Source organism: Mytilus edulis, chromosome 11 (genome assembly GCF_963676685.1).
Source record: "Mytilus edulis chromosome 11, xbMytEdul2.2, whole genome shotgun sequence".
NCBI lineage: Eukaryota > Metazoa > Mollusca > Bivalvia > Mytilida > Mytilidae > Mytilus > Mytilus edulis.
In genome coordinates this window covers 24,601,481-24,673,569 of record NC_092354.1, presented here as the reverse complement: position 1 = coordinate 24,673,569, position 72,089 = coordinate 24,601,481, and the positions used below count along the sequence as shown (strand labels likewise).

Here is a 72,089-nt window from a genome sequence, read left to right as displayed (position 1 = left end):
GATTGCTCTTCAATTGACTATAGACGTCTGCATTAGCCATTAGTTCATCCGGAAGAAGATGATTTCTGGATAGTTCTTCGGACATCTCTAGATGGTATGTCTGATGATAAAAAGTAACCCTACGAATACTGAATACTATATATTGTAAAGTCATACTTTTATTCTGTAACAAGAAGTGGAGAAAAAAAATTGAACAATGTCGACATAACTCTTTACAAATCTGTTTTAAGAACTAAATATCGCATTGTCATAATAAAATACTCCTTTTAATAATTTCATTATTTTCTGATCTTGAAACTGATAAGATGGTTTGAATGGTTTGTCCTTTCATTTTTCCCCGCCATTTTTACCATGAAACATATTCATATATTAATGTGACATATGATAGTAAATGAGAAAACTCGCAATAGATATTCATACCTTGCCGATTTGAAGTTCTTTAAATATCTTTACTGGTTTTTTTCCAATGTAAAAATGTCATTAAGAAATAACTCCTACAGTTATTGCCTGCTTAAGTTGATTTCCATTCCCAAAATCAAGCAAAAATATTACGAAATGTAATTTTTAGCTCACCTGGCCTAAAAGGCCATGTGAGCTTTTCTCATCACTTGGCGTCCGTCGTCGTCGTTAACAATTTTTAAAGGCAGTGCTTTAAGGCCTGACTTTTAAGTCATGAGGTTCATCTTTTCATACGCAATCTTTGCAGGGGGTCTTTTGGCCAGAAATAGATCCGGAAATGTTCGAATTTCTCCTCTTCTTTTTATGGTATAATATGGTTTTTGTTTCTTTCATTTACATTGGGGACTAAAGAAACGATCAGTGTGTATTGTTCGTTTTATAGAACTTGTTATTAGTGTGTATTTTGCATTATAAGCAGTCAACCTGACTACAAACTATCATTATGTGTATTCCGTGTGGAAAGAGGTCGGGTCAATTTCGAGTGTTATCTGACATCTAAAGATTCTTTAATTAGTTCAGACGTTGATATAACAATGAAAAGTCGACTGAACATGATTAATATTGCATCTTCTATAATTCAAAGCGGAATTCGGTTTATGAACGAGAAACCGTAAAAGCGTTTCTAGTTATGTATGTTGTCTACGTATTATCATGGTTCCCGGTACTACGTTCCGGGTATTAGCTATTTGATATATGTGATGTGTAACATTACGATCGGGTACCAGCCAATCTACGTGTGTATGTGTACATGATTTCCCGCCAAAATGGCCGATTTACAGCTAAAAAATAGTCCATAAACATTCCGTATAATGATATGCAAATTCATGATTAGTCGTAACTTTTTTTTATCTTTGTATAATAAATATAACAAAATGGATTCCACAAAATTGAAAATAGCATTATTTTACGAGGATTTCTCATATTTTTCTCACTTCCGGGCGCAGTAATACGTATGTTTTGAAGAAGCTCGAAGGATTTGACAAAGTGAATTGAGAAGGAAACGGATAGATATACGTCCTTGCTATCAGGTAAAACAATTTAAATGTACAGAACAAAACATTTACTTCACGCAAATAGTACAATTAAGCTTTTTACTGTCTTACACGACTGTAGTCGAGTGTTTAAACGACGGCGGTGGCCTACAAGGTACGGGTCATACTGGGTCAAGTCTAAATATGTAAACATATCCACGTGCTATTAGGTAGAAAGCATCGTAATGCAATGTCTACAATTTTTCCTCCTTTATACATCGTTTAACCAGATATATTTCTCCTTTATACATCGTTTAACCAGATATATTTCTCTTTCAAATACTCTTTATCACGGATTGAATGTACGTATCTTTTCTAGTGTTTTCTTGTCCTTATTAAAGTTCATTTGTTGATGTTTAAATATTTTTGAACGACTGAACACAGGAGTGAATGAATGCAACAATTATATATACTGAAGACTTGGGCTGTAAAATGATAGTGTACGTATATCATACTGATAATTATTCTAGCAGTAATTATGTTAATTTAGGATGTAATGACAGGAATTCACGAGTTATGCCTCAGGCTTTCTGAAAAAATATCAATGACAATGTAAACAGGAACAAAACATTGACACGAATGATGCTCTCTTCTATGTTATAGTTATTTAGGTATGTGTGTTGCACAAGTTTCAAAAAAACTTAAGTTATAAAACTTTTTTTCAGGGCACAAACCCACTTTAAAGAGACTTGTCTACTGCCATACCCATCCTATTTTCATGCTCCATTTGCAAGCAAGAGACTGAATGGTTTGCAAAATTAAAAATCAGGACGGTGTCCAATTAAAACAAAAGAACTAGACTGGATGAATATTGTAGGAGAAATCTAGAGGAAAGTTTTGATTTGTGAAATTGGTTTTCCTGAAAAGTCATTCATCCTAGCCTGCAGAAAGGAACTATAACTGTCCACCACCAACTGACGAGCTAATGTTAAGCTTCACATATGGTATTACTCAAATACCATCAATGTCTATGTTTTCAGCACAGATTTCACAAGTTATGACAAAGCTGTGCTTTTTTTTATACCTGTTAAAGAGTTGTATACTAAATTTAATTTTTTTATCAATAAATATATATTGTGTCATTTAAGAACTTGTATTTTGCCAAAAAATGCATACTAGTGAATGAAAGTGGTGCAGTTCATTTTGCTTTGGTATATAGAATTGAATTACAATTGTTCATGTTATTGGAATGCTTATAAAAATAAGGAGATGTGGTACAATGTATATGATATTTAGTGAGTTTATCAAGCAAAAGTGAATAAGAAATAGGTATAAGCAGTTACAGGTACTACTGTACAATCTCAAACTATGAGAAAAACTCATACCGTAAAGAGAATTTCATATTTACAAGTAAGTTTTGTTTTTGCGTTGAATAATTTTCTTCTATTGTTTTAATTGCAAATATGGGAAGTGGTTAAATGCTACTGAGACAGCTGTTATGGCCACAGAGCTTTAATTGAAAACTTCTTTTTCATTCATACCGGTAGATTTTGCCTGGAGTTAGAAACATATCTGCCAACTTTTCAAAATGCACATGGGGGTTTTACGTAAAAGATGGTCAATATAGTCATACAAAACCTTCAAGGGGGCCTTCAAATGGAAGCAGGACAAGTTGCCCACTGGCTAATCGCCCCACTTTTTTAAAAACTGCCACAAACTGATTTATCAAATCGCCCCACATGTGAAATTGGTTAAATCATGTTTAATATTACTCCTGTCAACTCGCCCTACTTATAAAAAAACCGGTAATATTTAGATTAATATATACAATTAAAAATAAAAACTCGCACCACTTTAACGAAAACTAATCTACACAGAATACAAACAAACTGAAAATTAATTTAATTACTATTATTGATATATACTGAAATTATAATTCTAAAAATAAAACTGATTGTTGAAGAATAACTGTAAGTTTTGAAGCTTAGTTATTTGCATAACAGTTGAAAAGAAACCAGTTAAATGTATCAAAATGCAATATAAGGAATTTAACTTATATTTAATGGAATAACATCTTTTTCCATAAGTGGGGCGAGTTGGCATTACTAAATTCATCCTGGTTAATAATATATTTATCTAGATTTCACCCATTTCCATTAGGTGGGACCAGTTGGCAGGAGAAATATTAACGGGATTTATCACAGTTCACAAGTGGGGCGATTTGGTAATTCAGGTTGGGGCAGTTTTTTTGTCGAGCCTGCGACTTTTGTCGCAGAAAGCTCAACATACATTGTAGGGATAGTGATACGGCGGCGACGATGTTAGCTCAGTTCTTAATAGGTTTATATTTTAGAAGGTCGGGGACCTGGATGCTTCATACTTTGTATATGGTTGCCTCATGTTATGAAGATTCCGTCGGTCACATGTCCAATGTCCTTGACCTCATTTTCATGGTTCAGTTACTACTTGAAAAAAAAGTTAAAAATTTTTGTAATGTTAAATTCTCTTTTATTATAAGTAATAGGATAACTATATTTGGTATGTGCGTACCTTGCAAGGTCCTCTTGCCTGTCAGACAGTTTTCACTTGACCTCGGCCTCATTTCATGGATCAGCGAACAAGGTTAAGTTTTGGTGGTCAAGTCCATATCTCAGATACTATAAGCAATAGGTCTAGTATATTCGGTGTATGGAAGCACTGTAAGGTGTACATGTCCAACTGGCAGGTGTCATCTGACCTTGACCTCATTTTCATGGTTTAGTGGTTATAGTTAAGTTTTGTGTTTTGGTCTGTTTTTCTTATACTGTTTGCAATAGGTCTTCTATATTTTGTGTATGGAATGGTTGTAAGGTGTACAGGTCTACCTGGCCGGTGTCATATGACCTTGACCTCATTTTCATGGTTCAGTGGTCAAAGTTAAGTTTTTGAGATTTGGCCTTTTTTTCTAATACTATATGCAATAGGTCAACTATATTGGGTGTATGGAAATATTTCATGATCTATATGTCAGTCGCACAGGTTTTATTTGACCTTGATCTCATTTTTTACGGTTCATTGCTCAGTGTTAAGCTTTTGTGTTTTGGTCTGTTTTTCTTAAACTATAAGCAATAAGTCAATTTTATTTGTTGTATGGAAGAATTGTAAGCTGTACATGTCTACCTGGCATGGTTTATCTGACCTTGACCTCATTTTCATGGTTCAAAGGTCAATGTTTAGTTTTCTTGGTTTATGTTAAGATTATGTGACAGTTGTAATAACGCTTTATTATTAGGACTATCAACATAATATCAATGATTAGTAAAGAAGGCGAGACATTTCAGTGTGTGCACCCTTGTTTTTAAAGTGGGGCGAGTTAGTGAAAAGTGGGGCGATTTGCCATGGATTCCCTTCAAATATATTCTAATGTGGATTTTGGCTTCTTCGTGCATTAGCAAGTTCATAGCCATTGTTAAATTAATTGTTTTCTTTAAAATAGTCGACAAAATTGCTCTTACAAAATTTCCATTTGGGAGCCTTGAGCTCGATTGGGGAAATACTCTGCAAAAACTGACAGTTGACAGGTATGGTCATCAAAAAAGTTGACATGTTACTATGTACATTTACCATTATGTTACTTGATGTCCTTGCTATACACACAGTACAGAGACTAGTCAATCTTTGTGAACTTTTTTTTATGGGAGTCATAGAATATGTGTATACAATCAATAATTAAAAATAGTCTATTTATATTGAAAAGGAAAAGTTCTTATATGTCTAAAGAAAAGGGACGAAAGACACCAAAGGGACAGTCAAACTCATAAATTTAAAGCAAACTGACAAGGCCATGGCTAAAAATGCATTTCATGGGAGGCACAGAAAATATACTGTAAACAGTAGACTAGATATAGGTGAACTAGGTACAAAAGAACTCTAAATCTTAAATTCTACAAACCACCTCTGTTCTATCCATGGAAGATAATGATATAACTGGAATAGAAATACACACAACCTGTAATTAACTGCCTTTACAGCGCTTTCGCGCTTTGATTCAAACATCTTCTCCTCTGAAACTACTGAATGGATTTGAATGAAACTTAGCATGATTGTTCCTTAGATTATCCTGCACAAAGTGTGCGCTTCGATTTTTGATCCGTCAAAAAACATGGCCGCGGTTACTTAAAATAGAACATAGGGGGTCAAATGCAGTTTTTGGCTTATATCTCAAAAACGAAAGCATTTAGAGCAAATCTTACATGGGGTAAAAATGTTCATTAGGTCAATATCTATCAGCCCTGAAATTTTCAGATGAATCAAACAACTCATTGTTGGGTTGCTGCCACTTAATTGGTAATTTTAAGTACATTTTGCAGTGTTTGGTCATTATCTTGAATATTATTATAGATAAAGATACACTGTAAAGAGCAAAAATGATCAGCAAAGTAAGATCTACAAATAAGTTTATATGACCGAAATTGTCAATTGACCCCTTAAGGGGTTATTGTCCTTTAATGACAATTTTTCACAATTTGTTTTGTTCATTATATTTACTAACTTTAAAAATCTTCTCCTCTGAAACTACTGAATGGATTTGGTAAAACTTAGCACGATTGTTCCTTCGATTATCCTGCACAAAGTGTGCGCTTCGATTTTTGATCCGTCAAAAACACGGCCGCCGTTACTTAAAATAGAACATAGGGGTCGAATGCAGTTTTTGGCTTATTTCTCAAAAACGAAAGCTTTAAGAGCAAATCTGACATGGGGTAAAAGTGTTCATTAGGTCAATATCTATCAGCCCTGAAATTTTCAGATGAATCAAACAACCCATTGTTGGGTTGCTGCCACTTAATTGGTAATTTTAAGGAAATTTTGCAGTTATTGGTCACTATCTTGAATATTATTATAGATAAAGATAAACTGTAAAGAGCAAAAATGGTTAGCAAAGTAAGATCTACAAATAAGTTAATATGAACAAAATTGGCATTTGACCCCTTAAGGAATTATTGTCCTTTAATGACAATTTTTCACAATTTGTTTATCATATTTGGATATATCGGATAGGGACAGAAAATTTGCCCCGCAACAGGCCACCTACGGACCCCTCAACGAGATTTTGCAAAGGTTCTTAACGTGCAAAGAGTGCGGCAATCTCTTTACATGAGGCATCGGATTAAACGTCCCCCTTCTGACCGGACGTGACTGAGGACTTGATACATCCCGCACAGCCAAACGGACGCCCTACTTCGGCAAGCGTTTTACTGCTGGTCGGGAGAAGACCAAGTGACCATAATTCTATACCCCAGTCTCCCTTTTAAACTGTATGATAATACCAATGGTTTCAACATGAAGAAACAGATGTTGTCAATATTGGCAAAAGATTATACTACGAAATAGCTACAGAAAATGATGCATGGACTGCCAGTTTAAGGTATAGACCAGGCACGACTACATGCTTTAGTGCATGGAGAAGGTATTATATAAACATATAGCTTCTGCATCTGAAATTAATAAGCATCTCACCGGATGTCGCGCCTGCGCATGGAAATCAAAACAGTGGGAAAGATACATAAACTGATATAACTTGAAAAACAAACAGTATTATTTATTTACTCACATGAAACAAACCGGGGTGTGGTATTCAGTACGTAGGAGAAACTGGACGATATTTATCTAAACGCACTCAAGAACATCTGTGTCGTTTTAAAAGACCAAATAAATTCAAAAGTATCATTTACCAACACCTTAAGAAGCACAACCATCCTTTTAAATATTTAGCAGTTCAACCTTTAGAAGTAGTAAATAAGCAGCCTGGTGAATCGCATTTAAAGTTTGTACGATCACGGAAAATAATTGAATTAAATTGGATTAAAAAATTACAGACAGTTTACCCTCTCGGTCTAAATGATAATATCATGGGAATTGGTAATACATCTAGAACCAATTCCGTTAACATTTTGGATATAGTTTCTAAAACTGTTCGTAAAAACCGTTCTCATGGTCGTAGAACAAATCGCAATCAAAGAAAATTTCGGGCCAATCATACCAATATTTCGGACCTAATTTCTATTTCAAAAAACAACGGCAGACATTATCTGTTAACAAAACTCTGTTCGTTACCGGTTAATAAGTTAAATAAAATTTTGGAGGATTGCAACACAATTTCATATTGCAGTCCTAAGTATGAAATTGTTCAAATTATTATGGCATATTGTTATTCTAAATTATTTCCCAAAATTGATCGCCCTGAAGATCATAAAAAACATTTTATTAAAATTAAGTATGTCAATAAAGGCTTTGATTTTGTAAATATTGCCGGTATATTTAACGACCATTCTGTTAAAGAACAAATTCCTGGATATTTTGACAATACTGAGCTTCCTCTTATTTGTTATATTTACAAGAAATCTACCCGGAAATTTGTGTTTAATTATAGTCAATTGTGTAAAGATGTTAATATCAGTGAAAATACACCTACTTCATGTAATTGCAGTAATTCCGAATATATTTATGGACCCATTTCCCATGTTATAACAGGAGATCTTAACATCGTTCAAGACCGAGAGTTAAAATCATTTCTCAGTAAAGGACCTAAATATCGTCCCCCGTCAATTATTAATTGGAATGAGTGTCGTAATATCATCCACGACTCACTCCATACTTACTGTATGAAATGGATAAAACGGGAAAAAGCTGACAAAAAATCTCTGGACTCTTTTTTTAATTCAGTAATGAAGATAGTTGATATACGTATTCAACATTTTAAAGAACATTTTACTATAAACAATAACCACAATAAACCTATTTCTCGTATCAAACATAAACTAAAAGAACTAGCCAAGGAATTTGTTTTTGTCCCGGCCGATAAAGCTGCTAATAATATTATTATTGTTTGACGTAAATTTTACATTGAGGTTCTGAAAAAAGAAATCACAAATTCACCAACATTCCAACTGACTCCATTTTCAGAAAACGAAATCTGTAACAAACATAAACTTTTAGCCACCGCTTTACAAGCAGAGCCAAATACAATGAAAGTCCCAACTATGTATTGGCTTCCGAAGCTACACAAAACCCCTTACAAATATAGATTTATTTCGTCTTCAAGCCATTGTTCAACTACTAAATTGTCTATTCTTCTTACCAGCACACTTGGTACAATTAAAAACCTTATAATAAATTGTTCAAATAAGGCCTTCGAAAACAGTGGAATAAATTACTTTTGGAGTGTCAAGAACTCGTTGGAAGTACTTGATAAATTGCATGCTTATATTGGTGATTTTGAATCTGTTCAAAGTTTTGATTTTTCTACCCTGTATACCACATTGCCTCACATTCTCATTAAGAAAAAATTCACACACCTAATTCAATGGGCATTCAAAAAATCAGAATGTGAATATATATGTTCAAACTCTTTTAGGTCATTTTTTAGTAGCAATAAACAAAAAAACTATGTTAATTGGACATGCTTTGATACTATATATGCCCTTGAATTTTTACTAGATAACATTTTTGTTCGCTTTGGGGATTCCGTATATCGTCAGATTATCGGAATTCCAATGGGGACTAACTGTGCACCACTTATTGCGGACCTCTTTTTGTATTGTTATGAGTTACAATTTATGACAAAAATAAGCAAAGACCCATCAAAACCACATCTGATAAACAAATTTAATAATACTTTTAGATATTTGGATGATATTTTGGCTCTCAATAATGACGACTTCAGTATGTATATTAATGAAATTTATCCTGCTGAACTTACTTTAAATAAAGCTAATACTAACAATGACCACTGCCCTTTCCTCGATCTTGATATCTATATCACTAACGGAAAGCTCAATACTAAAATTTATGATAAAAGGGATGATTTTTCATTTCCTATCGTTAATTATCCGTTTTTAGATGGTGACGTTCCCTTGTCACCATCTTACGGTGTTTATATATCTCAACTTGTACGATTCGCTCGTGTATGTAACAATGTTTTAGATTTTAACGAGAGAAATTTATGTATTACTGAAAAATTATTACAACAGGGTTTTCGATATCACAAACTAGTCAAAACATTTACTAAATTTTATCATCGGTATAAAGAAATCATTCGTAAATATAGCTCAACATGCAGACTTCTTATACGTTCAGGTATTTCACATCCAATTTTTTATGGAAATATTCTTTATAAAGCACAAAGGTGTCAGTATTCACCTCAGAAACTTACAAAACCTATGAATAGACTTATATAATTACGATACTGTTGTCAAGTCATTAAAGATTGCATATGTTGGCGTTAATATTGAGTCACTGATAAGGTCTTTGCGTCGGAACTAAACACATTTATTCTAAAAACAGTTGTTGGCATGACACGGGTTATGTTCTTCTCATATATGTTATGATGGTATGATACTAAACCCCTAACGGAAAGGATTGTGCCTGATGTTCATATGATGAAATCATAATCTTTCAGTCAGTTTAATTGAAGTCTGGAGCTGGCATGTCAGTTAACTGCTAGTAGTCTGTTGTTATTTATGTATTATTGTCATTTTGTTTATTTTCTTTGGTTACATCTTCTGACATCAGACTCGGACTTCTCTTGAACTGAATTTTAATGTGCGTATTGTTATGCGTTTACTTTTCTACATCGGTTAGAGGTATAGGGGTAGGGTTGAGATCTCACAAACATGTTTAACCCCGCCGCATTTTTGCGCCTGTCCCAAGTCAGGAGCCTCTGGCCTTTGTTAGTCTTGTATTATTTTAATTTTAGTTTCTTGTGTACAATTTGGAAATTAGTATGGCGTTCATTATCACTGAACTAGTATATATTTGTTTAGGGGCCAGCTGAAGGACGCCTCCGGGTGCGGGAATTTCTCGCTACATTGAAGACCTGTTGGTGACCTTCTGCTGTTGTTTTTTTTATTTGGTCGGGTTGTTGTCTCTTTGACACATTCCCCATTTCCATTCTCAATTTTATTTACATTACACAACGAGGAAAGGACGCCAAATTAAAGTACCAGATAAGTTTAAAGATTTTATTGCAACAATGACAAGTTCAAAACTGTTTGATTGTTGATTGTGGGAAGAAATACTAGTACGCAAGCCCAAGAAACCTAAAGAGATTTAGAAATCAAAAACATTCGGAATATGTGCAGTGTAGGTGTTGTTCGTATGAAGATTGCACAAAAATGTACTGCAGAATATAATACATGACATACCATTTAGAGGCAAAACATAAACTTTCCAGTGAACAAGCCAAGAGTAAATCAAAAAGCTGTCCAGAGCCGCACTGAATTCCAAGGGTCGCGACATGGTTCCTTTTCACTACCAAATTATGCTACTAAAGACTCGCCCGCAGAGGCACAGATTGAACATATTGAACCAGAAAACCAATACCAAGGCCCAGATGTTTTGTGAACAGCACGCCCCGATAGCAGCCCAATACATCGTTGACAATGTAATGGAATTTGACGCGACTGTCATACAAGTTAGAGGTTTAGCTAGCTATAAAACCAGGTTCAATCCACCATGTTCTACATTAGAATATGTCAGTTGTTATCCATTCGTTTGATGTGTTTGGACTTTTGATTTTTGACTTTCCTTTTTGAATTTTCCTCGGAGTCAGTATGTTTGTGCTTTTACTTGTTATGTGTTAGCAGAAAGACTCGTTCTTATTATAGGGCAAATACAAGACTTTTCAGTTCAATGTTTTCCCCAAGAAAGACATTTTGTAATAGTTCAAACAAAGTAAGCAATGCATCACAGGTTGTAGGTCCTAGAAATACCACATTATTATCAGAGAATCAAAAATATAAGAGGGCATTCTTTGTTGCTCAGAAATAAGCAGCTGCTTGTTCTGCTATTGATATGATGGAATTTACGTCAAGAATGTAAATGTTGACGGAAATAAAGAAGCTGTGGAAAAACAATCACACACTTGAAGATTCATGTACTGGTAAGACAAGTTTCATTGTAACAATAAAAAAACAAGACGATGCATAAATTCAATTTACGGATTTTCATGCTTTAATTATATTTGTAATATTCACCATAGTTTTAAATTCACATAGCCTTCAAAGGATTTAAAATTGATTGGTAATAAAACTTTTAAAAATGTAATAGTCCAGTAAACATGCCACCAATTACAATTTCCACGTTATTGTTACGATTTGGAGCTAAATTATAAAGTAACAATAAACTGGACTAACAATCTGATATTTCCAATCTCGAACATTGGAGTCATTAATTGTAAAAAGAGAAAAGTTTCAGAAGGGAAGCTTGTCGTATATCAATCGAAAGGTCGTTCAAAGTACACAACATAAACATCACTTTTACAGGAAAGGCCTTTCAATGATTGGTAGTGACTTCTTCTGTTTACTTCTTGTCAACATAGTTTTTTACAAACAATTGAGATACTAGTTTTATATAAAGGCGTGTATTCGCCTCCGATTCGTATGCATTTTGTGAAATGGTTATAGTTGGTATAACGTACTTCAGACACAAAAACATTTAACGGTTAGTATAAATAATGTACTGGTAAGGATAATTTCGTAAGTGTACTAAGCTAATAACAATATATATACAACTCGTCTAAACAGCAACCCAACTATGTTAGATCTGTAAATTTGCTTTCGCAAATTGTTGGTTCTTCCCTCGCCGGGATTCGAACCCATGCTACTGTGATATCATGACACCAAATCGCCTGCACTGCAGCCGTCCCGCTAGACCATACGACCACCTGGGCTCTACTATAATAGAGGTTTCGCTGGCTATTTGTTACCTTTCCTCGTCAGTTTTTAATCTAGCGGCGTACTACAGTACATGATATATAAGGCATGAAGATGTTATTGTTACAGATCAGCTAAATTAACTATAGTAAAGGATCCTACAAATTAATGTAAGATAGTCACAGAAAATAATTATATTTATAAGTACGTCCGAGTCAGTGACAACTCAGATCGCCATCAATGATGGTGATACATGGCTGTGTACATAATGTATATACAACTCGTCTAAACATCAACCCAACAATGTTAGATCTGTAAATTTGCTTTCGCAAATTCTTGGTTCTTCCCTCGCCGGGATTCGAACCCATGCTACTGTGATATCGTGACACCAAATCGCCTACACTGCAGCCGTGCCGCTAGACCACCTGGGCAATATAGAAAACACTATATATTAAAAATACTTTTTGTTGCAGGAAGTGCTTTCAGAACTGAAGATACTCTCAAGAAAGTAACTGATTTGGATCAAACCGTAAAGAACACGGATATTAAAATAGATCCGATTTTGGTAAGGCTAGCTGAGACCAACACCAGCAAGACCGCAAAGCAAGCGCTGCTCCTGAGGTTCCAGCTCAGGTTCAGGTAAAAAAAGAAAAATAATAAGTCTTCCCACTACTTAAGTAAAGGATTTAACAATATCTATACGAGTGCTCACGACAATGATGATTATTATGTAACGCACATTTTGTATATTGTGTTTGTATGATACTAGATTAAATGGAAAAGGTGAAAATCTTTTATGAATTAATGCTTTGTAGTTATTTTTGTAGCTCTATCTATACAAAATTTGAGGTAAAATGTAATGTTGCATAAAATATGTTTGTAGCCACAACTATATAAAGATGGATTAAAATTCAACACATTAATTTATGTTCGATTAATTGAATGAACTTCTATACATTTATTTGTACGATTACAAGATAATTATGGTTTTGATTTCTCTTGTAGACTGAAGTCAGTGCATTCATAAGGAAGGAAATGGGAAAGCCTGCAAAACCCTCCGAAATACAAGAAGAATTATCTTTCATCAAAAGAAAGTTGTGCACTGAATATAGACCTGCTATGTTAAGAACGGTAACACCTTAAATGACTAACCTATAACATAAAATAAACAAACACGATTAAAAAAATGTTTTTTTGTTTTTCTTTTTGAAAATATTGCAAGTCCTTAAACCTCATTCCTAGATTTTACAGTATATGTTTGTAATTTCAATTGTTTATATTTCCTTTTTTTCAGTTATAGAGAGAAGATAGGAGAAATTAAAACCAGGGGAGAAGAGAATATATGTTAATAAGTACCAGGAGAGAAATTGCAAAATAAATGCCCTTCAAAAGTCCAAAAGCAGAATTGTTAAATTTACAGAAATTTGCCATCAGTTAGAAAAAGAACAAGTCTACGAGCCAGTTGATACCCTCTTCCTCATTAACAGGAAGGGGAGTACAGTGATAAAAGCATGTGGCTGTGGGAAAATGATGAAACGTTTTTCCGAAGGCCTCCCAATTACAGATACACCACCATACAGCCATAGGAGGAAGCTGCCAACTATGCCTGACGTGACTCCAAACCAAGAAGTCATTCTGCTGACACCAGAGAAAGATACTTTCAATTTTGGTGTTGGCAGCGGCAGAAATTAAGCAAGAGAGCAGAAGGAAATGCTTAAGCAAATGGAGATAAATGTGACACCAGAGAAGTCTGTAAAACGCAGTAGTACACAAGAGCAATCTGGACTACAATGAACATTTTTGATAACTATTTACACCACTGGGTCGATGCCACTGCTGGTGGACGTTTCGTCCCCGAGGGTATCACCAGCCCAGTAGTCAACTCTTCGGTGTTGACATGAATATCAATAATGTGGTCATTTTTATAAATTTCCTGTTACAAAACTTTTAATTATTCGAAAAACTAAGAATTTTCTTATCCCAGGCATAGATAACCTTAGCCGTATATTGCCCAACTTTTTTGGAATTTTGGATCCTCATTGCTCTTCAACTTTGTACTTGTTTGGCTTTATAAATATTTTGATATGAGCGTCACTGATGAGTCTTATGTAGACGAAACGCGCGTCTGGCGTACTAAATTATAATCCTGGTACCTTTGATAACTTTTATAGGTTGTAGCAATAATTCTTGTGTTTTATTTTGACACAAAATAAAATAATAAATGTACATTAACCATAAGTATTTTCTTTATTTTCAGCATATATACAGGAAAAAAGGAGAATAGGAATGGATGGTTTGCCAGCAACTGCAAATCTTTTTTATAATATGACACATTTCAAATTCTATACAAGGGATGACAAATTAAAATGAAAAATTATTGCACATTAGACACTTGCAAACGAGACTACTTATGCCAGCATTTGAAGGTCCTTGTGGGATGTGTGTCTTTGAATTCAAACACGAAAATATACTTTTCCGGAACATGGTTACTTTCCAAACATAAATAAAGTAGACAAATTAAACAGCTGACACCAAATAAGTATTCATATGGGTTTATTGCCACACAAAATCTACCAACAACATCTAGCAGTAGCAACATGCCTCTCTGTGACTCGAGAAGAAAAGAATCAATGCCATGCAAATAAATGATTCGGAAACAGTAAACATTAAAAGGTGATACCTTTTACAAGTATTGGATGTGTAAATTTGTACAAAGTACATAATAATATGTGGCACCAATATTCCTTTTTGAACGGAAGCTTGAATTTCATAAGATTATAGAATTGTTTTAACCAGTGTGTAAATGTTTAATATTATCTTTCCTTGTATGAAGTGTGATATGCTAATGTTATTTTGTTATATTTACAGAAAGAGGGAACTGTTTAGCCAGAAGGCCAGAGGAAGAGGAGGGAGACAACAATTTAAAGAGTAAGCTCACGAGACCTCTTTATCATAAAGAAAATTGATAATATTAATTTTAAAAAAGAAGATGTGGTATGATTACAAATGAGACAACTGTCTACGAGAGACTAAAATGAAAGACATTAACAACTTCAGGGCACTGTACGGTCTTCAACAATGAGCAAAGCCTATACCCCACAGTCAGCTTTAACAGTCCCTGATATGACAATGTAAAATAATTCAAACGAGAAACTAACGGCCCATTTATATTAAAAAAAGGAACGAAAAACAAATATGTTTAACATGTCAACCCAACAATGTTAGATCTGTAAATTTGCTTTCGCAAATTGTTGGTTCTTCCCTCCCTGAGATTCGAACCCATGCTACTGTGATATCGTGATACCAAATCGCCTGCACTGCAGCCGTGCCGCTAGACCACCTGGGCAATATAGAAAACACTATATATTAAAAACTTTTTGTGCCAGTAAGTGCTTTCAGAACTGAAAATACTCTCAAGAAAGTAACTGATTTGGATCAAACTGTGAAGAACACGGAAATTAAAATAGATCAGATTTTGGAAAGGCTACCAACACCAGCAAGACTGCAAAGAACACCAGCAAGACTGCAAAGCAAGCGCTGCTCCTGAGGTTCCAGCTCGGGTTCAGGTAAAAAAAACGAAAAATAATAAGTCTTCCCACTACATAAGTAAAGGATTTAACAATATCTATACGAATGCTCACGACAATGATGATTATTATGTAACGCACATTTTGTATATTGTGTTTGTATGATACTAGATTAAATGGAAAAGGTGAAAATCTTTTATGAATTAATGCTTTGTAGTTAATCTGGGCTACATAATTGTCTGTTCCGGAATTTAGATGTGCAGAGGAATATATGTATATAATTAAGTATTCCTACAAAAAGTTCAACTTATTTGGACCTTAATATATTAATTTAATGACAAAAGACCAAAAAAAACATCGGAGGTGGTGTTCTGGAAATTATCCATATATTCGTCCGAAGATAAAATTTTAATGCGGTCATCTTAGGACACTCTTTAATTTTGTTTCGATGCTACGCAAGATGAATAGTATATTAGAATGTCCTCAGTGTGATAAAATATTGAAGACAAATTTAAGACGTGTCATGATTTGGCAACTCTTCTTACACTTTGCAGTGCTCCCCTATCAATGTCCATTACATGGACACAGACCTTCTTTGTCTGCATTGCATACGCCTCCTTTATTACTGCAGGCATATAAAACAATAAACTGTACATAAAATTTCTGCCAGTATAATTACTTACATATCATCTTTAGTGTTGTGAGGGGTTTATCACCCCTCACCATCACAGGACAGGTCTTTCAACGAGAACCTTTCATGACCTTAAGTTTGATGAATTATTTAACCATGAACTGCAACACAGGTAAACAAAAAATTGTTGTCAGCAGTACGTTCAAATTTACGATTTCGATACATAAAGTACCATTCTGATATCATAAACACATATGTCAAATAGCTACCGTGTATCAGGGTTTGCAGGCTCTAAAATGTATTATCCCCAGTGTGGGTTTGTCTTTGACTAGGCGTGTGCATATTTCGAGGTAAAATTGGATGCATGATAAAAAAAATATTTTTGTAGCTCTATCTATACAAAATTTGAGGTAAAATGTAATGTTGCATAAAATATGTTTGTAGCTACAACTATTTAAAGATGGATTAAAATTCAACACATTGATTTGTGTTCGATTAATTGAATGAACTTCTATACATTTATTTGTACGATTAAAAGATAATTATGGTTTTGATTTTTCTTGTAAACTGAAGTCAGTACATTAATAAGGGAGGAAATGGGAAAGCCTGCAAAACCCTCCGAAATACAAGAAGAGTTATCTTTCATCAAAAGAAAGTTGTGCACTGAATATAGACCTGCTATGTTACGAACGGTAACACCTTAAATGACTAACCTATAACATGAAATAAACAAACACAATTAAAAAAAATGTTTTTTTGTTTTTCTTTTTGAAAATATTGCAAGTCCTTAAACCTCATTCCTAGATTTTACAGTATATGTTTGTAATTTCAATTGTTTATATTTACTTTTTTTTCAGTTATAGAGAGAAGATAGGAGAAATTAAAACCAGGGGAGAAGAGAATATTATGTAAATAAGTACCAGGAGAGAAATTGCAAAATAAATGCCCTTCAAAAGTCCAAAAGCAGAATTGTTAAATTTACAGAAATTTGCCATCAAGTTAGAAAAAGAACAAGTCTACGAGCCAGTTGATACCCTCTTCCTCATTAACAGGAAGGGGAGTACAGTGATAAAAGCATGTGGCTGTGGGAAAATGATGAAACGTTTTTCCGAAGGCATCCCAATTACAGATACAGCCATAGGAGGAAGCTGCCAACTATGCCTGACGTGACTCCAAACCAAGAAGTCATTCTGCTGACACCAGAGAAAGATACTTTCAATTTTGGTGTTGGCAGCGGCAGAAATTAAGCAAGAGAGCAGAAGGAAATGCTTAAGCAAATGGAGATAAATGTGACACCAGAGAAGTCTGTAAAACGCAGTAGTACACAAGAGCAATCTGGACTACAATGAACATTTTTGATAACTATTTACACCACTGGGTCGATGCCACTGCTGGTGGACGTTTCGTCCCCGAGGGTATCACCAGCCCAGTAGTCAACTCTTCGGTGTTGACATGAATATCAATAATGTGGTCATTTTTATAAATTTCCTGTTACAAAACTTTGAATTATTCGAAAAACTAAGAATTTTCTTATCCCAGGCATAGATAACCTTAGCCGTATATTGCCCAACTTTTTTGGAATTTTGGATCCTCATTGCTCTTCAACTTTGTACTTGTTTGGCTTTATAAATATTTTGATATGAGCGTCACTGATGAGTCTTATGTAGACGAAACGCGCGTCTGGCGTACTAAATTATAATCCTGGTACCTTTGATAACTTTTATAGGTTGTAGCAATAATTCTTGTGTTTTATTTTGGCACAAAATAAAATAATAAAAACATGTACATTAACCATAAGTATTTTCTTTATTTTCAGCATATATACAGGAAAAAAGGAGAATAGGAATGGATGGTTTGCCAGCAACTGCAAATCTTTTTTATAATATGACACATTTCAAATTCTATACAAGGGATGACAAATTAAAATGAAAAATTATTGCACATTAGACACTTGCAAACGAGACTACTTATGCCAGCATTTGAAGGTCCTTGTGGGATGTGTGTCTTTGAATTCAAACACGAAAATATACTTTTCCGGAACATGGTTACTTTCCAAACATAAATAAAGTAGACAAATTAAACAGCTGACACCAAATAAGTATTCATATGGGTTTATTGCCACAAAAAATCTACCAACAACATCTAGCAGTAGCAACATGCCTCTCTGTGACTCGAGAAGAAAAGAATCAATGCCATGCAAATAAATGATTCGGAAACAGTAAACATTAAAAGGTGATACCTTTTACAAGTATTGGATGTGTAAATTTGTACAAAGTACATAATAATATGTGGCACCAATATTCCTTTTTGAACGGAAGCTTGAATTTCATAAGATTATAGAATTGTTTTAACCAGTGTGTAAATGTTTAATATTATCTTTCCTTGTATGAAGTGTGATATGCTAATGTTATTTTGTTAAATTTACAGAAAGAGGGAACTGTTTAGCCAGAAGGCCAGAGGAAGAGGAGGGAGACAACAATTAAAAGAGTAAGCTCACGAGACCTCTTTATCATAAAGAAAATTGATAATATTTATTTTAAAAAAGAAGATGTGGTATGATTACAAATGAGACAACTGTCTACGAGAGACTAAAATGAAAGACATTAACAACTTCAGGACACTGTACGGTTTTCAACAATGAGCAAAGCCTATACCCCACAGTCAGCTTTAACAGTCCCTGATATGACAATGTAAAATAATTCAAACGAGAAACTAACGGCCCATTTATATTAAAAAAAGGAACGAAAAACAAATATGTTTAACATGTCAACCCAACAATGTTAGATCTGTGAATTTGCTTTCGCAAATTGTTGGTTCTTCCCTCCCTGAGATTCGAACCCATGCTACTGTGATATCGTGATACCAAATCGCCTGCACTGTAGCCGTGCCGCTAGATCACCTGGGCAATATAGAAAACACTATATATTAAAAACTTTTTGTTGCAGTAAGTGCTTTCAGAACTGAAAATACTCTCAAGAAAGTAACTGATTTGGTTCAAACTGTGAAGAACACGGAAATTAAAATAGATCAGATTTTGGAAAGGCTAGCTGAGACCAACACCAGCAAGACTGCAAAGCAAGCGCTGCTCCTGAGGTTCCAGCTCGGGTTCAGGTAAAAAAAAAACGAAAAATAATAAGTCTTCCCACTACATAAGTAAAGGATTTAACAATATCTATACGAATGCTCACGACAATGATGATTATTATGTAACGCACATTTTGTATATTGTGTTTGTATGATACTAGATGAAATGGAAAAGGTGAAAATCTTTTATGAATTAATGCTTTGTAGTTATTCTGGGCTACATAACTGTCTGTTCCGGAATTTAGATGTGCAGAGGAATATATGTATATAATTATGTATTCCTACAAAAAGTTCAACTTATTTGGACCTTAATATATTAATTTAATGACAAAAGACCAAAAAAAAAACATCGGAGGTGGTGTTCTGGAAATTATCCATATATTCGTCCGAAGATAAAATTTTAATGCGGTCATCTTAGGACACTCTTTAATTTTGTTTCGATGCTACGCAAGATGAATAGTATATTAGAATGTCCTCAGTGTGATAAAATATTGAAGACAAATTTAAGACGTGTCATGATTTGGCAACTCTTCTTACACTTTGCAGTGCTCCCCTATCAATGTCCATTACATGGACACAGACCTTCTTTGTCTGCATTGCATACGCCTCCTTTATTACTGCAGGCATATAAAACGATAAACTGTACATAAAATTTCTGCCAGTATAATTACTTACATATCATCTTTAGTGTTGTGAGGGGATCACCCCTCACCATCACAGGACAGGTCTTTCAACGAGAACCTTTCATGACCTTAAGTTTGATGAATTATTTAACCATGAACTGCAACACAGGTAAACAAAAAATTGTTGTCAGCAGTACGTTCAAATTTACGATTTCGATACATAAAGGACCATTCTGATATCATAAACACATATGTCAAATAGCTACCGTGTATCAGGGTTTGCAGGCTCTAAAATGTATTATCCCCAGTGTGGGTTTGTCTTTGCCTAGGCGTGTGCATATTTCGAGGTAAAATTGGATGCATGATAAAAAAAATATTTTTGTAGCTCTATCTATACAAAATTTGAGGTAAAATGTAATGTTGCATAAAATATGTTTGTAGCTACAACTATATAAAGATGGATTAAAATTCAACACATTGATTTGTGTTCGATTAATTGAATGAACTTCTATACATTTATTTGTACGATTAAAAGATAATTATGGTTTTGATTTTTCTTGTAAACTGAAGTCAGTACATTAATAAGGGAGGAAATGGGAAAGCCTGCAAAACCCTCAGAAATACAAGAAGAGTTATCTTTCATCAAAAGAAAGTTGTGCACTGAATATAGACCTGCTATGTTACGAACGGTAACACCTTAAATGACTAACCTATAACATGAAATAAACAAACACAATTAAAAAAAATGTTTTTTTGTTTTTCTTTTTGAAAATATTGCAAGTCCTTAAACCTCATTCCTAGATTTTACAGTATATGTTTGTAATTTCAATTGTTTATATTTACTTTTTTTTCAGTTATAGAGAGAAGATAGGAGAAATTAAAACCAGGGGAGAAGAGAATATATGTAAATAAGTACCAGGAGAGAAATTGCAAAATAAATGCCCTTCAAAAGTCCAAAAGCAGAATTGTTAAATTTACAGAAATTTGCCATCAAGTTAGGAAAAGAACAAGTCTACGAGCCAGTTGATACCCTCTTCCTCATTAACAGGAAGGGGAGGGAGTACAGTGATAAAAGCATGTGGCTGTGGGAAAATGATGAAACGTTTTTCCGAAGGCATCCCAATTACAGATACAGCCATAGGAGGAAGCTGCCAACTATGCCTGACGTGACTCCAAACCAAGAAGTCATTCTGCTGACACCAGAGAAAGATACTTTCAATTTTGGTGTTGGCAGCGGCAGAAATTAAGCAAGAGAGCAGAAGGAAATGCTTAAGCAAATGGAGATAAATGTGACACCAGAGAAGTCTGTAAAACGCAGTAGTACACAAGAGCAATCTGGACAACAATGAACCTTTTTGATAACTATTTACACATCTGGGTCGATGCCACTGCTGGTGGACGTTTCGTCCCCGAGGGTATCACCAGCCCAGTAGTCAACTCTTCGGTGTTGACATGAATATCAATAATGTGGTCATTTTTATAAATTTTCTGTTACAAAACTTTGAATTATTCGAAAAACTAAGAATTTTCTTATCCCAGGCATAGATAACCTTAGCCGTATATTGCCCAACTTTTTTGGAATTTTGGATCCTCATTGCTCTTCAACTTTGTACTTGTTTGGCTTTATAAATATTTTGATATGAGCGTCACTGATGAGTCTTATGTAGACGAAACGCGCGTCTGGCGTACTAAATTATAATCCTGGTACCTTTGATAACTTTTATAGGTTGTAGCAATAATTCTTGTGTTTTATTTTGGCACAAAATAAAATAATAAAAACATGTACATTAACCATAAGTATTTTCTTTATTTTCAGCATATATACAGGAAAAAAGGAGAATAGGAATGGATGGTTTGCCAGCAACTGCAAATCTTTTTTATAATATGACAGACATTTCAAATTCTATACAAGGGGTGACAATTTAAAATGAAAAATTATTGCACATTAGACACTTGCAAACGAGACTACTTATGCCAGCATATGAAGGTCCTTGTGGGATGTGTGTCTTTGAATTCAAACACGAAAATATACTTTTCCGGAACATGGTTACTTTCCAAACATAGATAAAGTAGACAAATTAAACAGCTGACATCAAATAAGTATTCATATGGGTTTATTGCCACACAAAATCTACCAACAACATCTAGCAGTAGCAACATGCCTCTCTGTGAATCGAGGAGAAAAGAATCAATGCCATGCAAATAAATGATTCGGAAACAGTAAACATTAAAAGGCGATACCTTTTACAAGTATTGGATGTGTAAATTTGTACAAAGTACATAATAATATGTGGCACCAATATTCTTTTTTGAACGGAAGCTTGAATTTCATAAGATTATAGAATTGTTTTAACCAGTGTGTAAATGTTTAATATTATCTTTCCTTGTATGAAGTGTGATATGCTAATGTTATTTTGTTATATTTACAGAAAGAGGGAACTGTTTAGCCAGAAGGCCAGAGGAAGAGGAGGGAGACAACAATTTAAAGAGTAAGCTCACGAGACCTCTTTATCATAAAGAAAATTGATAATATTTAATTTTAAAAAAGATGTGGTATGATTACAAATGAGACAACTGTCTACGAGAGACTAAAATGAAAGACATTAACAACTTCAGGACACTGTACGGTCTTCAACAATGAGCAAAGCCTATACCCCACAGTCAGCTTTAACAGTCCCTGATATGACAATGTAAAATAATTCAAACGAGAAACTAACGGCCCATTTATATTAAAAAAAGGAACGAAAAACAAATATGTTTAACATGTCAACCCAACAATGTTAGATCTGTGAATTTGCTTTCGCAAATTGTTGGTTCTTCCCTCCCCGAGATTCGAACCCATGCTACTGTGATATCGTGACACCAAATCGCCTGCACTGCAGCCGTGCCACTAGACCACCTGGGCAATATAGAAAACACTATATATTAAAAACTTTTTGTTGCAGCAAGTGCTTTCAGAACTGAAAATACTCTCAAGAAAGTAACTAATTTGGATCAAACTGTGAAGAACACGGAAATTAAAATAGATCAGATTTTGGAAAGGCTAGCTGAGACCAACACCAGCAAGACTGCAAAGCAAGCGCTGCTCCTGAGGTTCCAGCTCGGGTTCAGGTAAAAAAAAACGAAAAATAATAAGTCTTCCCACTACATAAGTAAAGGATTTAACAATATCTATACGAATGCTCACGACAATGATGATTATTATGTAACGCACATTTTGTATATTGTGTTTGTATGATACTAGATTAAATGGAAAAGGTGAAAATCTTTTATGAATTAATGCTTTGTAGTTATTCTGGGCTACATAATTGTCTGTTCCGGAATTTAGATGTGCAGAGGAATATATGTATATAATTAAGTATTCCTACAAAAAGTTCAACTTATTTTGACCTTAATATATTAATTTAATGATAAAAGACCCAAAAAAAAACATCGGAGGTGGTGTTCTGGAAATTATCCATATATTCGTCTGAAGATAAAATTTTAATGCGGTCATCTTAGGACACTCTTTAATTTTGTTTCGATGCTACGCAAGATGAATAGTATGTTAGAATGTCCTCAGGGTGATAAAATATTGAAGACAAATTTAAGACGTGTCATGATTTGGCAACTCCAACTTCTTACACTTTGCAGTGCTCCCCTATCAATGTCCATTACATGGACACAGACCTTCTTTGTCTGCATTGCATACACTTTCGGACTTTTTATCGAAACTATAATTTCATAGCTTGCAGTCACGAGATGATTTAGGTGATGCAGAAAACAGTGGCCTTGCTTGGAAAGCCAAAACAGATACAGGTGCTTAAACCAATCTTTTTGAAAGCATATAAAATATTCAGATGCGTGTTTATTAGATTTCACAGGTCAAGCCTCCTTTATTACTGCAGGCATATAAAACGATAAACTGTACATAAAATTTCTGCCAGTTTAATTACTTACATATCATCTTTACAACGAGAACCTTTCGTGACCTTAAGTTTGATGAATTATTTAACCATGAACTGCAACACAGGTAAACAAAAAATTGTTGTCAGCAGTACATTCAAATTTACGATTTCGATACATGAAGTACCATTCTGATATCATAAACACATATGTCAAATAGCTACCGTGTATCAGGGTTTGCAGGCTCTTAAATGTATTATCCCCAGTGTGGGTTTGTCTTTGCCTAGGCGTGTGCATATTTCGAGGTAAAATTGGATGCATGATAAAAAAAAAATATTTTTGTAGCTCTATCTATACAAAATTTAAGGTAAAATGTAATGTTGCATAAAATATGTTTGTAGCTACAACTATACGGTAAACGGAAAAAAAGTCACAGGAAAAAAAGTCACAGGATAAAAAGTCACAATATCCCTAGGAAAAAAAGTCACAGGAAAAAAAGTCACAAGAAAAAAAGTCACAGGAAAAAAAGTCACAATTTGTTTAAGTCTACTTATGTGTCCGAAATAATGTTGGAATGCATGTGAAAAGGTCACTATGTACATGGCAATAAATAATTAAACTGGAGTTTTTGAATGCATTGAAAAAAAGTCATAATATATTTGTATCAGATTACCTCTTTTAGTTATGTCAGTGGTTAATTTTTAAAAATTATAAAGGAATTATATATATACTAATAAAAGTGTATTGGAATAAATAATGCTCTTTTTTTCAAAATTGACTTTTTAACAAACAGGGAAAACTGGTTGTGTCTTTTTATTTAATATTGAGCATAAGTTGTATTTCATTGATATGGCTTCCTACGAAGACAGGAAATGAAAGGTCTACAAAGGGGGGAGGTGCCATAAGAAGCCACACATCAATATCAACAGTCCCTAGATATATATATATATATACAAATACTAAGCTATTATTAATGACAATGAGTTGTTTGTTTAACACTAAATTAAGGAATACTTATCTTTATAAAAGTAAAAAAAACATGTGGTCAAGTTATATACTGAACTTCTAACTTGTATTCAAATTGAATGAAATTGTTGCTGTTAAACTCACATCTCTAAGAGATATAAAACAAAAATAATTACAACAAATCCTTGAAAACATGTATCAATCTAGTACACCAGCATGTACATGTTCCATTTAAATGATTTGCAATTTATATCTAAATTTCCAAAGCTAGTCGTATAAAATGAATTAAAAAATGTCTATTTCCAAACAAATATCTATTGGGAATGTTTCCCAATATATTCATATATATGTGCGGCCTTATGACCATTTCCATAAAAAAATACAAATTGGGAATGTTTATCCTGTTAAAATATGCATGTGCAGATCCTATGACTATTTCATGCAAAAAATATATATTGTGACTTTTTTTCCTGTGACTTTTTTTCCTGTGACCTTTTTTCCTGTGACTTTTTTTCCGTGACTTTTTTTCCGTGACTTTTTTTCCTGTGACTTTTTTTCCTACATTCAACTATACAACTACATAAAGATGGATTAAAATTCAACACATTTATCGATTAATTGAATGAATTTTATACATTTATTTGTACGATTAAAAGATAATAATGGTTTTGATTTCTCTTGTAGACTCTTGTATTATTTTTCACCGGTCACTCGTTTTTTATGACTTTAAGGATAATGTACCCTGGATTCAATGCTAACCATATGGAAAATTGACAGAAAATCCACCGCCTTTATCCCTCTACCCTCATATATGGTAATTTGATGACCGATAGGTATATGATTATTGCATTCATGTTCAATAGATATAGAAACATGTGGTATTAGTGCCAATCAATTTTTTATTTACTCCTCCTCCAGTAAGGCATGCACTTTCATAACATCAAGGTCCTGAAACATTGAAAGACATAAATGTAATTGTTCATTAATTTTTAAGTAATCACCTTATTGCAACATAAACAATGCTGTCATCCAACCAATGACCTTTACACCGTTTATTTAGGTCTCCCTGTCAGAATTCACGTCCATATCGCCGATTAATTCTGTTCCAATAAAATATGACATTGTTGTTGGGCAGCAACCATTTGATTTTATGGGGGGGGGGGGCTATGTTTTTTTTTTTGGAGAAAAAAAGTTTGTTTCCAGGTTTTGGTGAAAAAAATAATTTAATTTGGACCCTGAGAAAAAAAAAATTCTGTTTCACCCTCAGCTGCCAGTATATGTAATGCTAAGATTAAAAGAAAAAAATTGTTTTCAGTTTGTCGCTCAAAAAAAAGGTTGCGCTTGACTTTAGTTACTCTGCACGAGGTATTTTGATTTACAGGTTGGTTACAATTTTTGGAGAAAAAAAAACACTAGCATATCATAGAAAAGCAAGAGAGTAATCTATGTTATAAATTTTATGACAAACATCACTTTATTAAAGGTAGTGGATTTTCTTTAAAAATATTGGTATATTTGCCACCAATAATTTTTTTATTTTATTAAATGCAATGCAACAGTAAATAATAATGCTTTGCATCAAGTTTCCCCCTAGTATACAACGAAAGAGACTGGTCAGATTATTAAGCATCTTAAGCAAGAAGATGTTAACAACAATGTAGACTTTGCAAGTTTTAATGAAGAAACATTCCTTTTAGTTTTGGAAGGAGAAGTGACATTAAGAGGCATAATAGAAAATTCCATAGTGAGGAAAATAAAGTACATCAAGAAGTTCCAGCAGAAAAGAAAAAAAAATACTTGTTAAAATTCCTGAATATTCTGATATTTTGGATGATGAGATTGAATGGGATGATAATAATAACATTACTAGTGATACTACTTCCGGTTGATGGCGGCGCACATGGAAAAATTTAAGTAGCCAAAAAACCTGATTGATGATGCAATGAAAATCTCCAATATTACTTACAATAGCTAAACACACATAAAACAGTGTCATATATTATATTACGCTTATACAAAAGCCCACTAGAACTAGTAAACATAAAATGGCACAAAGTGAAACTAGCGACTTGCAAAACACGTGTGATGACAAACAGATCACCTTTGACTTGAGCAAAAAATCTGTGTGGTACTGGTGAAGGGCATTGCTGTTGAGATATCATATTGATTTAGGAAAATTTCCAAACGTAACTGTGAAATGGTCAGACTATGACAAATCATCTAAAATACTCAATTTACATGACGATGAACGACCATTCGAAGAAAAGACCCCCTCCCAGTCTCTCAACAAATCTGCAGTGCAACTATTCCACCACAACACCAAACTCATCAAAATAACTATCTACTATTCAACCAAAAGATGCCTTGTACAAGGGAACTCTTGTTAAAAATGGATGGAAAAATAATTCTTTGATTTTAAAGAATGCATAAACAACTGTATAAAGGAGGATAACTCCAAGATAAATATTGACAATGTCATTCGACAACTTCAAAACTCAAACATTCCTATAGAAGCTGAATATGATGAAAATGAGGAAACAACCCCTAAACAAATTGAGGAAACAACTCCTAAACAAATAGATGAGAGCTCTGATGAATCCCTCCAACCTCAAAATGACAAAAACAATAATGAAAACATAAAACAAAACAATAACTTTCCCAATACCATGAATACAGAAAGTGAAAATCAACAAGTTTTATAAGCCTTTCATTCACTTGAAAACAAATTGATAGACTGCCATCTACAATATAGTGAAATATAGACCATTTGGCAACACTTATAATAATAATGGAAGAACAACTAATAGTACAGGCTAAGGAGCAGGAAGAACTTAGAAACAAAAATATGGAGCTAAGTAAAATCAATAAAAGGCTTGCAAATATTGAAGAACATGTAAACAAAAATTCTATTGATATAGCCAGAACAACTAACACCATATATAAACTTAGTGTGGTTGCATCATGTAGTAAAAATGTATAATCTTATTGGTTTTGTTTTGTTCAGTGATGCATTGCTTCACGTCTTCAAAATTTTGAAAAGTACACCACAAAAAAACAAGTAAAGTGTTCCAGCTCCATACTGGTCTATTGTGCAAAAGCATGTCCGTCGTCGCCTGTCATTATAGGATAGAGATACGTGTTCAAAATATATTTAAAAAATGTATCCCGACCACCTCAAAATAAAATTGGTTCCAACGCCAAAGACCGATAGAAAATATTAGATTCTACTTTCTTGCTCAATTTCTGTTCTTCCTGTGCGACATTACAATTCTAGTATGCACTCGCAAAACTGCTTTTATAATCGTTAGCTGCACCTCTCCATACTATTTTCAAATTACCTGTGTGACTCGAAAAAATAGTTGTCACTTCATGTCCTGTAACATTAATCATTATATTTATACGACCAACATGAAAGACAATCGCTTGCGATACAGTGATTAAAGTTCATTTATTAGCGGATATACCTATTCTAATCATAAATCTATTACCTAATACAATCTCACGCTCAATGTGGATACGCAACTGTTCTGTAACGTGAACCTTATGGGCAAAGGCAGAATATAGTTAAACAAAATAAATAGTTAATATGTTCTTTTACTTAAATCACATAAATAAAAATATACATCAAATGATTATCAGTAATGTAATTATCCACACATATCCTCTACTAAACTAGTGTGTCCATCAAACTATCGAATGTCAGTCGTATATTCACTGAAATAATGATCAATAATCCAAATAATATGATTGCAAATCGTGACTTTTTATAGCACTAGATATAATTTTTTCTCTATAAAGTGTTATTTGGCCTGTTTTGCTGAGCTCAACGTAACACCCTAAAGTAGGATTTGTAATGGAGTGTATATACGAAGATATAAATACCTTGATCTGTGTTTAGACTTGATTCGTCGTTCTAAGGTTTTTCTCCACTGCTTCGGTCTGTTGCATATGAGAAAGAGGCTGAGCATGGTTCCAAATGTCGTAGGTGTCTCCTCTTCCGTTTGAGATCTCTCTAGACTCTACCAGTGTTGCAAGGTCTCTCGGGTCTTTACCAGTACTAGTGTTATAGGTTGGGGAAACTCATAGTTCATAGTTCGGAAGAAATAACTGATAAATTGGTACAGAAATTCTTGTCAGTTTCAAAATATCAATGAAGTTGTGTAAAAGTCTTAAAAGGATTGTATGTATACTATTGTAAATCACATCGCACTCTCATGACTGAACTATACTATACAACAACAGATTGTTAAATGGTTACAGTGTGAATGTGGTTTAATATTTTAGTCTAGGGACTGCCCTGTTTACCTTAAAGAAAAAAAATATTATTAAAATTAAAACAGAAAGAAACATTAGTTACCCAGAAGCTAAACAGATAGCTTCTGTTTCGAATGATCTCCTTGTTTCAAACAGACCATCGTACGCCAGCAAAGTTGTCCGCTCATTCAGTCACGAGAATACACAAACTCGCATGACTTGGCCAATTGATGCGGACAATTTTAAAATGCTGCCTGTTGAAACAGAACCTACCGATAAAATAATAATTCCAAGAAAACCAAAATCTTCCAAAACCAGTGCTCAATCAACTCAATCTTCCTTACAGAGCTGACTATCATCACAAAAAAAAAATAAGATAAAGAAATCAAATAAAAAAGAAACAGTAGAAATACACAATTGGTGCGGTGAATCTGTCTGGGATCTTCCCAGTGACATGGACGATTCTTCCACCTCAAATAGTCTTCCTTCATCTGCATCCAAAAAGTTATCTTCTTCGTCCAGTGCAAAGTCTACTAGAGCCCCATCTCCTCTTCGTTCTCCAGAAAAGAAGGATGTCCAAAAGAATACATTCTCTCAGAAGTCTTCTGATTCGAGGTCGCGGGGTAGGGGTCGAGGCGGAGTGAAACCAGCTGCGTGTGGTCCTTGAGATCGACGACTCTCCTCGCACAACAGATTTTCAACACTTGTCGACGAAACTGAAATGGATATCGAAAGTGGTCCGCCACCCGAAAGATCCGAATCTCGGGGTGAGCGAAATAATAATTGTATATGATGTTTCCTTAAATCGGTAATTTTATCAAGACATTTTCTAATATATATATATATAATTGTATTAATAGTAAACTTAAACTAAACACAGTTTTATTGACAAATTTCAACATTTTTCTCAGTACAATTTTCAGTTAACTTTACTTCTTTTTGGATATTCATTCAGATTTGACCTTTATTGATATATTTTAACATTTTACTGTAAATTTGATATTTTTTTGTTAATTGTATACGATGTTACCTTAAATCGGTCATTTAATCAAGACAATTTTCTAATATGTATTAACAAGTTTTTTAGAAGTAAAATTGAAACAACAGGTTTATTTGAAAATTGCAACATTTTTTAGTAACATTTTTTCAGTAAATTTTAGATAGATAGATATATCTTTATTCTCATTAACTAAATAACATAGTTACAGAAATGATGATATATTCAATACAACATATTTTGCATGTGTGAAATATACATCATGAACATACTACTTTATAGATATTCATTCCGATTTGACCTTTATTGGTAATTTTTCAACATTTTACTGTAAATTTGACATTTTTTTGTTAATTGTATACGATGTTACCTTAAATCGGTCATTTGATGAAGATAATTTTCTTATATGTATTGACAAATATATTAGAAGTAAAATTGAAACAACCACAGGTTTATTAAAAAATATCAAAGTTTTCTTAGTAACATTTTTTCAGTAAATTTTTCTACTTTACAGATATTAATTCCGATTTAACCTTTATTGATAATTTTACGACATTTTACTGTTAATTTGACATTTTTTGGGATAATTGTATACGATGTTACCTTAAATCGGTCATTTGAAGACAATTTTTTTTATATGTGTTGACAAATGTATTAGAAGTAAAATTGAAACAACCACAGCTTTATTTAAAAATTACACCATTTTTTCAGTACTTTGACATTTTTTGGGATAATTGTATACGATGTTACCTTAATTCGGTCATTTGTAGACAATTTTTTTTATATGTATTGACAAATGTATTATAAGTAAAATTGAAACAACCACAGCTTTATTTAAAAATTACACCATTTTTTCAGCACTATTTTTTCAGTTTTTTTTACATTTTGATATTCTTTTAAAAATTACACCATTTTCTCAGTATAACATTTTACTGTAAATTTTACATTTTTTTGGATAATTGTATACGATGTTACCTTAAATCGGTCATTTGAAGACAATTTTCTAATATGTATTGACAAATGTATTAGAAGTAAAATTGAAACAACCACAGCTTTATTTAAAAATTACACCATTTTCTGACTACTATTTTTTCAGTAATTTTTTCTACTTTTTTATATTCATTCAGATTTGACCTTTATCGGTAATTTTTCAACATTTTACTGTTAATTTGACATTTTTTTGGTTAATTTATACGATGTTACTTTAAATCGGTCATTTGATCAAGACAATTTTCTAATATGTATTGACAAATGTATTTGAAGTAAAATTGAAACAACAACAGATTTATTTAAAAATTACAGCTTTTTTTCAGTAAATTTTACTACTTTTTGGATATTCATTCAGATTTGACCTTTATTGATAATATTTTAACATTTTACTGTAAATTTGAGATTTTTTTTTTAATTGTATACGATGCTACCTTCAATCGGTCATTTAAAGACAATTTTTTATATGTATTGACAAATGTATTAGAAGTAAAGTTGAAACATCAACATCTTTTAGATTATTTAAAAATAACACCATTTTCTCAGTAACATTTTTTCAGTAAATTTTTCTACTTTTTGATATTCATTCAGATTTGACCTTTTTTGATAATTTTTCAACATTTTACTGTAAATTTTACATTTTTTTGGATAATTGTATACGATGTTACTTTAAATCGGTCATTTGATCAAGACAATTTTATAATTTGTATTGACAAATGTATTAGAAGTAAAATTGAAACAACCACAGCTTTATTTAAAAATTACACCATTTTCTCAATACTATTTTTTTAGTAATTTTTTCTACTTTTTGATATTCATTCAGATTTGACCTTTATCGGTAATTTTTCAACATTTTACTGTTAATTTGACATTTTTTTGGTTAATTTATACGATGTTACTTTAAATCGGTCATTTGATCAAGACAATTTTCTAATATGTATTGACAAATGTATTTGAAGTAAAATTGAAACAACAACAGCTTTATTTAAAAATGACAGCATTTTCTCAATAACATTTTTTCAGTAAATTTTACTACTTTTTGGATATTCATTCAGATTTGACCTTTATTGATAATATTTTAACATTTTACTGTAAATTTGAGATTTTTTTGTTAATTGTATACGATGTTACCTTCAATCGGTCATTTAAAGACAATTTTTTATATGTATTGACAAATGTATTAGAAGTAAAGTTGAAACAACAACATCTTTTAAATTATTTAAAAATAACACCATTTTCTCAGTAACATTTTTTCAGTAAATTTTTCTACTTTTTGATATTCATTCAGATTTGACCTTTTTTGATAATTTTTAAACATTTAACTGTAAATTTGACATTTTTTTAGATAATTGTATACGACTTTATTTTAAATCGGTCATTTGATCAAGACAATTTTCTAATTTGTATTGACAAATGTATTAGAAGTAAAATTGAAACAACCACAGCTTTATTTAAAAATTACACCATTTTCTCAATACTATTTTTTTAGTAATTTTTTCTACTTTTTGATATTCATTCAGATTTGACCTTTATTGGTAATTTTTCAACATTTTACTGTTCATTTGACTTTTTTTGGATAATTGTATACGATGTTACTTTAAATCGGCCATTTGATCAAGACAATTTTCTAATATGTATTGACAAATGTATTTGAAGTAAAATTATAACAACCAGAGGTTTATTTAAAAATTGCAAAGTTTTCTCAGTAACATTTTTTTGTAAATTTTACTACTTTTTAGATATTCATTAAGATTTGACCTTTAAAGGTAATTTTTCATCATTTTACTGTAAATTTGACATTTTTTTTGGATAATTGTATACGATGTTACTTTAAATCGCTCATCTAATCAAGACAATTTTCTAATATGTATTGAAAATGTATTAGAAGTAAAACAATCACAGCTTTATTTAAAATTGCAACGTTTTCTCAGTATTATTTTTAGAGTATTTTTTTCTACTTGATAAATAGTTATTCAGATTTGACCTTTATTGGTAATTTTTAAAGGCAGTGCTTTAAGGCCTGACTTTTAAGTCATGAGGTTCATCTTTTCATACGCAATCTATGCAGGGGGTCTTTTGGCCAGAAATAGATCCGGAAATGTTCGAATTTCACCTCTTCTTTTTATGGTATAATATGGTTTTTGTTTCTTTCATTTACATTGGGGACTAAAGAAACGATCAGTGTGTATTGTTCGTTTTATAGAACTTGTTATTAGTGTGTATTTTGCATTATAAGCAGTCAACCTGACTACAAACTATCATTATGTGTATTCCGTGTGGAAAGAGGTCGGGTCAATTTCGAGTGTTATCTGACATCTAAAGATTCTTTAATTAGTTCAGACGTTGATATAACAATGAAAAGTCGACTGAACATGATTAATATTGCATCTTCTATAATTCAAAGCGGAATTCGGTTTATGAACGAGAAACCGTAAAGCGTTTTCAATTTCGGTTCTAGTTATGTGTGTTGTCTACGTATTATCCTGGTTCCCGGTACTACGTTCCGGGTATTAGCTATTTGATATATGTGATGTGTAACATTACGATCGGGTACCAGCCAATCTACGTGTGTATGTGTACATGATTTCCCGCCAAAATGACCGATTTACAGCTATGGAAAATAGTCCATAAACGTTCCGAATAATGATATGCAAATTCATAATTAATCGTAACTTTTTTTTATCTTTGTATAATAAATATAACAAAATGGATTCCACAAAATTGAAAATAGCATTATTTTACGAGGATTTCTCATATTTCTCACTTCCGGGCGCAGTAAAACGTATGTTTTGAAGAAGCTCGAAGAATTTGACAAAGTGAATTGAGAAGGAAACGGATAGATATACGTCCTTGCTATCAGGTAAAACAATTTAAATGTACAGAACAAACACATTTACTTCACACAAATAGTACAGGCTTAAGCTTTTTATTGTCTTACACGACTGTAGTCTAGTGTTTAAACGACGGCGGTGACCTACAAGGTACGGGTCATACTGGGTCAAGTCTAAATATGTAAACATATCTTGATCTTGATCTTGATAGATTTACGGTGATACATCCAAGGATATTATTACACCGCGCGTGCGTCAAGTATTTTACTTAAGTTGGGCCCCCCTTACAATTTCACTAAAGGTTTTAGCTGGTTCTTCTGCTGTCTGAATTTTGGTGAAGATATCCGGTGGTAGTAGGTTCCAGTCTTTAATGGTATTTGGAATAAACCTGTATTTTAACGTATCTGTTTTTGTTTGAAGACGGAGGAAATGTTGACTGTGCATGTTCTTGGTTGTACGGGATGGTTTTTTCAGTTGGTCAGATGGTAAGTTTGCTTGACCGTGTATATTCTTGCAGAAAAGAATTAATCTGTTTTGTGTACGTCGGTCTTTTAGTGAGGGTAATTGTAGCTGATCTAAAATTGCTGTCATACTTCCTGGTTCGTAATCAGTGTAGTTTGATGTTATGAACGTAGCCGCTCTTTTCTGTACATTTTCCAGTTGGTCTTGGAGATATAGTTGATGTGGGTCCCAGGCAGTGCTTGCATATTCTAGGACAGGTCGTATCAGTCCTTTATAGGCCTGGAGTTTAACTTCAAGTGGACATGCGGATAGATTTCTTTTTAGTAAACCTAGTGTCCTGTAAGATTTATTGCATATCTCCTCTATGTGCTTACCCCAGTGTAGATCATTCGTGATGTTAACTCCTAGATATTTTATTGATGTTAAAAATTGGAGTTCCATATTTTTTAATATGTATTTAAATGATGTTGTTTTCTTCTTGCGACTCAATGTCATCATGTTGCATTTAACTGGCTGAAATCTCATTCCCCAATCTGTCGCCCAGTTTCCTAGGGTATCAATATCCTTCTGTAGTTCAACACAGTCATCTTCTGTAGCATACACAGTCGTCTGCGAACAGTCTAATTTCTGATGTTACGTTATCTGCTATGTCGTTGATATGGACCAGAAATAGGATTGGACCAAGAACCGTTCCTTGAGGTACTCCTGATAGGACTGATGATGTTTCGGATGATATCCACGTGCTATTAGGTAGAAAGCATCGTAATGCAATATCTACAATTTTTCCTCCTTTATACATCGTTTAACCAGATATATTTCTCCTTTATACATCGTTTAACCAGATATATTTCTCTTTCAAATACACTTAAACACGGGTTGTATGTACGTATCTTTTCTAGTGTTTTCTTGTCCTTATTAAAGTTCATTTGTTGATGTTTAAATATTTTTGAACGACTGAACACAGGAGTGAATGAATGCAACAATTATATATACTGAAGACTTGGGCTGTACAATGATAGTGTACGTATATCATACTGATAATTATTCTAGCAGTAATTATGTTAATTGAGGATGTAATGACAGGAATTCATGAGTTATGCCTCAGGCTTTTTGAAAAAATATCAATGACAATGTAAACAGGAACAAAACATTGACACGAATGATGCTCTCTTCTATGTTATAGTTATTTAGGTATGTGTGTTGCACAAGTTTCAAAAAAAAATAAGTTATAAAACTTTTTTTCAGGGCACAAACCCACTTTAAAGAGACTTGTCTACTGCCATACCCATCCTATTTTCATGCACCATTTGCAAGCAAGAGACTGAATGGTTTGCAAAATTAAAAATCAGGACGGTGTCCAATTAAAACAAAAGAACTAAACTGGATGAATATTGTAGGAGAAATTTAGAGGAAAGTTTTGATTTGTGAAATTGGTTTTCCTGAAAAGTCATTCATCCTAGCCTGCACAAAGGAACTATAACTGTCCACCACCAACTGACGAGCTAATGTTGAGCTTCACATATGGAATTACTCAAATACCATCAATGTCTATGTTTTCAGCACAGATTTCACAAATTATGACACAGCTGTGCTTTTTTTATACCTGTTAAAGAGTTGTATACTTAATTTTATTTTTTTATCAATAAATATATATTGTGTCATTTAAGAACTTGTATTTTGCCAAAAGATGCATACTAGTGAATGAAAGTGGTGCAGTTCATTTTGCTTTGGTATATAGAATTGAATTACAATTGTTCATGTTATTGGAATGCTTATAAAAATAAGGAGATGTGGTACAATGTATTTGATATTTAGTGAGTTTATCAAGCAAAAGTGAATAAGAAATAGGTATAAGCAGTTACAGGTACTACTGTACAATCTCAAACAATGAGAAAAACTCATACCGTAAAGAGAATTTCATATTTACAAGCAAGTTTTGGTTTTGCGTTGAATAATTTTCTTCTATTGTTTTAATTGCAAATATGGGAAGTGGTTAAAATGCTAATGAGACAGCTGTTATGGCCCCAGAGCCTTAATTGAAAACTTCTTTTTCATTCATACCGGTAGATTTTGCCTGGAGTTAGAAACATATCTGCCAACTTTTCAAAATGCACATGGGGGTTTTACGTGAAAGATGGTCCATATAGTCATACAAAACCTTCAAGGGGGCCTTCAAATGGAAGCAGGACAAGTTGCCCCACTGGCTAATCGCCCCACTTTTTAAAAAACCGCCACAAACTGATTTATCAAATCGCCCCACATGTGAAATTGGTTAAATCATGTTTAATATTACTCCTGCCAACTCGCCCTACTTATAAAAAAACCGTAATATTTAGATTAATATATATACAATTAAAAATAAAAACTCGCACCACTTTAATGAAAACTAATCTACACAGAATACAAACAAACCGAAAATTAATTTAATTACTATTATTGATATATACTGAGATTATAATTCTAAAAAAAAACTGATTGTTGAAGAATAACTGTAAGTTTTGAAGCTTAGTTATTTGCATAACAATTGAAAAGAAACCAGTTAAATGTATCAAAATGCAATATAAGGAATTTAACTTATATTCAATGGAATAACATCTTTTTCCATAAGTGGGGCGAGTTGGCATTACTAAATTCATCCTGGTTAATAATATATTTATCTAGATTTCACCCATTTCCATTAGATGGGACCAGTTGGCAGGAGTAATATTAACGGGATTTAACACAGTTCACAAGTGGGGCGATTTGGTAATCCAGGTTGGGGCAGTTTTTTTGTCGAGCCTGCGACTTTTGTCGCAGAAAGCTCGACATTGGGATAGTGATACGGCGGCGGCGATGTTAGCTCAGTTCTATAAGCTTTATATTTTAGAAGGTGGGAGACCTGGATGCTTCATACTTTGTATATGGTTGCCTCATGTTACGAAGATTCCGTCAGTCACATGTCCAATGTCCTTGACCTCATTTTCATGGTTCAGTGACTACTTGAAAAAAAAGTTAAAATTTTTTGTAATGTTAAATTCTCTCTTATTATACATGTAAGTAATTGGATAACTATATTTGGTATGTGTGTACCTTGCAAGGTCCTCTTGCCCGTCAGACAGTTTTCACTTGACCTCGACCTCATTTCATGGATCAGCAAACAACGTCAAGGTTAAGTTTTGGTGGTCAAGTCCATATCTGAGATACTATAAGCAATAGGTCTAGTATATTCGGTGTATGGAAGCACTGTAAGGTGTACATGTCCAACTGGCAGGTGTCATCTGACCTTGACCTCATTTTCATGGTTTAGTGGTTATAGTTAAGTTTTGTGTTTTGGTCTGTTTTTCTTATACTGTTTGCAATAGGTCTTCTATATTTTGTGTATGGCATGGTTGTAAGGTGTACAGGTCTACCTGGTAGGTGTCATATGACCTTGACCTCATTTTCATGGTTCAGTGGTTAAAGTTAAGTTTTTGAGTTCTGGCCTTTTTTTCTAATACTATATGCAAAAGGTCAACTATATTTGGTGTATGGAAATATTTCATGATCTACATGTCAGTCGCACAGGTTTTATTTGACCTTGATCTCATTTTTTACGGTTCATTGCTCAGTGTTAAGCTTTTGTGTTTTGGTCTGTTTTTCTAAAACTATAAGCAATAAGTCAATTTTATTTGTTGTATAGAAGAATTGTAAGCTGTACATGCCTACCTGGCATGGTTTATCTGACCTTGACCTCATTTTCGTGGTTCAAAGGTCAATGTTTAGTTTTCTTGGTTTATGTTAAGATTATGTGACAGTTGTAATAACGCTTTATTATTAGGGCCCCGACTAAAAGCCTGGTCGCCCTATAGTGATCAGTCTGTCCGTCCGTCCGTCCATAACACTTTAACTTTGTGTCCGCTCCATATCTAGAAAACCATTATGATTTCATACTGATATTCTTATCACAGATATATCCGGGAAAAGTAGTATTGTTACACTTAAAGATAATGCAACAACCATTCTACAAAACTTTTACCATCGACCAAAGCATCAATAGTCTGAAGATGAGAAACAAGCTATTATTTTAGCAGCTGCAAAGCTAATCAAAAGTGACATTCGATCAGTAGAAACTTCAAAGGAGTATTACCCATTTCCCTTAGACATAGCATCAATTGATCAGAACTTCCAATATGTCCCAGATAGTTTAAGACTCCTTATGAAAACATTTTTTGTTGAAAAAGACTCAAAACTGAAGATTGCATCAATTGGATATGCCGTTATGCAAGCATCTTAACCTCGCATTCTTCTTACACCTTAAAAGCTCGGGCTTTGCATACAGCTTATAAACTCGTTTGATTAAAAATCCGCGAAGTTCCTGTAACGGCTGAGTGACAGCCTCTCAGGAGCAAATCCCCTTTACGCTGAGAGCTTGACTGTACGGGATACTTTTTGTACAGTGTTTGAGGAGACAGCTTTGGGGAGAAAGGTACTGATTACAGTAGAGGTCTGTTGATATCACACCGTCCTTCATAGATGTAGTTGTGTCTAAGAAAGATATCTTAGAGTCGGATATTTCATATGTAAATTTAATTGACTGGTGGGCGTTGTTTGCATGTCTGATAAAAGCATCAATCGCTGTCCCGTTTATTTGAAGATAATTTTCACCATTAAAGGTAAAATTGTTGCAGTTGAGGACCAGAGTAAGCAGCTGGCCTCAACATTTGGTAGGTGGTTCTAAAGTGTTGCGCGAGCCCATATTTCCCTACACGATTGTATTCTGTCATCATGAGGTATCTTGGTATACAATGAGGTGACATCTAAAGTGACAAGGAGAGTTTCCAGAGGAAGAGGATTCATGGATTCCATTTTGCGAAGATAATCTGTAATGTCCTGAATGTGAGAAGTAAGATTTTCTACATAAGATCTTAAATGAAAGTCTACAAATTCCGAGATTTTCTCAGTCGGGAGGCCGTTACCGGATACAATGGGTCTACCGGGGTTGTTAACCTTGTGTATTTTAGGAAGAAGATACAATCGATCAGGCTTGGCTTTCTCTGGTTTTGAATATCCAATTGTATCCTTATCTATGTGCCCGTCATTGTGCATGGTTTGTAACGCAGTACTAATTTTAGAACTTAACTCGGAAGTAGGGTCATAGTCAAGTTTCTTATACAATCTCTCGTCAGAGAGCTGACGCTCAGCTTCCGCGATGTAGTTGGCTTTGTCCATTATCACAACGGCACTTCCCTGGTCTGCTGGTTTTTTAACAATATCATCTCGGTTTCTCAGCGATTGTACTGCTCTTTTCTCGTCAGAGGAGGTGTTATAAAACGACGAGTACTTGTTGCTGGCTAGATGTACAACCTCCGATTTGATTTTGTTAATAACATCTTCCAGTGTAGCAGATTTGTTGGGCTTTGGGATCAATGAACTCTTCTTTTTGAAATGCGGAATTATGATTTCGTCCTCCGAGTTCGACGTGTCTGTGTTTTCCTCATTATCCTCCTTACCAAAGTATTCTTTAATTTTGAGGGTTCTGGCAAAGTTATTGAGGTCATCCTCCAGTTTCATATTATATTTGTTACTTGGAGTAGGGCAATAATTCAAACCCTTATTTAATACTTTAGTTTTATCCTCAGTTAGAGACTGTTGACAAATTGACAACTGTGTTTTTGGGATTGGCCGTAATACGAATTTTTCTTCGAAATCTACGGTTGCGAGGCTTTTTACTAGATTTGTTTGAAGGACTGTTTAAAGGGTAGGTAACTTTCAAACCATCACGTTTCAATTTGTTTATCTGCTTGACGTGAAGCTTATTGAATTGGTTACGAGATCGCCAGTGCAACTTATCACTAAGTTTTTATAAATTATTAACTTGATGAATTGCTTCTTGATGTCAAAGATCAATCAGGATCAGGCAGTAAGAATATATATATATATAAATATAATGTTAGATCTGTAAATTTGCTTTCGCAAATTTTTTGTTCTTCCCTTGCCGGAATTCGAACCCATGCTACTGTGATATCTTCACTGCAGCCGTCCTGCTAGACCACATGACCTCAGACGTACTTGTATATATATACAACTCGTATACACAACGAAACACAAGTCCTCGCATCAAACACCTTAAATAAGAGCAGAGCTCTTGGGATTATATTGGTGTCTTGGGTTGATAAAAATGTGATATTGAAAATGCCATGTGATATTCTCTTATATATGTTCCTAACTAGTCCAAATAATTATAACGTCTGGCAAGGCTATTTTAATTATTTTCTGGAACGTATGATGTAAAATATTTCTTCCAACACGGACAGATATTATGACATTGTTTATAACAAAGTTTTTGGTGGAACACCTGTTAGATGGAACAAATATACTTTGACCGTGATGATTATATCCATGCTTTAGAAAAAGTTGAAGTATACCTGTGTGTCAGTCAGTCAGTCAGTCAATCTCATAAATAATTATATAAAATTTGGAGAATCTTTATTATGGCTATTTACCAAATTTTCCTTTGATCTTACTGACTCATCTCAGTAGAGTGATATAAGTACACATGACACAACATCGAAAAACCTAAGAATAAACAACACAAACCTCACCAAAAAATAGGGGTGATAGTTCACAAAATTATGTGTATTTAAATAACCAGACTTGTAAAAAAAACATTTCATCATATATAAAAAAAAGTTAAGCATGGTATATAAATGTGCAATTTATATGATAACTCAAATTTAAAATATTGGATAAATGCACAATGTTTATTTTAAGTTAACATAGCATTCTTTACCCTTCAATGGTTTCAAGCACTTATAATTTTTAAGAATATGGATACATTTATGTTTATGCATTTTTTCACAAAGTGTAAACAGAATATATGTGCGTTTTTAAGGTTACATCCTTGAAACAAACAGGTTTATCAATCAGTGTACTATTTATTTGATTAAAATTTTTAATTATATTATTTTTTTTGGCATTTCAAGCTTTAAAAACAAAGTTGGACATACGTTTGGTACTGATAATAGTAAGCGATTGGCTGATTCTTCGGTGTAAAAACAATCTTTTACAAAACTTGATATTGTCATAACTATATTTTTATACATTTTTTTTTTATTTCAGGCGATGCCACGTAAATCAAAAAAGAGCAAAGCCTCCATAGCCAAAGAACAAAAACTAAGAATGAGAGAAAGAAGGTTGGCAGAGGAGGCTTTGCAACAGTCTACTGATATTGATTACATTGAAAGAAAAAACACTGTTAATGAATTTACTGTCAATAAAATTGAAAGAAATGACACTGTTAATGATTTAACTGGGGAAACTGATGCCAATAACACTGAACAGTATCACACTGATAATGAATTGACTGTTAACTCTGTTGTCAATAAAACTGATAGTAATCACACTGATAATGAATTGACTGTTAACTCTGTTGTCAATAAAAGAAATCACACTGATAATGAATTGACTGTTAACTCTGTTGTCAATACCACTGATAGTAATCACACTGATAATGAATTGACTGTGAACTCTGTTGTCAATAAAACTGAAAGAAATCACACTGATAATGAATTGACTGTTAACTCTGTTGTCAATAAAAGAAATCACAGTGATAATGAATTGACTGTTAACTCTGTTGTCAATAAAAGAAATCACACTGATAATGAATTGACTGTTAACTCTGTTGTCAATACCACTGATAGTAATCACACTGATAATGAATTGACTGTTAAGTCTGTTGTCAATAAAACTGAAAGAAATCACACTGATAATGAATTGACTGTTAACTCTGTTGTCAATAAAAGAAATCACAGTGATAATGAATTGACTGTTAACTCTGTTGTCAATAAAAGAAATCACAGTGATAATGAATTGACTGTTAACTCTGTTGTCAATAAAACTGATAGTAATCACACTGATAATGAATTGACTGTGAACTCTGTTGTCAATAAAAAAAATCACACTGATAATGAATTGACTGTTAACTCTGTTGTCAATAAAAGATATCACACTGATAATGAATTGACTGTTAACTCTGTTGTCAATAAAACTGATAGTAATCACACTGATAATGAATTGACTGTTAACTCTGTTGTCAAGAAAAGAAATCACAGTGTTAATGAATTGACTGTTAACTCTGTTGTCAATAAAAGATATCACACTGATAATGAATTGACTGTTAACTCTGTTGTCAATAAAACTGATAGTAATCACACTGATAATGAATTGACTGTTAACTCTGTTGTCAATAAAATTGAAAGAATTCACACTGTTAATGATTTGACTGGACATACTGTTGCCAATACCACTGAACAGGTTCACCATGATCACACTGTGTATGAATTGACTGTTCCTTCTGTTGTCAATAAAACTGATTGCAATCACACTGTTAATGATTTAACTGAGCATATTGTTGCCAATACCACTGAACAGTATCAAACTGTTAATGAATTGACTGCTCCTTCTGTTGACTGCAACATAATTTGGCATTGTCCGCCTCTCTATAAACGATTATCGATCATTTGTATATATCGACTAATGAGTTTGAATATTCATTTGATATCGCTTGAGTATTCAGTTGATATCGTTTGAATATTTTTTTTTGACATCGTTTGATTATTCATTTGGTATTGTTCGATATTCATTTGATATCGTTTGAATAATATTTTGGTATCTCAAGCCTCCCTTTAGAAGATTATCGATTGTTTGTATATATCGACTGATGAATTTGAATATTGATTTGGTATTGTCCGCCTCTCTATAAACGATTATCGATCATTTGTAAATATCGACTAATGAGTTTGAATATTCATTTGATATCGCTTAAGTATTCATTTGATATTGTTTGAAAATTTGTTTGATATCGATTGAGTATCCATTTGATATCGTTTGAATATTCATTTGATATCGTTTAAATATTCATTTGATATTCTTCGAATATTCATTTGGTATGGTTTGAATATTCAGTTGCAATCGTTTGAATATTCATCTGATATCGTCCGTCTCTCTATAGAAGAATATTGATTCGTTTGAACATCCATTTGGTATCGTCCGTCTCTCTATCAAGGATTATCGATCGTTTGTATATATCGACTAATGAGTTTGAAATTCATTTGGTATCGTCCGCCTCTCTATAGAGGATTATCAATGGTTTGTGTATATCGACTAATGAGTTTAAAATTCATCTGATACCGTCCGCCTCTCTATAGAAGAATATCGATTCGTTTAAACATCCATTTGGTATCGTCCGTCTCTCTTTCAAGGATTATCGATCGTTTGTATATATGGACTAATGAGTTTGAATATTCATTTGATATCGTTTGAGTATTCATTTGATATTGTTTGAGTATTTTATTTGAGATTGTTTGAATATTTTTTTTAAATCCGTTGATTATTCATTTGAAATCATTTGATTATTCATTTGGTATCTTTAGTCTCTAAAAAATTTATATTCTGAACAAAGTTATGTATCTTATAATCTGAACATTAAAACCACTCTTATTCAGAATTTGTAATATACAGCGCATTTTGAAAACATTATTCTATATTTTGAAAAATAATATTTCTTAGCACTTTTTATACGACCGCAAAATTTTTTTAACTTTTCGTCGTATATTGCTATCACGTTGGCGTCGTCGTCCTCCGAATACTTTTAGTTTTCGCACTCTAACTTTAGTAAAAGTGAATAGAAATCAATGAAATTTTAACACAAGGTTTATGACCGCAAAAGGAAGGTTGGGATTGATTTTGGGAGTTAAGACTCATCAGTGACGCTCATATCAAAATATTTTTAAAGCCAAACAAGTACAAAGTTGAAGAGCATTGAGTATCCAAAATTCCAAAAAGTTGTGCCAAATACATCTAAGGTAATTTATGCCTGGGATAAGAACATTCTTATTTTTTGAAAAATTCAAAGTTTTGTGCACAGGAAATTTATAAAAATGACAACATTATTGATATTCATGTCAACACCGAAGTGTTGACAACCGGGCTGGTAATGCCCTTGGGGACGAAACGTCCACCAGCAGTGGCAATGTGGCATCGACCCAGTGGTGTAAATAGTTATCAAAGGTACCATATGTCTGAAAAAATACGTTAGAAAAGTTTAAAAGTAAAATGAAAGTTATCTAATCGACAATTTACAAAAAATAATAGTATGATGATTTTAAAAATATACCCCTATGTATTTGTAGATTATTAAAGACAACAGAAAAAAATATATCTGATAAACACATTCTGGATTTCTAGGTCACAACAATGGCGCATTTACCAACCAGCAAATGAAACCTATAGGACCGAGCATGGAATTTGATTTTCCAGACAATTGTTAATTTCTTGCGGATAGTATTTATCAAAACACCGACCCTCTGGTTACGCGCCATATAAAACGGTAGAACTTCTAAGTTTGCAACAGATGGAACGAAGACGCAAACGAGAATATAACATTCTTCACAAAAGAGAAGATTGTATGTAGAACATGTTATCAAAGAGCTACAAACATTTAAAGTGATCGGTTCCTTGTATCGTCATCCTAGATGGGAAATGGTATCAATTGTACAGCTGTGTGCAGCTCTTTCTAAAAGAAAGGCTAATTATCTACAGATATAGATTGTCACTTACAGCATTGTGTTAATAATGCATATCCATGTATATATACATTTTCCGGAGCACCTGAGATCACCCCTAGATTTGTGGTGGGGTTCGTGTTGTTTATTCTTTGGTTTTCTATGTTGTGTCATGTGTGCTGTTGTTTGTTTGTTTTAGATTTATGAGTTTGACTGTCCCTTTGGTATCTTTCGTCCCTCTTTCACGAGTTGGTTGACCGTTATGGAATAACCATTTCACAAATGATATCGGATATGTTCCTCACGTCGTAACTACAATCCCCTTCCCTTTCATGAATTTGACCTACCGAATTAGACTATTTACCGGATTTGTAATCACATAAGCAACACGACGGGTGCCGCATGTGGAGCAGGATCTGCTTACCCTTCCGGAGCACCTGAGATCACCCCTAGTTTTTGGTGGGGTTCGTGTTGTTTATTTCTTTAGTTTTCTATGTTGTGTCATATGTACTATTGTTTTTCTGTTTGTCTTTTTCATTTTTAGCCATGGCGTTGTCAGTTTGTTTTAGATTTATGAGTTTGACTGTCCCTTTGGTATCTTTCGTCCCTCTTTCATGTAAACTGACAATCTAATAGAGTGTAACAAATAATTCAAATAAAACATGTGTCCCGGACCGACCATTTTACAGGCATGTTTCTTCCGGAAATAATATATTTGATTCTGAATTTTGAGAAAAACATTTTATCTGGCCAGGTAAGGAAGATAAAAAATCTTATCTTGAATAATTACCACAAATAATAATAAGGATAAACAAATGGTAGGTCCGTACTAGTTTAAATGTTTTACCGAAAATTTGAAAACTTTTTTTTATAATTGTATTTGATGTTACCTTTAATAGGTCATTTGATTAAGATAATTTTCTTTTATGTTCTAACATTTGTGTCAGATATAAACAAGATCAAACCACAGCTTCGTTCAAAATTTACATTTTTCAGTTAATTTAACCATTTTTAGGAAAATTGTATTAGATAAAACCGAAATCGACCACTTTTTATGAATAATTGTACAGAATATGTTTTAAACCTGCCATCGGTATATTAATAATTTTTATACGCCCGTCAAAATTTTGACGGGACGTATTATGGTATACAAATGTCCGGTGTCCGTCCGTCCGTCCGTCTGTCTGTCCGGCGTAAACATGTCGCACCGTAACTTGAGAACGACTTATCTAAATTTCATGAAACTTAATATAGTTGTTTTTTATGATGGTCAAATGATCTGTATACTTTTTGGTGAAAATAAGATTTAAACTTTTTGAGTTACGGCACTTTGTCACTAAAACAGGGGTGTGGTTTTTTTTCACATGTCGCACCGTATCTCAAAAACGATTCTTGATTATTGCTTAAAACTTTAAACACTTCTTAGTTATATTAATCTTAATATCTGTATACTTTTTGGTGATGATTCAAAATTTCATTTTTAAGTTATTGAGTATTTTGTAAAAAAGGGGGAGGGTTTTTTACATGTTGCGCCGTATCTCAAAAATGATTTATTGATTGATTGATTGTTGGTTGCTTAACGTTCAGTGGCAAATATTTCATGCATATTCAGGACGAGAACAAGTTCACAATAAATACAGAAGGTAGGTTGATACAATAAAGGCCATCTGGGATGATGGTCGGGGAAATTTGGACTGCCACTAGAAAATGAGGATATATTGGATAGGGACCAAAATTTTGCCTTGCAACAGGCCACCTACGGACCCCTCAAAGAGTTGTTGCAAGGGTTCTTAACGTGCAAAGAGCAAAAGATACATGTCGTGCCGTATCTCAAAAACGATATATGATTATTGCTTAAAACTTTACACACTTCTTTCTTATATTAATCTAAAGATCTGTATACTTTTTGGTGATGACTCAAAATTTTATTTTTGAGTTATTGAGTATTTTGTAAAAAAGGGGAGATTTATTTTTACATGTCGCGCCGTATCGCAAAAACAATTTATGATTATTGCTTGAAACTGTACACACTTCTTTGTTATATTAATCTAAAGATCCGTATACTTTTTGGTTTGATTCAAAATTTTATTTTAGTGATATTTGTAAAAAAAAAAAACAGGGTGGGGGGGGGTTTCACATGTCCCGCCGTGTCTCAAAAGCAATAAATGGTAATTGCTTAAAACTTTCTCAGAAACTATTTATGATTATTGCATAAAACTTCCACACAAACGTCGGGCGTATCATGCGCTCATGGTGCAGCTGTTTATTCACATAATACTGTAAATTTGACAACTTGATAATAATTGTATTTCATATTACCTTAAATCGGTCATTTGAACAAGATAATTTTCTTATACGTATTGACAATTGTATTATAAGTAAAATTAAACCAACTACGTTTATTGAAAATTTGCAACATTTTTCAACAAATTTTACCATTGTTTGGATAATTCAATCAGAATTTGTGGACGCTGACGAAACAGAATGTAGGATCACTATGTCTCGCTTTTTTGTATTCACTCAAAGGCTCAACAAAAATAATTTTTAAATGTATTTTAGTAAATAGTTTGTTATATTTTTTTTTTTTAGCAAAAGCAGTGGGAAAAAACGATCTTTCCCATACAGGAAAGTAAGATATGGAAAAATAGTAGTGAATGGTCTCCCCCTTGATGTTCTCCCCCTAACACCTATGTCAGATTATGGGGAGAAAAAAATCAAAATGATTTTACAAATAAAGGAAATTTAGGTAGAAATGCAAGTACAATTAGACATTTTAACTTTTATATCCATCCTGCATCACCGTCAATGGATGCCCTACCTCATGTAGTTTCTCGGGTAAGACTGTTGATTGCAGATACAGATCTCTTACGACAGTTCCATCTAATATACCGAGCTCAACAACTAGATTGAAAGTATTTATTTTCAAAAGTGTTTCTTAAACTAAAAACAACATACGATACGTATTTTAGTGCTCATGAACAATCTTTATTTCGATGTCCACAACAAACGTCAGAAAGTCTTTTCAATCAAATATTGTTGCGAGTCAAATCTGTTGATACTATCTAGAATATCCGTTGCAGTATAACTGAAGAATGTATATTCCCTCACTTTGCAATTATTAGTAACATTTTAGACATTTAAATGTCAATATTTGCAGTATTAACGTTAACAAAAAAGAAAAGAAAAGAACGACTGTATTTTGACGCTTTGTTGCCTTTATTTGTACGTGACATTTTTGTCGTGAAAATAACTGTTCACGCGCAAAATATTCTAAACTTCAAAATATGATACCTGGACTAACAATGTATAAGATTGACGAGGCTAGGCAATATGCCCCTTTACATGCACTATGAACGAAAAGGCAAACAATTTCATCGTTCAATAATGGAACCAGAAAAGCTTGAGCATGCCGTAAAGTTTTTTTTGTATCCACACAGTTCATTAATAATCATTTCGAACCCGTGAACTTAAATTAGAAAATGGTGATAAAATAATGATTCCAAAAGGGAACTACAGACATGACATATAGTTATAATTATACAGAAATATTTTGTATTAGCCAAAAACATGAAAACTCTTTAAAATTTCATGTATATCTTATATAATGTTTTTCTTATTTTGTCGATTTATTTATTTAAAAAGTTATCTTAAAAAAAGTTTCTTTTTCCAAACCAAAATGAATTATAAAGGCGCTCTATGTTCACGAAAATGTATTTGTTGACGTTTGTTTTTTTTTAACTTTTATGATAGGGAATTTATATTCGGTTTGAAGCTTGATGAAAGCATGGATAGGGAGTTGTAATGTGTACACGTGTTTAATTTACGTCGTGTTACCACTTTCCTGTTGGCCGATAGTACCGCCACATAAAACCCTAAAAATGGGACGCCATACTTTAGAGGTTGACCATATGACTGACATTGGGTCACCGGTGCCATATTTGGACCTAAAATCGGGACGCCATACTCATTTTTTTTAAGCCTGTAACTGAGCGAGATCGTTTATGCTACTTAACCATCATGGTATTAAACACAATTCCAATTAATTATGCTGTTATAGTTGGTCACCATATATTCAAATTGGGTGGCATTCCAGTTATTAATTGGTTGTTATTTTTATGAGGAAGTGGTATCAGCTCTGTTTTCATTTCTAAAAGGATTCTAAAGAGTACACATATTTTTACAATTCATTACTGATATAAGACACAGCAAGGCTTCACTGTGGATGTAGTCGGATAGTGCGAGATAATGAAAGGCACCAAGAAGGCCGCTTGGTACGTCCTACCAAGTTAAGGAGGCAACAAAAAAAGGAAGATAAACGCGTCCAAGAATTGAAGTCATCTGACTTCGTGTGTGATGAATTCGAGTCTTTGTGGATATGAAGAGCCCTAAATGGCAAAATAGTTCAAACGTTTTTCGATCTGGGTAAATCCGAGTTTTCATAGGAAGGTCCGAACTTTGAGACCATCTCAATTATTAAACATATGTTTTAATTAGTTTTTTACTTCGAATACTTCCTGTTGAATTCATGGTTATACTTTCCTCTAAAAAAAATGTTTTAAACATTGTGTGACGCAAAATCTTTTCTTTTTCACATTTTAAGATCCCTTTGGCTACTTTCTTTTCTTTTTCGGATTTATCTTCATCACCATTTTCTGATTTCTCAGTCATATCATAGGTAATACTATATATTTTAGGACCAACAAATTCCTTGATTGGGATAACTGGAAAAAAGAAAGAATAGTCAACATCGTATTGTTATATAACGCTTTCAGAGCACCTGAGATCACCCCTAGTGTTTTGGTGGGGTTCGTGTTGGTTATTCTTTAATTTTCTATATTGTGTCATGTGTACTATTGTTTGTCTGTCTTTTTCATTTTTAGCCATGGCGTTGTCAGTTGATGGTCGATTTATGAGTTTTACTGTTCCTCTGGTATCTTTCGTCCCCTCTTTTATAACATCTACGGTAACTACTTAGAACTCTCCTCGCAGAAAATAGAAAAAGTACATTGTTTAATTAACATAGTTGACGAGAACATCTGCAAAACGGTGCAGTGCTTATAGATAAGTTTATGTTTAACTAATATTGTAGATTAGTACAAGTTGAAATATTCAAAAGGAAAACCACATGTGATTAATTTAACAAAATCGCGTGATTGATTTTGGTTGCTTCGCGTCCTGTGTCAAATATTTCTAGACCGGAAAAAAATTAAACTTAATAACTAAGGTCTTTCTTTCGTATAATGTTAAATTACTACGATTGTTAAATATAGATTACTTCTAATATGGTATATCTTTGTGTCAGTATAAAAATTAGTCTGCCCTACTACGAACTATAACCATAACCCAATCATATACAAATATATGGTGCAAAACCACAATCAAATCACGTTTTTATCTATATAATACTAAAAAAATCAAAATAATGATTTTGGAAATTATTGGATATATTTTGAGATTATAATTTGTTTCCCCTAGTATGTGCCTTCTTGTAACCTTCAACATATTGAAGTTAAGAAAGTGTGTAGATGTAGTTAGGTGGACTACTGAACACGTTTCCAACATTATTTGAGTAAATTAAACACACGGTTGCTCGAATATTCTCTAATTGTTCTATCACAATGGTATTCGTGGTGAAGACAACTCTAGTCGGAAATCCGATTCATATGTTAATTTGTCACACAGGTAACTTGAAAATATTTTTGTCGTTGTAACTATCTGGTACTAAATCTATAAATACATATAATTGAAGTTGATTTGTAATTTTGATCCGTCGCTTCACTTCATCTATTTGACCATATGAAAAGACAATCAATTAATGCATCTGCAGCAAAAACGATATCATAATATTTGAAGTTTGTACAGATTCTTCCTTTTCCTGCAACGTATTGAATTTCAGGTAAATAAAAATAATTTAGTCACTTTGTGTATGAACGTTAGATGGTAAGTGACTAGTGCGCAGTCACATTAAATAAAGCGATTCCGTTATCTCAATATCGATAAATGCATGGTTGGGAAAACCTCACAAATTTTGGGAATGTAGAGAACTAAACTGTAGTTTAAAAGGAATTTGTTCAAATTGTGTCGGAAAATACGCGTTCTTAAAGAAAAGTAAGGTTAGATACCTACATCGACAAAATCATTTTTAGTAACATTACAATCACTGGTATTAAAGAGATAATAGTAACTGCAATTACGATTATCCCAATATGGCGACGGTAGATATAGGTAAAATCTTTACACTCGTTTTTCTTAAATGTAGCATGTTTTTGTCAATAGTTACTCAGCTGCAAGGTTTATCTATACCATTACATCATATTTGAATCGTAACGGTGCACTGGAATTGTCTAAGAGCTGTGAAAATAGCCGTTGAAAAATTCGGGATGATAATCGTAACTCTGGTATTTTTCTTCTTTGATAATCGTAATTTTCTTTATATGATAAAAGTAACTGAAACATAATAAATGTGTCTTTCAGCATTTCAATGGTATTTTGTGTGTTAAAAATGTAAATGCCCAGTTAAACGATGACATTAACGCATATAAAAATAATTGAAGAAACTTACAGGTTAATATCTAGGATAAATTTACCTATATATGCAGTCATTCTTTGAATAAGTTTTTCTTGTAAGAAAATTTAAAGCTACATCAATTTTATTTTTTGATTTTCGGGCTTTTGGCCAAACTATAAAAGAACACAAATCCATGTTTGTCAATGAACTCCACGTTACTTAAGGTTCCGTCCAAGTCCAATTTTTCTAAAAATGGCTGATATTTTTAATCAACTTTTTGTGCTTTATTATTCTATACTAGCCACTAAAACAATCACAATTGCTTAAATCAAGAATATGGACTTGATTGCTTACAAAATCACGAGTTATTTAGTAGTAATATTTCGACAGGAGTGTGTTTTGTCAGAAAAAATAATAATTCTGAACACATTTTTTCAAAAAGTCCCATTAATTTATTACTTAATGGAATTCAACAAATCATATGCTAATCTATTCTTCATATTGTCTCGCAGTGCACCCATATGCAATTGTGTATATGTTGATTGCCAGAGAAACACAACGGCCAAGTTTCGTCATCACCTTTATCGTTTATGTCCCGCCATTTTTTGTTTTTGGGGTTCGTTTTTTTTATTTCATTTTGAGTGAGATCGAGGGGAGCTATTTCAAATAACCTGATAGTGCCTTATTTATGTCACTTCAGTCTCTTACTATCATGCTGCTTTTGTTAAATATCACGACGCTTTTCGTTTAAAATACTTCAAAAAATTAGCTGTCATCCTCCTCCTCAAAGTGAAAGTAGAGAGTCAGCGGCAATGATTCGTCCGCCAAATATTAATATTATATATTTAGATGCATTTTAAAATTAAAACTACATAATATCTTGTTTTTATTATATAAATGACGGATATTCAAATTAAACGTAAAATCGGGTAGAATTAGTACTGCAATTCGAAACCAAAGAGTTGTTTTATGATTCGAAACAACTTCCGGTTTGATGTGAATGGGCTGATCTTTTGATCCAACAGATGAAAAGTTGCCGATTTGAAGAGTCCTTTCCATAAAAAGGTGAGAACGATGAGTATCAAAACATTAATACCAAAAACAAAGATTATTTAATAATTACTAATGTGATCGTAATTGTCCTTATATCGTAAATCGACACTCAAGTAAGTGATCCCATACCCCAGCGCCATCACGCTGCTTGTAAACATTGGCAAAAAACATGAATAATTTTCTTTTTTTTTCTGTTTTTAACCGAACTTATATTTAAGTATAACAAAGTAATATAATTTGAAGGTAAGTGAATAAATTTTAGTAAAAATTAAAACATACTGCTCGAGACATAAAAAATATGGACGCTTGACATTGACATCAGTACTAGTTAAGTAGAGTCATAGCAAGCATTTTGATAATAATGGGTAGTAAAAGGAAAACGTCGAAAACATTTGGACTTGGCTCTGGACCAGCAAAGGGCAAAAGAACAAGTATAAGATGTGGAAGACCAACTGTTAATTTCATAATTAGGAGAAAAAGGATTAAGCGGAAGTCTCTGCCGCTGTCCCTTGTTTTAAAGAGAATCAAACAGACAACAATAAGTAAGAAAAAAAAAAACACCAAAGAATGCCATAAATTTTTCACTTCCGAACTATTAGAAAATGGATTAAAACTGAAATTCTAATGCAATTATTTTGCAACAATTGTTCTGATTGGATAACAGCAAGCGTAAAATTCTGTATCTCCTTGTCTGTAACTAAGGAAGCCGACATTTTGAATTTCGGAATGTATTGACATGTTATTTCTACAATAATAAACAAAAAACTCACTTGTTGCGCCTAAAAATCTTCTTTTTGTCAAATTTTATTACATTCTGAAGCGGCACAGAAGCCAGAAAACGCCCGGTGTTTATGTTTGACGCCGGAAGCATACCTATGACGTCACCTATTGTAGGGACCAAAGAACATAACATCTTTTCGCGGAATTTTCTTTAATGAACATTTTACACCGAAATAATGATTGAAATTTAATTATAAACTTGTTTTGCTTTAGAATAGAGATAACTGTATTGTATTTGAAGCTTTGCGGACGCCCATCGGTAGTTTTACTGTCGCAAATACCCGTTTACCTGTCTCCGCTCCGCGTCGCCAGGTAAACTAAATTTGCGACAGTAAAACTACCGATGGACGTCCTTAAAGCTTCAAATACAATACAGTTATCTCTTAAATCTGAGAAAGAAAAATGCATAATTTAAGCCCACAAGGTTATAGATTTGTGAATTTGGACTCATTACAAGGACATGTCAGTGAAATAACTATGCACGTATGTCTGTGTCCTTCAGCAATAGAGCTAAGTTCTAAAAACCAATCACCAATAAAACTTGTAAGCGAGGAAAGGAAATTAGGACTTGCAACCGTTCTTTGTGCTCAGTGTGAAGGATGTCATAAACAATTTAAATTCTGCACTAGCCCATCATTGCCAGAAAGTAAAAGGTTTGATGTAAACGTGAGAGCTGTGTGGGGAAGTATTGCCACTGGAAATGGACCGTCTCACTTAAATGAAATCATGGGGACGATGAATTCACCAGGACTCTCGTCAACTTCATTTTCAGCAATTGAACAAGAAGTAGGGGAATGGTGGTTAGCAGCTCTCCAAGAAAATATGTTACAGGTAATTATAATTGATTAAAACATAAATTTAAAATGAATGCATGAACATCGAAAAAAAAACATCTATACTATTAAACGAGAAGACCTCATTTTTGGTGTCGCTTCTCCTCCTTCCACAATAAATTGATCATTGTGACTGTATGTCCTGTAGGTACCATGCATAGTTGCATTTGTCATCCATTCTTATGATTATTCAGTTTCGGTTATTTTGGGAGAAAAACGGAAAAAATAGAAGTCCTGATATGTGTCCGTCATCACCCCGGCTTTTATTCATAGACAACTTCCTCTTCCGTTTATATTTCCAGAAGTTTGGTAAATTTACATTACATACCCTATATTATCATGTTTTATTTAAGATTCATTGCCTGAATCGTTAAATAAGAATGTTGTCCCAAGTGTAAGCAACGACCCAGGCCGTGTGAAAATAAACACAATCATTTTTGTCATTCACTTATCGTCACGTAAATAACGACACATCATAGCCTAAATGTATATTATCATGTTTTATTTTAATAAGATTCATGCAAGCCATTTTCACATTGACTGAATCGTTATATATTGTCCCAAGTGTAAGCAACGACCCAGGCTGTGTGAAAATAAACACAATTATTTTTGTCATTCACTTATTGTCACGTAAATAACGACACAGACATAACCTATATTATCATGATTTATTTAAGATTCATGCAAGCCATTTTCACATTGACTGAATCGTTATATGTTGTCCCAAGTGTAAGCAACGACCCAGGCCGTGTGAAAATAAACACAATCATTTATGTCATGATAAATTGTTCGAGAAGTTCTGTGCTATTTGACGTGATTTTGTGGAGACGCATCTTTCCACGATCCCATAAAGCTGACTGAGTTCGCTTGATAAGACTAACAGCTTCACTAATATTTTGACATGATATCAGTCCATCATCTACATAGAAATGATCGTTCACAAAATCTCTTACACCATGATCTTTATTTTCGACAGTTTTACGGAAACCGTAGGTTGCTATGGCAGGAGATGGGCGGTTCCCAAATACATGCACATTCATTCTAAAATCAGTAAGTGGTTTTGACAAATCATTCTGTTTATACCACAAGAATCGTAAAAAGTCTCTATGGTCTTCACGGACTTTAAAATTGTAAAACATCTGTTCGACATCACATGTAATTGCAATCGTTTCCTTCCTGAAGTTGAGTAAAATTCCCAATAATTTATTGGTAAGATCAGGACCTTTCAATAGCACATCATTGAGCGACTGGTTCTCAAATTTCGCACTACTATCAAATACAAGGCGGATGCTATCAGGCTTACGTGGGTGATTTATCCCAAAAATTGGTAAATACCAGTGTTCTTTTCCACTTTTAAGAGTAGGAGCCTCCTCAGCATGATTGTTATCTATCATCCTTTGCATGAAGTCGGTCACGTGCTTTGCTTTTCTTTCATCTTTTGAGAGAGAATAGTCAAATGATTTGGCTCGTTTGAGTGCAAGACCATGATTGCTCTGTAAAGGTTGTCTGTTAACCTTAAAGGGCAGCGGAACTGTCCATTGACCGTTTTTATCTTGTTCAAAATTAGCATCCATAATGTCAAGAAAACCCTTGTCCTCAACTGCTAAGCCAATGTTTTCATCATACGGCGTCTTCGTAAATATGACATCTGATTTCAATTTCAACTCATACTCACAAGGCTTAAAGAATGTAGCTCTTCCATCTTTTAATACGTGTGTCTTGTGGACATGGACGATGTCAGGGTAATGCACTTTACCAAGGCATGTTTCTCCAAGTATCACCCATCCTAGTGGGAGTTTATGCGCATACGGAAGTCCATCTTTCCCAATGCGATGATCTAACACAATGCGAAGATAATAAATCTCTGCCGATCAAAAGTTATATGCTAAGGTCGGACTGAATTGGCTGTATAAACTGAGCAATATCTTTCAAATGATCAAATTTTCTAGATAACTCTTGTGACGGTATTTCGTGCCTGTTGTTCGGTATCTCTTGACATTCTATGATTTCAGGGAGTAACAATTGATTTTCATGGTTGACACTCTCAACGATATAGTTCATAGCTCGACGACCTGAGGCAGTAAATTGACCAGAGCAAGTCGATAACACATATTCTGAGTTTTTACCGTTTTCTTCAAACTCATCGAAGAATTTCGCAGTGGCAAGTGACCTATTACTTTGATCATCTATTAAACAGTAAACCTGTCGTACATTGGTCGGGTTGTCTTTTGGGAAGACATTAACAAGTATGATTTTAGCACAAGATTTACTTGTTCCAATGTTCGTTCCGCATACCTGAGTACACTTATTTTCCACAGTTTCCTCCCCTCCGTGGGACTTACCGGTATCTAAAGAATCATGAGACTTTGACACGTCAATGTGTAATGCTGATGGGTGTCGATTGCTTTTGCATATGATACATTTTACGGTTTCTGTACAATTTTTGCTCAAATGCTTTTTTGGTCCACAACACCGGTAGCAAAGTCCATTTTTTTTAGAAAGTCTTTTCTCTCAGAAATTGGTTTCAAACGGAATCCACGACACATGTTTAGGGTATGGCTTGTTCCATGAATTGGACAAAATAATGAATCAACTAGGTGACTCTCCGGATTTTGATGAGATGAAGAGTTAATTTTTGGACCATTATGAAGGTCCTCCGATTGCGTTATCCTGGTAGACACATGAACTGGAGAGTCACCAGTTTTACGGGGCCTCTGCTGACTGTTCGGTTCTGCAGAAGACTCATATTGAAAACTAGGATCATTCCTAAATTTTGCCATGTTGGAGATGAAGTTGGAAAAAACACTGAATGGAGGATACATGACATCATTCCTTGTTTTATATCTGTTAGCTTCCTGAGTCCATTTTTCTTGTAAGTTATAAGGAAGTTTTAACACAATTTGATTGACTCCTGACGATGAGTTGAAGTGTGAAAATACTGAATGATAACGTACACTATCCATGATAGAACTTATCTCCTCTACAATATCTGACAGGTCGAATAGTGGTCGGTAGTCCTAAGTTGTTAGTTTAGTAACTGATGCAATTTTACGTTTGATGGTATCTTCCACCATTTCTGGTCGACCAAATCGATCCTCAAGTCTTTCCCATATACGATCGCGACATTTCTCTGGATTGTCAGCATTAGCAGAGCGAATTCTAAGAGCTTGTTTGGACGATGTCGGTCCAAGCCATTTCACTAAGAGGTCCACTCCTCTGCTGCTGTAAGCCTCAACTCATGGGCTATGTTTTCGAACATTGATTTCCATGCAATGTACATATCAGGTTGATCGTCATACTTTGTCAGACGTGAAAACACGAGCTCCTTTCTAACCATAAATCGTGAAAATTCATCACACATGTTTACTTCTTTTGTAGACGGAAGACAGGTGCTTCTGCATTCAAAGTCTTGTCGTGATTTGTTTCTTGCACAGTGTCGATAATTTTACCATAATGCACATTTTGAACATTCTTCTTAGTTAGCTCTGGTCCGGTTTTCATCATTTGACCTGACTTGACAACATTGATAGTTGGAACAGGTTTGATATCTTGAACAATTTTGTTGACTTTGTTGTTGTTACAATCATCGTGAGTTGCATGCACGTCAGCAACTGTTTGAATAATTGTCACGTCATTGAGTTTGCTGTCAGTATCGAGTATTTTATCTTTTCCACTTAAACGTTCATAAGAATCTTGAATTACAAATTGTTCAGTTCTATCAAACACAAAATCATCATTGACATCAGAATTCTCTGTTGAACTGTCCTCGCCACTACCTTGCAATGCCTCCTGAATAGTTCGAACCTTTGACTCTGCTTCGTCAACCTCACGTTCCCTTACAAGCTTTTCCAAGTTTGCATCGAGAGCAGCTTTTTGACGTGTTAGCTCTTGCTCTTGTTCAGTATATTTTAACCGCACCTTTGCAGCTTCTAACTTTACTTGTTCCTTTACAAGCATTTCCGATGCATGTGAAGTGAAAGATTCTAGTGAACTTCGCCTTGTTTTAGTACTATGATAATCTAAATCAGACTTCTTCGAAACACGATAAGACTTGACACTACTTTTTCTTTCTTTTTTGACTGTTGGACTAGATTTCACACTGGCTTGCTTCGCTAACTTCATAGCTGATGCTAATTGAGGATTCGACTTAACACTATTTTTCTTTTCTTTTTTGCTAACATTTGGATTATGTAAATGTTCGTCAATAATAGCAATGAAATTGTCCACTTTACTTTTCAATGATTGCACAATAAGACGGTGAAAACTCTTCCTAATTGCTCTCATTTGTGCGTGTACCTTGAAGTAACAATATGAAGCGAGTAGATTCCTGTGTGAAGGCGTAAAATCTGTCTATAACATCCTGACGAATTTGCCTCACTTGTTGTTGATCAGGCAAGTGGTTATCATCTATGCTGAATATATATGAATCGATGTGCCGCTTAAGTTTCCGTAGTTTGTCTAAATATTTTTCTGTCTGTAATGTGTATTGTTTTTGGCCTTTTGGGTTCAATTTCCTTTCTCCTTGAAAAGCCATTAAAGATCCTGGATCTGAACTCATGACTGGTTGTCTAGCTGATTGTCGCAGATTTTGTACTGTGCAGTCTTAAGGAAGACAAATCCAATATCGTAAATTATGTCTTTATTCATACACAAAACCTCCGGGGAGGGTACAAAACTGAAAAGATACAAAATAAAACAAATTACCATGTTTGCAAAACAATGGCAAAGTGTTACCTAAAAATTACAATTATGTCACTAACTGATAGCCATCACTTGTAAACCATAGAAAACTGCATGTGAATGATCCAACAGTTACCTACATGTAGATAAACATTTATAAAACCTTACAAACAAAAGATATCTTCATACACACAAACATTTATGATATAAATCTATTCTAATCAAGGTGAAGTAAAAAATGTAAAAAACTGTACGTTCATTAAATGACACAAATGGCGTTCCATAGAAATAGTTTCTTCAAACAAACTGAGTAATGCAGATTTAAAATCAAAAATTTAATGGGCAAAGTTAGACCAGATAGTTTAATTATCTTAACTTATACATGAATACTCAAAATAAGCAGTTAACGGGAGTTACAAGGATGTAAACAAATACCGGTCAAAATGCACACAATTCACCACTTCACACAAAAAAAACAAAAATTACAGAAAGATCACTTATCCGGTGATCAGCAAAGTTCATAATACAAGTAATAAAAACTTACTCTGTGGTATCAGCACCATTATAAAGGAAATAAAATGAATTTCTGTAGTGAAACTTTAGAAACACATTTGGCGGAAATAAAAAATCAATACATATCGACTAATAAAAAACCAAACAGTGCGGATACGCAAAACAATCCGGGAGTCAGCACATTCATGGCTGATTTCAATGACTATAGGGAAATGTGCAATTTCCAAATGACTGACTGCAAGAATTATCCAAAACATGTTATAATTCTATTGAGTGGTAATGAATAATCTTGCAGAGAATCCCCAAAAAATTGTCTTTGCTCATTGTTGAAGACTGCATGGCTCCTTATAATTGTTAATTTCTGTCCTTTTGGTCTATTGTGGAGAGTTGTCTCATTGACAATCATACCACATCTTCTTTTTATATAATCACTTCATTTTTGCCAATACACCTTATACATAACAACATAATTTTCAAAACTTAATCTTTCGATTACGGACATATCTCTTTCTAGGACTTTTATTTTACATGGAAGGTGTTTTGAAGTTGCTGGAATAGACAGCTTGTTCTTGATTGTGTGTGTAATCCCCAAGGGTGACTGGGGTATAGAAATATGGTCACTTGGTCTTCTCCCGACCGGCAGTAAAACGCTTGCCGAAGTGGGGCGTCCGTTTGGCTGTGCGGGATGTATCAAGTTCGCAGTCACGTCCGTCAGAAGGGGACGTTAAATCCGATGCCTCGTGTAAAGAGAGTGCCACGCTGTTTGCACGTTAAGAACCCTTGCAACAACTCTTTGAGGGGTCCGTAGGTGGCCTGTTGCAAGGCAAAATTTCTGTCCCTATCCAATATACCCTCATTTTCCAGTGGCAGTCCACATTTCCCCGACTATCATCCTAGATGGCCTCTATTACAACAACCTACATATTGTATTTATTGTGAACTTGTTCTCGTCCTGAATATGCATGAAATATTTGCCACTGGACGTTAAGCAACCAACAATCAATCAATCTTGTTTGTGTGAAGATTTTATACTATATAAGGCTATTACTGATTGCGTTTGATTACTGAAAGCCAATTTTGGTAATAAATACAAAACTCAATATATCTTAAAAAATTATTCTATTATGTAGTCTTAAAATCAATAATTATGATAAAGCGTCCATTGTTGTATAAAATTGATATCAATATTTAAAAGACATTGAACACACATTCTATTAAAGAAAGTTTAAAGAAAAAGGAGAAATAATACAACATTATATTTTTAAGTTCCAAACTATAAATTTGTAGAAACGATGTTAAATAATTTTCAATTTCTATGTTGTGGATAAATAGGGAGATTTTTTTTGTGTCTAAATTAAGAGAGACGACCTTTTCAGATATTTTATACAAAAAACGTTTAATAACTATATTGTGAAATATAAAAGTCTAACTGATATCTTATAGAAGTACAAAAAAAATATTATTATTAATAGAAAATGATGGAAACAAACTTGGCTACTTCCTTTATTTACCAACTCAACAAAAAAACTAACAATGTAAAATATGAAGTTAACAACTAAACTAATAAAAACTAACAATGTAAAGAAATATATACAGTTAACCACTAAAAAATGGAAATATAAAATCATTCAGAGTAACAAAAACCAAACTGAATGCATTAGCCACATAGCTTGCAATCAGTTACCTTATCATGCTTATCAGCAACATGAGATCATGACCATCACAGGTTTATGCGTGTTATGCAAGTATTTGAATCATTAAAATTCTATAACAAGGTTAAAAATATATATACATCACAAACAAAATATTTATAAGCACAGTCTTACCATTTTTCAGAACATAACATTTTCTAGAAAAAAATTGTATTTTTCTGAAACTTACAGAGAATGACTAGAAAACCTTGAATATTGCACTGCACCTTTGCAGTATGCCCTACTTCTTGTGGATTTATGCAGTCATATTAAACTTGCACCAAAAAATGTGGATGTGTCCAAAACCTGATTAAAGAATTATAATCACCATATTTCATGTGTCACCACTATCTATTGAAAACCAGGCAGACTGTAAAAATCTTATTTATTCAAATTATCTAACCAAGAAATATTACTGACAAGATCTGGCACTTGAAAGTTAACAGAACGCAATGAAATTTCAAAATAAATTCAAGCAATTCTTGATGTATTTAAAATAAAATGTGTATCTCAAACTGGACAAAAGAGTAAGTTCATCAAAAATGAATAAAACAAACACTTCAATGCCCTTCAAACAAAACAACATAGTTCTAATAGTATATATATATATGGTATGTACATTACAAAACATATCAAAAGAACCGATATATGAAAAACAGAGACATTTGTCCAAACTTTTAATCTTCATGCTGTATATAAATCTCAATTATTATATCTAGTACATCATGAATAGTTAATTTAAAAACCTGATTGTGTTTTTCATTTGTTCAATTATTGATGAAGATGAAGATTGAATTTTCGCTCTGGGAGAATTTGACGGAGTAAAAATATAGTTTACTCAGAACACATGTCTTTTGATCATTAAAAATGAAAATTACACTGGCAGAAAGTATTCAATTTTGGAGCAATTCAAACACAATGCATTACTATTTGAATTTGATGTGGTACATAATATTTCTTTTGTTTTCACGACATACCAACAAACTTCATATCAATAAAGTTTTATTTTCATTTCTGAATCAATTTTCATCATTAGTTAGATACACAAGACAATACAAAAGGGATGAACAAGTCAACGAAAAAGGAGACATCACATGTGTACAAAATGCATTTATCTAAAATAAAATATCAATATTACAATTACAATGTAACTTTCACTACGTTAAACAATTAAATGGACCAAAGAACTTAAAAAATAGCGTGGAATAAATGCTTGTGATTGATTACGTGCTTAACATTCTTGTAACGATCAACTCCCGTTTTTTTATGAATTTTAATCCTGATAAGGAAGTGTATGTGCATATTTTATTTTCTTAACGTTGCCTGTGGAATATTAAGTGATTACGAATTGCGTTCATTTTAACCTTGAAAGGTCACAAGAAATAAATACTAATATAAATACAAAGCTGATGGAATTTTATTCAAAACGTCGTTCTTGATCTACTACAGTGAGTACATTATTAATTTAGTAAAGTATGTTTTTATATTTTCTTTATGTCAATTTACTAAAGTTTTTATCATGTCTGTTATCTTATAACATAGAATTATGACAAGGTATTACTTTGATGATGATACCATAAAACCCTTCAACATGCAGATATATCAGCGAAGTGTTATTAAATGAAAATAGAACTAGTCAACTAGGAGAGAGTTAAAGATATTCACGCTCTGCTTTAAGGTGTCAGACGACTTATTAAATATCCCTATCTGTTCAAACAAATTTTGCGATTTTCACAGCTTTCTAAATATTTTTAGGTTTAACTTCATAGAAACCAGGTATATCCTGAATTGTTCATGTTACTTTCTGCATGTCTAAAAATTACCCCTGGTTTTCTGGAAATCTTAATTTATTATACCATGGAGCGCATTAATCATCAATTTTTAATGCAAACTCATAGACAAGTAAATTTTTGGCTCAAAATGGTCCAAATATATTTCTCTTTTACCAAACATTTCCTTTCGGCAAAGGTGTTGGTTAGTTTAAGTTAACAAGGACATCAAAACCACTATTTTGTCAGGGAAGGGCAATTTTAAGTTCTAAATTGGAGAAAGTAATTGGTGGTCTGACACAATAATGTTGACACACAAATATATAGAGAGTTCACAATGTAATATTAACACAATAATTCATTTTTAAATGTTTCACATCTTCTGATAACCTTAATTATTTTTTTTCTATCAGCTCATATACATAGCACATAGTACAACAGCGGTATTCTGTGTCTTTTTAGCTATTGATTTATGTTTTGCGTCATCTCGTTCTACCTCTCTAATGAGGGAACAGCATATTTGTAATTTGTTCTAATCTTGGACATGTTCACCAGGTTTTCATTGAAGGTTGAGACCCACAGGACACCAATGCAAATATAAGGTTAAGGTCCGAGTCGGTTTTTTCCTGCCAAATTTGAATAATTAAATATCTCCATGACCTACCAATATTTTGAGCAGATTGAGAGCTCACAAATATATTTAACTAACCCGAGTTTATATGTGCATTTTCTAATGTCGGAACTGGTTATTTAAAAGATGTCTTTTAATGGTGTCTGTATATTGTTTTTGCCTGGGTATGGTATAGGTTGTAAACGGAATAAGTTTTATCCATTTTCAAACACCGCACGACACAGGCTACTAAATACATATCTTTTAACCTCTGATGTGTATTCGTTTAGTTGACAGTCATACGTCATTACTTTATTTCATTAAGATTTCGAATTACAAACTAGCCAAATTTAGGGTTAAAATCAAGTGTTCCGGTAAGCCGCATTCGTAATTTCCTATTGCATAATGGTAAAAATGACTGGATATGGCTCAGACAACAGGAACATAACCGTGGTATTTTAACGAAAGGATAACAGCGTTTATTGAACTATCAATAAGATGGGTTCAACTTTAATCTTTGGAACTTTTAGTTTAAATAGATTATGTGTGAACAACACATAGCAATGAAAAAGGCAGATGTCACCAAAATAAAAATTGAAAAAAAAAAAAATACGAACTGTTTATTAATTTTAAGTATTTTGTAGATGTCATTACTTGAGAGGAAACTTCTACAGTTGGCGCTTCTAGTTGTTATTTGGTCAGTTGTCATGAAAACCGTCAGCGGGGATTGCTGTCGCAAACCTTTTAGAGATCATTGCAGGGATTGCACGCCCGGAACACCTTGCTGTGGGATTAAAAAATGTAACATATTCTGTTGTGGATGTAAATGCCGTACAGAGCCAAGAGGAAAACATTGTTTTGAACGTGGAACTGGATGCAGGTGTTATAACGCCAAACGAAAACGCCGTCATGTTTCAAATGATACTACGGGTATTTCTGCCTATCTTACATTTATTGGACTAGATATCAACAAGTGAGTATAAGGAACTTAGATTTCTGAATAATGAGGGAAAAAAGTCACAAAATCATTTACCTTTCTTACCATATATATCTATAAAATTTCACTCTGAATTGCTGTCCGTTATCGCTTGTTTAATCAATCCTTTGGTTAATATGAATGATGCCTTTACATACAGATGTGTCTAAATACGGTCGATTCATATATTTTCGTGGGTACCAATTTTCGTGGATTCCGAAAATTTGCCTTTTCGTGGATATGTAATATCGTGTGTTGCCAAAGTCGGCATACGACTGATAGAAACTTTGTATTTCGTGAAACATTTAACTTCGTTGTTCACCTGTACCCACGAAAACCACGAACATTGCTATCCAACGAATGATAATGAATCACAGTAAAAGATTGCTTTGAGTAAAGAATAAGAAAGTCTCTAGTCTTGGCAATAAAGTAAAACATTCTTCACAACCATAATATACAAATGGTGGTTTAAAAGGGCACCACTACAACTTGAGTATACACTTAAATTTAATCCTGGTATCTTTTCTTTCAATGTAGTACGACTTTATTGAATCTTGAATTTATACGTGGTTACGTAGTGGAACATTATTAAAGTTCGTTAAGACACTTGTTTATGAAGTCGGAAATCATTGAAATTCGATTTGATACTTGACTATGAAAAAAGCCATCTTTGAAACACGATTTGCATTTTATATATGTAGGGTGACATCAATGAAACCCAAGATATTCAATGTGAATTTTTATTTAAAAGATCCAATTTATAAAAATATAACTTATAAATATTAATATTTTTACAAGTTTAGATTATTTTTTGTTGTTTTGAAATATTTCCAAATTTGCATTTAAAGGAGAGGTAACTCTAAAAAAGTAAATTTTCTGAAGGAATCTACATGGAATTTTCCTATTTTGTATTTTAGAAAAGAAAAAAAAACGTACGGTGACCCTATCTTTTCTTTTTATATTCTCAAAGTATTGTCTGAAAGCTAACTTGTCCTGATTTATTTAACAATTTTGTCATTTTGTTTAGTTTGTACTTAAAAAAATAGTGTTTTTTCCTGTATAATCCATGTAAAATGTGTCATTTTGTAACGTTCTTTAATTTGAGAAAACTTAAAGATGTAGTATGTGATCATTGAAACGCTATTAGACACCCGGTTATATAGTAGGACATCATTTAAACTCAATCAGACACTTAAAGATGTAGTAGGTGATCATTGAAACTCTATTAGACACTAGGTTATATAATGGGACATCATTGAAACTCAACTAAACACTTGATGATGAAGCAGGTGATCATTGAAACTGAATTAAATACTTGTTCATGTAGTAAGACATCATTGAACCTCAACTATACACTTTAAGATGTAGTATGTGATCATTGGAACTCTATGAGATAACTAGGTTATATGGTAGGACATCATTGAAAATTAATTAAACACTTGATGATGTAGTAGGTGATCATTGAAACTCAATTAAACGCTTGTTCATGAAGAAGGACATCATTGAAACTCAATTAGACACTTAAAGATGCAGTAGATGGTAATTGAAACGCTATTAGACACTATGTTATAGTGTAGGACATCTTTGAAAGTCTATTAAACAATAAGTTAAGTCGTAAAGCATCATTCTAAAACGATTAGACACTGGATGATGTAGTAGGTACCTTTCAAAACTTAAGACTTTTGGTCATTTAGATGGAAATCATTGAAACTTAATCAGACACTTTGGTCTTTAGTAGGACATCATTTACACGTGTTAAATTATAAGCCTGGTGCCATTGATAACTAGTCATTCCATTGGATAGATGCCACTGCTGGTGCACGTTTCGTCACCGAGGGTATCATCATCCCAGTTGTCAGCACTTCGGTGTTGACATACATATCAATTATATATCATTTTTATAAATTTACTGTTTACAAAAGCATAAATTAATCGAAATACTAAGGATTTTCTTATCTCAGGCATAGACTACCTTAGCCGTATTTGGCACAACATTTGGAAAATTTGGGTCCTCAGAGCTCTTCAACTTTATACTTGTTTGTTTAACTATTTTGATGGAAGCGTCACTGATGAGTCTTATTTAGAAGAAACGCGCGTCTGGCGTATTACATGCCAGTCTTGGTACCTTTAATAACCATTTACACATAATTACTTTCTTGATTATGTCGTCGGTTATCATTGAAACTTTGTTAGACTATTGGTGAAGTATTTAGGTTTCATCCCCAAATACATGTAGTAAGGCATCATCAAATTGGTTTTCTTATTTTTCATGTACGTGCACAAGTTTTTGGCTCACTATTTTGTTGTCGCAGCACGTGTTTATATTCAAGTTGGAGCGATAAGAAAAACACAAAAAATCAAGTAAGCTTAGGTTGTCACTTCCAAAGACACCTTAGTCATGTTATATAAAAAAAATAGATGTGGTATGCAATGAGACAACTCTTCACACGAGACCAAAATGACAGACATTTACAACCTAAAATTCCCGTTCGGCCTCCAACAATGAGCAAAGCCCATACCGCATAATCAGCTACAAAAGGACCCGAAACGACAATGTAAAACAATTCAAACGAGAAAACTAACGGCTTAATTAATGTAGTCTTGTTTTTGTTATGTATCTTGTTACAAGAAGGCAACTAATAAAAAATATTTTTTCTCTTTTTTTAAAAGAGATCAAAATGACAAATGCAACTTGTTCATGCTGACTATACACATTTTCTTAAGGATGTTTGCTACTCTTGTTGTTTTGTGTTTTTGCTTTCGTAGGATATCTTCTATTTTGTTTTCCATTTTTTTTTTATATAATTTTTTCTATAATTTCTCAAAATATAGTGCAATAAGTCATTTTGAAAAAAAGGTTCTATAACGGTCTTTTATAAAAAGCACATATTTAGAATTAATAGAGCGAAACTTTAAGTATTAGATTTATGTCATCTTTATACGTATTCTTCAATCAAATAAGTGACTTAAAAAATCACATAAATTCCCCAGGTTTATCATTTATTTTCACATTGTAACTTAACACATCTATAATGCCTGGCAATGGAACTCCTTTTGGATTTCCAATGCAATTTATTTATTATGAACAGACAATGTTCTACACAATAATTGAATCTATTTTTTTTTTTAAATATGTTAACTCTTTTTTTCAAAGAAATGGCATTATGGAAGAGTGTGAGTTCAAAAAAGCCTTGGAACATATGCATATAACGGACAACATGACCGTGCTTCATCATTGGTCCATCATGGACGAAGATAAAGATGGAATCATTTCTATGGAAGAATTTGATAGACAAAAGTAATATCTGACCAAGAACATAATTCGTTTTACATCGCAAAGTGAAAATCGAAAAGGCAGAAATTATTCAATTTTGAAATTAAATAAAACAAAGATAGTGCATTACTTCATGTTTTTTGTGTCATTACTTTAAAAAAAATATCAACAAGTTTCGTTTCACTGCATTATACGATTATGTATATGAGTAAATACACAAGACACGAGAAGATGATAAATAGGAGTCGAAAATTTGAAGATGTCTCGGTTATTGTATAGAAAGGTATATACTATGAAAATTAGAGCGCGGGGCTATGCCCCAAGCTCTTATTTTCATAGTATATACCTTTCTATACAATATCCAATTTAGCACATATTTACAACTTGAGTAATCCTGTAATTAGTCTATCGATATGTTTTGGGTGACTGGATGTAGCTCATTTACGTAGTTTTGTAAATCTACTCACTATAATATCATTGTGAAAATGGGATTTCAAAAGGCCCTTGACTGTAGAATGTAAAGAAGGTAGCTGCTGGTGTAAGTATTTTTATTGATATAAAGCGGTGTTTTACTATACATGTACTTATTTACATGGTAAGATGACAAAATGAATTCACCAAGAGCAGATAATTCTTAAATTGTAGTGAAAGCTTTACATTCTTGAAAACTTTTTTTTTATTTCACATAAAACCTAAAACTATCTTGAAAATGCTTTTGAATGAGTACAAACAGTTGGATCCCCCTCCCACACCTTTGGTTGAAACACATTTTTAAAATGTCTGGATCTGCCCTGGTATGTACCCATAGGTAACTCTAGTGGATAGTTTATATCCTGGTACCTTTGATAACTATTATATGCATGCAATATTTGTCACTGGACATTAGGCAACCAATTATCGACCAATTTATGACTAAATATATCAAATTGCTTTATAATTAATTTCCCTTCAAAAGATTCATGGTTGACTCTTTTTGTGTACAAAAGTAATTGCATGGAAGATAAAGGATTACACATTTTAGATTAAGGTATAAAGCACCATAATTATTACTTTTTATTTTATTGAAAGAAACTTTTGTAATTGTCGATCAAAAGATTGATAAGTAGGATGTTAAAAATATGTTTGAAAACTAATTACAAACTATTTAGTTAAATTTGGAACACAGAATTCATTTCAAAATAGCCAGTAGCAATTTTTGTTCTAATATCTTGATTACAATTATACAATGAAATCTTACCCTTGTGGTCATTCATGCGTAGTTACTTAGTACACGGGAAAAGTATGTACTATGAGAATTAGAAAGCAAATTCGAGCAATTTGATTGGACGAGAAGTTGTAAGTATGTGCTAAAGATAATACAACTATGAAAGTAAAATAAAGAAAAAAAAGTCCACAAAACATAACAGAAAGAATTAGCATCATTTCCGTCTTAATTGTTTCACATTATTCACTGCGAGGCCTTTTATAGCTGAATGTTTGTTATGTTTTTTTTTAATACTAAAGACCATATGGTGTCCGATAGTTGTTGCTTACTTTTATGTCATTTGGCCTCACCGGTAGTCATACTTCATTCTCTTATTTTTATAATTATCTTCTGCTTCACTAGCGACACCTGGTGTGGTATTTTCGTTAAAATACATGTAAATGTTATGTCTCTTGAGTAAGGATAAACAACAGTACTCTAAACTACAGACATTGAAAAAAAAAATATCTTAAAAACGCATTTGATACATCACAACTAGAAGATTTGATATGTTAAAATTTAACACCATACGGCAAGCTATGAAGGCCACACAACGGCTAGTGAAAACAAATCAAACCGGATAACCAATGGTCTCATCTGTATAGAAAAAGCGAGAAGCGAGAAACATTGATGGACCACATAAAAAAACGACAACTGAACTACATACTACTGACATAGATGTAGGGATAGTGTCAAAACGACAACTATACACTTTGGAGCTAAACATTAAACGTGGACGTGTATTCATACATCCCTAAAACGACTTAAAAAGACTACAAAAATCCACGAAAATCTACGAAAGAAACAGACAATGTTTTAAGTAATTATAGTAACGAGTTGTGATATCAAACACATGATGTAGCGTCGCCGGCTAAAAAATGAAAATTAATAATTGGAAATGAAAAAGCATCCCTTCTGTCGTATATTTTGTTATTGAGTTTGCCTTTAAAAATTGAAATGTCTAAATCTGAAAAAGTACAACAATGCTGTTATGTTAAGTTTATTCAAAAGTAAGTTCATTTGGGTCAATTTCTATATATAGAGAACTTATATGTCCGGAAATGAAAAACCCTCGGTTTACTCTTGCAGATCTATATAATTTTGTGTTCAAATTGGAACTGGAAACGAATAGAAGGTCAGCCCTTGGATGGTGTAAACTTCCCAAAAAAACGTGTATGGCGTAATGGTGTAAGGTGTATGGTGCCATGGTGTAAGGTGTATGGTGCTATGGTGTAAGGGGAATGGTGTATGCGGAATGGTGTGATCGTGTAACGTGCAATCGGGAATGGTGTGAATGAATGGTGTACGACATTTCATTGGTTGAAATCAAAGTTCTTTTTATTTTAATTTTTCGGATTGTAAACATAAGTAATAATAATAATCTTAATTAATATTTTTCCAGAGTAGCAAATTACTTTAGACTATATTATAAATAAGAATACGAAAAAAAAATTAATGTGTATATTAAAGTAACTATTTTCTTTATTTTTTCATATTCTTATTTATAGTGAACAATGGCTAGATAAGATTGGGCAATTGTTATCACTTGCAGCTATCATAAATTAAAAGATATGATTTTGTTTTATCTAGAAGCCGTATAAGGAGGTTATCCACGCATAGGAACATTATTTTTATATCATGGGTTATCAACATCATTTTTAACGTTGCTTCGTTCCCCATTTTTTACAGGCTCTTCATAAATATTCTTTCGTAATTCACGTTTGTTTGCCTTGGATTTACGATTCTGTTTAAAATGTTCAAAAGAAAATTGTACACTGGACAGTGTTACATGAAGCATGTATTGCACATAAGGTGTTGTATAATTATGAACAATCTCGTCAGTTGTGTTAGATTTGTCCTTAATATGGATTATAAATGATATCGTGAACGTTCGAAAAAATGCCTAGCAATGCGAACAGGAATGGAATATTTGCCACTTGTTTAGCTACCAACAAATCAACCAACCGACATTATATACTACGTGTAACAGTATACTTTTTCCAGCAGAGAACTACTCATAATTTGCATTATAAAGTCATGAAAGTAGTTAGTACAAAGGAAATCTCTCATGTCAGTCACATTATTGGGTGATGTATTACTGGATTAGTTTTCGTTGGACTCACAAACTCGACTTTAACAGTCACAATTCGAACAGAACATTGACTCTAACAGTGCTTATTAGTTTTCAAGGGGGGTGCTCGTCCGACCCCCCCCCCCCCCCCAAATTGGCTACGGGTATACTAATTGCTATTTGTCTGCCATTAATAGATATCACACAGGTTCCTGTAAAATATTGACGTCATAAAACAAAATATCTGACGCCACCATGAATAAGTGATTGTTATATGCATCAAAAGTTCAAGCAGCCAGCTCAGGCAGGATTAGCGATAAGGTGTATCTTACAAAACATCATGAACCACTGGGTTTAAATGAGCACACCTCAGCAAGCATGACTTATTTATGGGCAGACCCACCAATCACACAATAGCCAAAATGAATCAGTGACATACCCATCCATATTCAGAAGTGGGAAATACAGATACAGATACTGACTTCAGTGACAGTTTTATATTACGTAAACAGAAAAAAATCAAAGTATTGCTGATTTGCTATGCTGCTATATAGATTTACATATAAATAGACATGATTAAGTCCTTATATGGTCAGTTTTGGTGGACATGTTTAAATAATTTTATCATATGAGTCAGCATGGTCAGCCTGAGGTTTCAAATCATTGAAATTTTAATTTGTTGCGAGACAATATTTTGAACAAAAATAAGACATGCCAACAATCTACCAAATTTATTTAATGCAATCCATTCTGACATCAAAATAGTGTTGATTTACTATTCTGCTATATTGATTTACATAATAATGTGCAAATATGGTCAGTTTTGGTTGACGCATTAATTAAAATAATTTTATTATATGAGTCAGCTTGAGGTATCAAATTACTGAAATTTTGTTGACACCTTAAAATAATTTTACTATACGAGTCAGCTTGAGATATCAAATCACTGAAATTTTGTTGATGTGTTAAAATAATTTTATTATATGAATCAGCTTGAGCATTGTTGAGTATCAAATCACTGAAATTTTGTTGACATGTTAAAAAAGTTTTATATATGAGTCAGCTTAAGGTATCAAATCACTGAAATTTTGTTGACACGTTAAAATAATTTTACTATACGAGTCAGCTTGAGATATCAAATCACTGAAATTTTGTTGACATGTTAAAATAATTTTATTATATGAATCAGCTTGAGCATTG

At 33.2% G+C, this 72,089-nt stretch overlaps 3 protein-coding genes and 3 long non-coding RNA genes across 7 annotated transcripts; 4 read left to right on the top strand and 2 right to left on the bottom strand.

Moving 5' to 3' along the window:
• The first annotated feature begins 631 nt into the window (after positions 1-631).
• Positions 632-5,424, top strand: LOC139495397 (uncharacterized). The gene is made up of 2 exons (XR_011657324.1): positions 632-1,487; positions 2,156-5,424. It is a non-coding gene; the product is annotated as an uncharacterized lncRNA (long non-coding RNA).
• A 27,590-nt stretch (positions 5,425-33,014) lies between these two features.
• Positions 33,015-36,029, top strand: LOC139495408 (uncharacterized). Its single transcript, XR_011657327.1, has 2 exons — positions 33,015-33,935; positions 35,614-36,029. It is a non-coding gene; the product is annotated as an uncharacterized lncRNA (long non-coding RNA).
• Positions 36,030-39,060: 3,031 nt separating this feature from the next.
• Positions 39,061-39,897, bottom strand: LOC139494107 (uncharacterized). The gene has a single exon (XM_071282282.1). The coding sequence runs from the start codon at positions 39,895-39,897 to the stop codon at positions 39,061-39,063; it is 837 nt and encodes a 278-aa protein (XP_071138383.1).
• A 322-nt stretch (positions 39,898-40,219) lies between these two features.
• On the top strand, positions 40,220-47,634 carry LOC139494106 (putative uncharacterized protein DDB_G0282499). Its single transcript, XM_071282281.1, has 3 exons — positions 40,220-40,246; positions 41,446-42,755; positions 47,478-47,634. Exons 1-3 carry the CDS (start codon positions 40,220-40,222, stop codon positions 47,632-47,634), a joined length of 1,494 nt encoding a protein of 497 aa, XP_071138382.1.
• Positions 47,635-54,832: 7,198 nt separating this feature from the next.
• LOC139494105 (uncharacterized) lies at positions 54,833-55,636 on the bottom strand. Its single transcript, XM_071282280.1, has one exon. The coding sequence runs from the start codon at positions 55,634-55,636 to the stop codon at positions 54,833-54,835; it is 804 nt and encodes a 267-aa protein (XP_071138381.1).
• Positions 55,637-62,273: 6,637 nt separating this feature from the next.
• Positions 62,274-67,704, top strand: LOC139495395 (uncharacterized). Of its 2 annotated transcripts, none has more exons than XR_011657323.1 (3): positions 62,274-62,394; positions 63,970-64,298; positions 67,456-67,704. It is a non-coding gene; the product is annotated as an uncharacterized lncRNA (long non-coding RNA). The 2 variants fall into 2 exon arrangements; XR_011657322.1 differs by having other exon boundaries at positions 62,370-62,419.
• Positions 67,705-72,089: the final 4,385 nt, after the last annotated feature.

Excerpts from the sequence above, each read along its gene's own strand:
- LOC139494107 (XM_071282282.1), bottom strand. The coding sequence starts at position 39,897 with ATGAAACTGGAGGATGACCTCAATAACTTTGCCAGAACCCTCAAAATT.
- LOC139494106 (XM_071282281.1), top strand. The coding sequence starts at position 40,220 with ATGTCAAAGATCAATCAGGATCAGGCA. Across the intron at positions 40,247-41,445 it reads AGATCAATCAGGATCAGGCA|GCGATGCCACGTAAATCAAA; the intron begins GTAAGAATATAT and ends TTTTTATTTCAG. Across the intron at positions 42,756-47,477 it reads GTTGCCAATACCACTGAACA|CAAAAGCAGTGGGAAAAAAC; the intron begins GTATCAAACTGT and ends TTTTTTTTTTAG.
- LOC139494105 (XM_071282280.1), bottom strand. The coding sequence starts at position 55,636 with ATGGATGCTAATTTTGAACAAGATAAAAACGGTCAATGGACAGTTCCG.